The 72,089-nt window shown below is 37.7% G+C and overlaps 4 protein-coding genes across 4 annotated transcripts; all 4 read left to right on the forward strand.

The window, feature by feature from the left end:
* Window positions 1–23,039: 23,039 nt before the first annotated feature.
* LOC132863112 (ubiquitin carboxyl-terminal hydrolase 32-like) lies at window positions 23,040–44,723 on the forward strand. Its single transcript, XM_060895709.1, has 34 exons — window positions 23,040–23,210; window positions 25,417–25,544; window positions 30,462–30,567; window positions 30,698–30,816; window positions 30,928–31,087; window positions 31,676–31,807; window positions 31,963–32,070; window positions 32,260–32,375; window positions 32,491–32,553; window positions 32,651–32,734; window positions 33,028–33,089; window positions 33,213–33,315; window positions 33,741–33,924; window positions 34,019–34,182; window positions 34,399–34,539; window positions 34,998–35,115; window positions 35,787–35,941; window positions 36,286–36,367; window positions 36,466–36,540; window positions 36,623–36,761; window positions 37,901–38,006; window positions 38,279–38,452; window positions 38,903–39,077; window positions 39,221–39,372; window positions 39,450–39,567; window positions 39,705–39,913; window positions 40,054–40,238; window positions 40,457–40,543; window positions 40,635–40,755; window positions 41,117–41,308; window positions 41,437–41,674; window positions 42,179–42,573; window positions 43,273–43,365; window positions 43,449–44,723. The coding sequence occupies exons 1-34, from the start codon at window positions 23,153–23,155 to the stop codon at window positions 43,620–43,622; spliced, it is 4,716 nt and encodes a 1,571-aa protein (XP_060751692.1). The 5' UTR covers window positions 23,040–23,152; the 3' UTR covers window positions 43,623–44,723.
* Window positions 44,724–48,707: 3,984 nt separating this feature from the next.
* LOC132863697 (fibroblast growth factor receptor-like) lies at window positions 48,708–51,546 on the forward strand. The gene is made up of 5 exons (XM_060896651.1): window positions 48,708–49,110; window positions 49,193–49,291; window positions 50,560–50,720; window positions 50,807–50,938; window positions 51,523–51,546. The coding sequence occupies exons 1-5, from the start codon at window positions 49,002–49,004 to the stop codon at window positions 51,544–51,546; spliced, it is 525 nt and encodes a 174-aa protein (XP_060752634.1). The 5' UTR covers window positions 48,708–49,001.
* Window positions 51,547–51,598: 52 nt separating this feature from the next.
* Window positions 51,599–53,821, forward strand: LOC132863433 (fibroblast growth factor receptor homolog 1-like). The gene is made up of 4 exons (XM_060896238.1): window positions 51,599–51,704; window positions 51,809–51,908; window positions 53,340–53,439; window positions 53,595–53,821. The coding sequence occupies exons 1-4, from the start codon at window positions 51,692–51,694 to the stop codon at window positions 53,655–53,657; spliced, it is 276 nt and encodes a 91-aa protein (XP_060752221.1). The 5' UTR covers window positions 51,599–51,691; the 3' UTR covers window positions 53,658–53,821.
* Window positions 53,822–54,951: 1,130 nt separating this feature from the next.
* apbb1 (amyloid beta (A4) precursor protein-binding, family B, member 1 (Fe65)) lies at window positions 54,952–67,238 on the forward strand. The gene is made up of 14 exons (XM_060895665.1): window positions 54,952–55,214; window positions 56,501–57,342; window positions 57,644–57,849; window positions 58,024–58,077; window positions 58,207–58,283; window positions 58,390–58,450; window positions 58,679–58,825; window positions 58,933–59,060; window positions 61,215–61,329; window positions 61,706–61,790; window positions 62,195–62,275; window positions 63,040–63,155; window positions 63,284–63,460; window positions 64,317–67,238. The coding sequence occupies exons 2-14, from the start codon at window positions 56,520–56,522 to the stop codon at window positions 64,476–64,478; spliced, it is 2,232 nt and encodes a 743-aa protein (XP_060751648.1). The 5' UTR covers window positions 54,952–55,214; window positions 56,501–56,519; the 3' UTR covers window positions 64,479–67,238.
* The last annotated feature ends 4,851 nt before the right edge of the window (window positions 67,239–72,089 follow it).

Consider the following 72,089-nt stretch of genomic DNA (forward strand, 5'->3'; position numbering starts at 1 on the left):
CTTTATTTATTTATTAATTTTAAAACTTAAGCTCTACTTATTCCTTTTTCATACAAAACATTGTAAACATATATTAAAATACTTAGTTTGGTTTTGTGTTTTAAGATATACCTTTATTCGTCCCACAATGGGGAAATTTCTCAATTTTCTATACAACATTGTAATTCTAGCAATGTTTTGCTACACTGAAACTGTTACTGTATTTATTACGGACTGTCAGTCAGTCAACACGGCTGTCAGCATGTCATCATTCATTCCGCCGTGGCCTCTTTGGGAACTATTTCCACTGACGGTGTAGAAATAATGAAAATGTCTGAAATGTCAGTTACTATATATTAATTTAGTTTTTATAGATTTATTAAGCAAAAGCAATATCACATTCATAATTGCATCGCTGTACTGAATATCAATGTGGCTGTGATTACCTAAAGCTCAATCACAGTTGTACTGACATTCACTCTTGCTTGAGCGATATTGCTTAAATATAAAATAAAGTATTCTTGAGTTTAACATTTCCAGTTCCAAAAATAAATTCTTTTTTCAAATGAGCTACTAATGATACAGTATCCGATATCTGATGTTGTCTCTGATATCCGAGCCATCATGTTATCTCATATTGGCAGATACTGATACTGTTTACTGGATCAGTGCCATCTCTAGTCAAAGGAAAGAAGTCAGTTTAATGTTGTTGTCCTTCGGCTGCTCCCTCTTTCCCGGGTCACCACAGCTGATCATCTGATCCACGTATTTGATTTTGCACAGGTTTTATGCTGGATGCCCTTCCTGATGCAACCCTAGTATTTTATTTGGGCTTGAGGTCGTCACTGAAAGTTATCCCCCTCAGTAGCTGGGTTGGGGAATCAAACCCATGCCATGGCAGTGAGAGATCTCCAGTAGCATGAACAGAGAATTTTTTTTTTAGAAAACTTGAAGGGAAATTTAACAGGGAATCTGGTTAAGACCAGTCTCTGCTGGAAGCAACAATAAAGAAAGTCATGCGAGTGGGAGGTTTTTACATTTACTTTCAAGTGAGAAGTCAAGTTTGACACTCACAGGAGAAACAAAAACAGTGTTCAACTGACATGTATGTAAAGTATTACTGCCAGTAACTGCCTGGCCTGGATCGCAGCACATAAAACTAGGCTATTAGTTTGTTTATAGAATTGGGAACTAGAACCAAAAACATGTTCTAGATTTAATTAAATATTAAATGTGAATAAATATACTGTGCGTACTGAGTGATATTAAAAAAATATTTGACACTTTGTCTGTATTTGACACTAAATATTAACCTGATTGATGTAACTGAGGTTGAGGAAGTGACAAAAAAAAAAGAAAGAAAGAAAGAAAGAAAGAAAGAAAGAAGGAAGGAAGGAAAGAAAGAAAGAAAACCTTCTGGTTTATCAGGTTTAAATCTGAATACAGACACACATGGTGCCATTGTGTTACATGCCACGTAAAGAATCTGTCTTGTGGTGTTGGTTTTAATAACATTACACATATCCTTGTAAAGCCAGTTTAAATCGCATTACGAGCGTGTTGTTGTTTTTAATAGCATTATCCTTGCAAATAAGCATCACATTGCAGCACTTAACAACAACATCAAGCTGACTTCTTTCCACCTGTCTAAAACAGTGTTATCTATTGTCTCCTCTTCTCTTCTGTCTGCTCCTCCATGCACAAGGAACCTTTATCGCTCCTTCCCATCACACACTGAAACAGGATGACCCCCCACCCCCACCCTCTCTTTACTGGCTGCTAATGGAAGATATACAGTGACATGGTAATGATCTCGGTGTAGCTGGGGTGCACAGACCTTATTGATCATCCCTTGATTTATAGCAGGTTACACTTGATTATCGGGCCATTAATCAGTCTTAGATTACCCTATCAATAAAGCTGCCAGCCTGGGTTTGTTTGGAAAGTGTATGTGAAGACGGGGGAAGGATGGAGTGGGGCACTTTTTTCTACCTGTCCAGACAATTAGATATAGCTATCTAGTCAGCTTCTTCTCCTCAGGTCCAGTGACTTTGAGCTTGTGCATGCAACTATTTGTTGATTGGAGTCAGTGTAAAACAATAAGTTAACAAAAGCTGCTCTTGGGCAGAAACTCCTGGGTGGAAAAAACAAAGCCCCATGTTGGGCAAAACTCTTATGTACTCCAAAGCCCCAGGTTAGGCAAAACCCCTATAATAACCAAAAATCCTGGTTAGACAATACTTTTGGTTGGACAAAGCCCCTGGTTGGGCAGAAGCCCCAGGTTAGACACAAGCCCATGGCTTGGCAGAAGCCCCAGGTTGGACAAAGCCTCTGGTTGGGCAGAAGCTCCTGGTTGGGCAGAAGTCTCAGGCTGGCCAAAAGTCCTGTTTGAACAAAACCCCATTTTCTGACATTATAGTGTGTATACATAAACCCTAAAGATACATCTGGGGGTAGTAAAATAGAAGGAAAAAAGACAAAAGCAATAAAAGACAAGTAAAATAGGAACATACTGCCAGTTCATTAAAGCCTGTGATTATTACCACAGGCTTCGTATATTTACTGGCCTTTCCAAAATTTCCCACATGAATAAATGGAGTCTCACACTGTTTGTCCTTTGTCACTAGGAGGGGACATGACTCTATTTCAAGGCCAGATCTCTTCCCCTAAATAAGTGTGTGGCTAAAGAAGTTATTGCTCCTGTCGCTGTGCCCACAGCTTTAGAGCGAGCCATGAAGAACGGCCTGGCGCGTGACTGAACTCCGACAAGCAATACCTGGAACTAGCTTTTTATGAGAGTGAGCAAATTGCCGGTAGTGATTTTCCTATAAAAGCTGAAATAATGGCCCTTGATTTAATGAGTGGCCTACTGCATATGGAGGAGCGGTGGCAGAAATACTGGATGCTGAGTGAATGCGTCTGAGTGCTGTCTGATAACTTAGCTCTAGACACTGCAGAGACATAATGGAGGTCAGAGGATTTAATAGCTGATCCATATTGGGTATATATATGTGCAGTCTCCTGCTTAACCTCGTTGCACTGGATTCTTTTCACAAATTCAAAGGCTTGATGGCACAACAATAAGATCCCCGCTGAAATAAACACATTAAGCCAAAAATCTTTTATGAAAATGATAGTACAACATTTTGTAAAATGGCAACAAATCACACCAAGCGCTCAGACAAATGAGTGATGAGGTACTATTGTGCATAATATGAGTTTTTATTTGAGTGAAAATCAGCAATACAGACATGGTAATGCTGCAGGGAACCAGTCAGCCTTGGTAAGAATTGGCTCACATTTTCACTACTTCTAACACCAAACTATTTTTTTAATAAGGCGTGGGAATTTTCTAATGCACAGGATTCAAATAATAACCGTGGAGGATTTTGAAGTCTGAAGTACTTCTGGCTTTATGAACATATTTCACCAGCCAATGTCAAATCCCTCAGTGTCTATACATAGCACAAATAAATGGCCATGTTCAAGATGAGATTTTAATGCTTTTAGCTCCTTATTTTGAGTTTGCAGTTGCTCAAGTTTTGTTAGCATAAGTATTAGCACTGTATTATCTCCTACACTGCAAAAAATAACTTCATGTAATAATATCTAGTCAAATGTATCTAGTATTTCGTTATAAAATCAAAAACAATAAACCAAATATATGATCGAGCCTACTTAAGGCATCCATCCATTCTCTACACTGGTTATCGTCCAGGGTCATGAGGAACCTGAAACCTATCCCAGGAGACTCAAGGAACAAAGAAGGGTACACCCAGGACAAGATGCCAGTCTATTGGAGAACTCAATCAAACTTGCACATTCATTTAGATATGCCAATCAACATGTTGGCAATGCATGTCAATAATGAGAACACACACACACAAAGAGAAAGTGGAGGCAGGAATCGAACCCCCAACCCCCCAAATCGAACCCCAAACTGGTGTCTGAGTCTTTGAATGAAAACTAGCTCTAACACCAGCAAATGGCTAATCTGTTCTGAACCTCCATAACCCTTGTAAACTCATACAATCCTCATGTCTGTGACACGCTTCTCCTGTTTAGCTTCACTGCAATGACTACCTCATTGCACTGGATAATAAAGAGGTAACTTTAAGAGGTTAATAATATGAGTTGATACACATGGCATCATCATATAATGGTAGTGGTGCAGGCTGCAATACCCCGAGCAGTGCTGAGCACACCCGCTTCTCCACTGTCTCCTTTGTGTAGGGCAGAGTCATGGTGTAATTGAGGAGTGTGCTTAAACAGGCATTATTCTAAGTGCTGCGAGCTCCCACTGCATCGCTGGCCTTCCATTCATCATCAGTGCCACGAGAGAGAGAGAGAGAGAGAGAGAGAGAGAGAGAGAGAGAGAAAAGAATAAAACAAGAAAGAGAGATAGGGAGATAGAGCTTAGCCAAGTCTTGAAGTGTGCGTCAGCATGAGGCTCTGTGGGGGGGACGACAAGGCTAATGATTCCTCCATGCTCGATCGTTCATCTTCTTTTAAAGCACTTCCTGCTCCTCATTTCATGCAGCCATGCGTCTTCTTGACACACATAATGATGAAGGGCTACTCTCATGTTGAGGGAATATTATAGTGATTAAGTAATGAAAAATTAATTGCAACGGCTCATGTGCTTGTAATTTTCCTTATGAATTAATCATACGAGGCTAGATTAATATTTTTTCGTCTCTCGCCTCTTTGTTGACGATACGGTACAAATAGAGTCTGTGGTGAGCCGCTCTATGTTTCCATCACCAGTGCACTCACATTTCATTCTGGGAGAAGATGTAAGAAATTGGGAACTGAAAAAGGGACGAGGATAAAGGAGAGAAGGTAAAAAATGAGAGAGAGAGAGAGAGAGAGAGAGAGAGAGAGAGAGAGAGAGAGAGAGAGAGGACAGTGGGGTTTAGGTTACAGAGAGAGATTACATTTCAAAAATATCACAGACAGAACAGACAGGATAATCAATCACTCCAGGGAGTACACATGCACAGAAAGAGAGTGAGTGTGTGTGTGTTGAGGAGAATTGGAGTCATAAATCAGTGCTAGTTGTCAATGAGGGTAATGTGTGCCGAGTGCGGCAAAGGGACAGTCGCAAGGCCGTCACGCTGTCCCACGCTTCACTGGCATCTCCACACGGATAGCAGCCACACTTACACTCACTGTGTTTGTGTATATATGTGTGTGTGTGTGTGTATGTCCTGGACTCAGAGGCTACAAACCTCATTACAGTGACATGGTACAATTGGCTTCACCGTGTAACCTCATCATTCTCCACTTACAGATTTGGACAGTGATTGCCCTGCGCTCTTATAACGAAAGAAAGGTGCATATGTGTGTGTGCTTCCAGATTATTATCTCTACATATTTCACTTTTAAATCCCTTCTTTCACATAGCACCGTATTTATTTGACGGGATTATCCTACTCATCACTTCCTTCCAGATTCGCCCTCTGATCACAGAGGCTGCGGTTTTGCTTTTACAACAAAATCATCTCGTGATTTATGGGCTTGTCAGAAGCTGAACTCCGAAGGATGGGATTACATAATTACAATGACCTTTAATATCCTCTGTGTTTAGTTTTTCTTGTCTTCCTGCCATCGAGATGCTTATTCTTCCATTAGGCGGTCGGAATATGAGTGTGGTCCGCTGACACACAGATGAAATTAATGAAGGCAAGGAGCAGGAGAAACTAAACCCGTTATTATGTGTTTGGAAGGGTTTTTCAGTGCGCTCGGCTCTCTTCGCAGGTCCACGTTTGTACAGCTGAGGGCTGCGGAAAGGAAAATATTGCAGCGATGACAGTTGAAATAATACGCCTGAATCAACTGTAATGTAGAGTTAATGTTAAAATTAACTTAAGCTGTTCAGATGCACTCATGCATTCACATATTCGCACATACACTCGCACACACAGAGACCACCCAAAATATCCTGTTAAAAATGGCCAGTCTTTATTTTTGCAATTAAATTGCACTTTTCGTGATTAACGTAACTGTCAGTTCTAATGAACACTAGAGGTAAGGTATATAATCCCACTGAGCAACCATATCTAACATGCTAACTTTTATTTTAAGTAACATTTGCTGATATTCACAAATACATTCACTGACCACTTTAATAGGAACACCACCAGATTTAGAAAATGATTCATTCAGCCAATCATGTGGAAGGAGTACAATGCAGAACATCATGAATGGTCAACCGTTTCAGTTAATATTCACTTTGGACATTGAAATTAGGAACAAATGTGAACTGTGGCATAGGCAGGCTGGCTTGAGTATTTTAGAAACAGCTTATTTGCTGTGATTTGTACAGCACTGTTTAAAAAAAAAAAAAATCCAGTAAACAGCAGTTCTGTGGGCAGACACAACTATTTCAAGCTGATATCAAGCGTACAGTAAGTCAAATGACTGCTCTTTACAACTGTGGTAAGCAGAAAAGCATCTCAGAATGCGCAGCATGCTTTTGGCAAATTGGGTTGAACTTCTTTGAGAAAAAACACACCAATCCGGAGGCTACACTTCCACGTTCTGATGTTTGATGAACCATAACCGAAGCCCGTGATTTTATGCATTTGTGCTGATGCCACACTATTGGCTGAATGAGTTAATACATGGTAGTAATTACATGTTAGTTTATGTATTAATTAACATGTAGGAGTAAAAATCAGATTGATCTATAATAAGAATCATTTTAAATCGTTTCAGTTGCTGCATACAGTACACGATTGTTGAAAGATGCATTGCAGCATTGCCGTCATCAACAAACTTCAACACTTAACAAACACCACAGCCTACAAACGTGCTCGCCTCGGACTATACACACACACACACATGCACACACAAACACACACACACACACACACACACTTTTCGGGTCACTGTCACCAAATTACCGATTAAACACACCTGTGGTCAGTCAGCCACATGCACTCAAAGTATTTACAAAGTATTTACTCATCTTGTGAACGGTTGCTAACATTACCAAACCTTGCTTATTGTTCTGATTTCATAGTTTTGTCCATAGTTTCTGCATAGTATTTATCTGTGTTTTTGCCCTTGCCTGAATTGCCCTGTTTGCCTATCCTGTGCCTGCTTTTCTGATTCTAATTCTGTCCAGTGTTTTGAATTGGCTGACTGGTTTTGTCCTTGAAGTTCGCTTACTGTACCTACATATATCAACCTCAGGGTGTTTTTGTGTCATGTGTTTATAAAATACACCAATATATTTACTTCAACCCACTTTTCGTCATTCTCCATCCATTTCTGTTCTAAACCCACTGTAGTACTTTTACATGCTCTGGTTGGCGAAGACACTGTGGCTGTGGCTTATAGTACAAATGTAGTTCATTTGTAGTTTGATTTAGTTTATCCCTCAACCCTACATGTTAATTGATACAAGAACCTACAAAAATGTACCTAAGGCGTTTGTTGAATTTATAAGACTCACATCTCACATCATTATCAGTTCATATATTGTTATTGTTATTGTCTGAGCTGCTAAGTACTCATTCAGTCTATTTTTACTTCTAATTCTGCATTTTTTTAAGTAACAGTAATATAACTCAAGCACACAGAGGATTCTATACCACACTCAACATCTCATGGCATCATGTTGTAAAGGTTTAAACATTGAAGCCAATAAACCTGAGGGTTGGGCCTGATGTCATCTTCACTCCTCATAAAACGAATCACAACTACGTTTGTAATTGAGCCGAGTTCAGTTTTATGATTAGATGCTGGAGGCTGAGTAACTGCTTCATGACATCTGGGTTGTTCAAAGCAATAGCTCTGGTTTATGGTGAGAGGCAAATCAAAGTGTCTCCACAGTTTAGTGTACATGCTCTGTTTCTAAAGTGGGGCATGTAATGGATTTATTGGAAGGCCATAATGATACAGTGCTCTCTTTCAAATTGCCTGCAGACTTTTAACCGCACGGGTCAAGACCAGCCTGCCACAAGTGTGTGACCATAAATGCTGCCCTTTCAGGCACTGAAAGTTTCTCTGTGCATGTGGAAATGTACACGCACACTCCCTTTTCCCACACACGGGAATTTTGAGACACAGATTACACTTTGTGACAGACAGTCAGGAATAGAGAGGTCAGCCACTGACCAGCCTCTGTCAGTGATCCATCATTCTCGTCTCTCGCTCACCCTCTCCGAACGTAAGTGTGTGCGCGAGAGGTGCATACGAGAAATGTGTGTTAAATCAATGCCTCAGTGTGGTTTGGAATAAGACTGTGAACTCATCTTCTTCCTACAAAAGAGAGATCATCTTTTTTCATGCTCACCTTTCTCTCTCTCTTTCTCTCTCTTGCTCTCTGTTCTCCTTCGCTCCCCCTGTCTGTCCTGTTCCCAGATGACTTTGTGATTAATAGTACTCAGCTGTCAGGCACACTCTGCCCTGAATTTCCTCTCACAGTGACACCTTTCTCACTCAATCTCCATCTCTAACACTCTCCCCCTTCCACAGATCAGCACAAAAGAGCTCCCATGCTCGTTACTAGACCAAGGAACAGAAATGAGAAAAGTTGTTAAGGACATTTAAACAAAAAAAAGCTTCACATAAGTTTAATATTACTCTGTCATCCAGATCTTTCATCTTTCATTAATTTCATATAAGCTGTAAAGTAACGTGTTGATTATTTCTTAATACAGCATAGCCATGACTTAATATATTGAGGCCACAAAAATGTATACTTCAATGTATTTTTAACTTTTTTTTTTATGTTACTTTCACAGTAACAGGGTGAAGTGGCACAATTTACCACAGATCTGATTTCTTTCAGGCATGTTTGCCAAAAACTGAGCCACTTTTGTGTCATCTTAGATACTGTACTAGATACATCCTATATGTGGAATATGAATGTGAATGAGAACAGATTTCATGTGGCTTTTCCTTAAGGCACATTTGTCTATCGCCGTTGTCATCATCATACAGTGACAGTGATATGAGGACAGTGGTGAATCTGTTCAGTGGAAGGATTGAGAAATGGGAATTATTTAGGAAATCAATTCAAGCAAATCTTCATCTGCAAAAAAATATTTACAGCATTTGGCAGATGGTAATCCAGAGCGACTTGGGGGTTAAGGGCCTTGCTCAAGAGCACAGGAGTGGCAGCTTGGTGGCCCTGGGATTCGAACTCGCAACCTTCCAATCAGTGGGCGAACACCAACGGTGAGCTACGACATTGCCAATACAATGTGTTAAAATACAATGTGTTACAGGTGACAGCTTTGTTCTTGTTAAAGACATGGGTTTACACTTGCAGTTATGAATCTGAACCATCTAAATAAACAGATACAATCTAAGCCAAAAGATTCGACCCAGGACTTCAGCCTAGGACTTCATTTGGGCATTTGTTTAAGTTTAAGCTATCTAACTGCCAAGATTTCAAGATTGAAGTGTGAAATCATCATTTGTCTCCATGCGTAGTTTCCCGTGGCCATGTTGGAGTTATTCGCTTGATTACTCTTTCACTCATTTCAAAATGTGATCATTGCCAAGGGTTAGGTATTTTGTTGCCATGAAGTAGATCTCATAAAGCTTAACTTGTGACCTTTATATATTAGTTTGTGTCCAAGCCATTAAAACAAACCCACTATGTTGCCATGGCTTTTCTGTTGCTTTCTATCTGGCTGGAAAGTTCAGTTTTATTTGTCAAGATGTTACATATTTACTTCCTAGTGCATGTAAAATCCATAATCCCTAAAAAATACTCATGCTGTTGATCTTAGATTATGAAACATTTGTACTCTCTCTTTTTAGCTTATTTCAAAAAAGAGAGAGTACAGTGTTCACTATTAAAGGTAGGAACACTGTAGCGAACACTTAGTGAACACTGACTAACTGAATAATTATTTTAAATACCCATGTCAAAGAAATTAGATTTCTTTGAAACAAGTTACAGTGAGAAATGTCAACAAGCTTACAAAATGAGTCATGAGAAACTCTTGTCTGATAATTATGTTGTCACTTGACATGCTCTTTTAACTGTACCTTCATCTGAGATTAACACTATTGTTTCCCAAAGCCCGGGTTTACTTTTATCTACCCAAAGATCTCAAGGGCATGTGGGCGTAAATGTACGTGTGACAGACACACCTGATCCCCTGTCTTAGGTGAGCTGTCAGTCTTGACTCACTGTGTGACAGCTGGGTGGCAGGGGCAGGCCAAAGCCTGAAGACATAAAAGTGAAAGATGGCTTCCTCGCTTTCTTTGGCACCTCTTCTCCCAACCCCTGCTCTTCCTGCTGCTCCTGACATCTCGTGTCTCACACACACAGGCTCACACATGTAAACTGCAATGCAAATGCTCACACTCTCTCTCTCTCTCTCTCTCTCTCTCTCTCTCTCTCTCTCGCACACACACGCCTATAAACCTGTCTTACTGTTTGTCTTATACTAAATACAGTTATCGTACAAAGTTGCTTTTCTGACATGCTGTCCTCTAGTGTCCTTGGATGTTATTAAGCTTATCGTGTTGATAAAATCATTTGAAACAATCAATAATCTTGACTTTAGGAGCCACATCATTGAATAACGGAGACATTAATAAGAAACCAGAATTAATTAAAGTTTAACTGATCAACAGTTCAATAAACAGTTTAACAAGTGTATTAGTCATATATATCATGTCCAGAATTCATTCCACGGATCAATTTGCATAGATTTCAAAGGACAAACAATTTGGATTTATTAATGGTGTTTTAATGCAATGCCACATGTGATGTATCGGATGTGAATTTAGAGTAACACAATGTCGGACCTGCACAAATATAATATACATAAACACAGACTTGGGGCTGCTTGGGTTCCATTGACATTTTAGCACTTTTTCCTAACCATAAACTTTTTGCACATCTCTATATACAGTACTCAGGTTTGCATATGAGCTAAGAGCTAGTTAGCTTATGCTATAGTGTATATTGTAACATTATTGTAGCATAACATCTTCACACTTAGCTCTTTAACACTAATAATAATATGTACAGTGTAATACTCATCAGTTAGCTAAAGGTTTACTCTGATTATTGGCAGTTGCACTGATTAGCTAATGCTAATTGGTTATTCATTCATTCATTTTCTACCGCTTATCCGAACTACCTCGGGTCACGGGGAGCCTAGGCACAGGCTCATCGGGCATCAAGGCAGGATACACCCTGGACGGAGTGCCAACCCATCGCAGGGCACACACACTCTCATTCACTCACACAATCACACACTACGGGCAATTTTCCAGAGATGCCAATCAACCTACCATGCATGTCTTTGGACTGGGGGCGGAAACCGGAGTACCCGGAGGAAACCCCCGAGGCACGGGGAGAACATGCAAACTCCACACACACAAGGCAGAGGCGGGAATCGAACCCCCAACCCTGGAGGTGTGAGGCAAATGTGCTAACCACTAAGCCACCGTGCTTCCCCTAATCGGTTATTGCAACATGTTAAATCCGTCTGTTAACAGCTAGCAGGACAAGCAGACAAATTGTAGTTGAATTAGGGCCACTTTGTATCCTTGATTTTAAGAACAGATGTTCCATATTTTTGTAAGGGAAAAAAATATGACTGCTTAGGTTTTTTTTTTCATTTTGCTTACTTTCTGCTCCTATGTCGTCTGCATTTAGCCAGGGAACTGCATACCAATAAAAGTCTGACAATATTATTTCGCTGTTTCATTCATTAACTTTTTGATATTGAAATTATTGATAGGCCATTTCTTCTTTTGTGATTGGTCATGCAACTGTTTAAGCACCTCAATTAGGTCATTAATCAACTCATACATTTTGACAAATGACCAATATTATGCCACAGTCACATATTCTGATATACTGTGCCATTTGTGAAATTTAACAAAGCACCTTCACTACTTTATGTGGCATGATCTCAGAGTCCCTCATTACTTCTGCGTCTTTTTAAGGCTTCTCTGTTCCTGAGGGGCAGATGAAGGACAAGCATCAGAGCAAAGGAGGTCAAGCATTACTGCAGCTATCTAATAACCACACGGACCCCTGACAAGCCATCTGTCACTGGCTTTGTATGTGTGCGTGTGCTGGCCTCTCCATTAGCATGGCACCTGAGTGATGCTCCTGCCCAGTGCGCCCGCCGCTCATACATCTCCACGGCCAGACACCTTCCTGTGGAGAGAGGATCAGTGCCTCCATGACCATGCATCATGTGTCACTGGTCAACCCTTGCTTTAATGAGCCTGTGTGTGTGTGTGTGTGTGTGTGTGTGTGTGTGTGTGTGCGTGTGTGTGTGTGTGTGTGTGAAGCCATAAAGTAGACAGTGAGGTAAAGGAAAGAGGTGAGGTGGGGTGGAAGTGAGGGATGGATGCATATTGAATTTCAAGCATGTCAAGGTGCTTAGTTAAAGAGGACTATTATGGCCTGAGCTATCTGGGACATCATATGTGGGTTAAGTAATGAGAAGAAGAGAGGAGAAAGAGGACAGCAACTTAATTACTGAATATCTACACACACACGCACACACAAAATTTTAATTATATATGCAGGTATAATAAATACCCTACATGATATATTAACAAAGTGACAATATTAATTGATGTTTGTTTAAGTATTATATTTATTCCATCCATAACTAAATATAAGACAAGCATAAATGAACACAAATGACATGCTAGTAAACTCGGGTCTCCAGGTTTAAAAAACTTTTAAATTACATTTTTTGACAGTTAATTCATATTTGATGCTGCTGACCTGTTTTTTATTTATGGATCAAATGATGATCATTATTTGTTCGATTCATTATTTCGTTATTTAAATAAATTCATAAAGTATTAATTCATGTGTTAGTGTGGATTTACTGTGCTTTATTATGTTTATTATCTAGATCATGTTTTAATTTTTTATTAACTCTTTAAAGGAGTTTAAAGGAGTTTTCTTCTTTTCTTCTTCCTCTTCTTCTTCTTCTTCTTCTTCTTCTTCTTCTTTGTAGCAGTAGTAGTAATAGTTGTTGTTGTTTAATGCAGATTTAAAGTGGCAGTATTATTTGTCAAAGTGGATCTCTATATATATATATATATATATATATATATATATATATATATATATATATATATATATATAGAGAGAGAGAGAGAGAGAGAGAGAGAGAGAGAGAGAGAGAGAGTTATATTTAAAAAAAACCTGTTGCTTGTATCATATTTTATTCACTATATCCTGAATCATACATAGTGCATTTTATCTTGTTCTCAATAATCACACCCACACACGCACGCATGCACGCACACACACACACACACACACACACAACCAAACTCTACATTTTGTGCTACTGTGACCCATTCTTCTTTTGAAATGATTGAATTCCAGATCTGCTGCAGGGGGCATTCATCACCCCCACCTCTTCCTCCTCCTCACTCATCATTTCATCCATCTCTTACTTTGTTAATAACTCCCTCTCCACTCATTTGGCATTTGTAAAGATGAACTAGCTCTGCTGTCAGCCCTGGCTCTCTCATTCCTTCTTCTTTATCTGCTATACACTTTGTCTCTTTGTCTCCTCTCAGATTTCTGTCCTTCATCATCTCTCTTCTCCCCCTCCTCCCTGCTTTCCACTTCATCTCACCCTCTTTTTCTTCATCTGTACTCCTCTCTCGCCCCTTCTCTCATCTTGACAGAGACGTCTATCATGAGCCGAGGCCTGGATACTCCGATACCTGCATCATTTGCTCTCTCTCTCTCTCTATCTCTCTCTCTCTCTCTCTCTCTCTCTTTCTCTCAGTCTTACATATTAGGCTATCAATCATGTTCAGCAGGCAATCCGTTCAGCCCTCTTTAATTCTTTTCATCCTCCTTTCATTTTCTCTCTCTGACCTCACCTACTGCTTTTTACATGCCAATCCCTCCGGCTAACAGGCTTAAATCAGCAGGTACAGGATTGCTATTGTTTATACAACAATTATTCATTGGAGGTTTGGAATAATCCGATGTGCAACATGGATACAATTGTTTTATGATTACGCCACGATTGTTATGATTCCCATCAGCCAATGAAAGTCTCTGGTTCACGTCAAATGACTGCTCGAATGTGTTTCACCTTTGGGTTTAATGAGCACTGGTATTAGTGTCACATCTTGCACAGCATCAATCAGTATAACATACACAAGGTTAGGCACTGGTAGGCAAGGACCCTGTCTCACTACACTACACACTCTACCTATACTTCAGAAAATATGACATTGTTTCCAGTAAGGGAAGATCATCAATACACCCTGGGTTTTACATGATGGGAATTTTTTTGGTAGCATAAGTTCCGGTGCACTGGAACAATTTTGCACTTGACACAGACATTAAAGTGTCCAACAACATGATCAGTGTCCTGACTCCTGAACTAGGGAGCTGAATGAGATTTACCCATTGTTTAATGTTTTTCTTTAATGGTGAATCTGCACTCGCCACCTCTTAAATATTGCGTTACAGTGTATGAGTCACAATGTAAAGCAGTATGAATGTATGGCATGGGTCAGGGGTTCTCAAAATGTTTGTAGTCCTTTTTACTGTATAATAAATTCCACACACTCCCTCAGTGCAAATTTATTGTCTAAATATTATTTAAAACATTTATTTTAATTAATGTGGCTATTATAGGATTTCTTTATTTCTTTATTTCTTTATTTATATCTATTTAATTATTTAATTAAGTCACATACTGTACGTTTTGACACGTTTTTCTTTTTCTTTTTTTTTAGTAATTTGCTTTATAAGTATAATAGAAATAAAGGTCAGAAATCACCATCTGGTTACACTTAACATTCCTGAACTTCCCAAAAACCAATCACATTAGGACATTAGGTCCATTATTTACTTTGTTTTTGAGTTATTAAAGTTTGGGTGTAGTTCAATGCCCTTCAGTTTAAGTGACCATTTAAGCTGGCTAATAACTATAAGAACTCAGAAACACACATATCTGCTAATGATGACTGAAACTAAATAAGAAAATGTAATGTTTTACAGTCACAGAAGTCAAATAGACCATATAAAGTAACAGTCTGCAACAGTAACTCCAGCTTATGTGGTACATAGCATTTGATGACCAGTTTTTGTGCCCTGGTTCTTTATATCTTATTTAAATTCAACACTAAAATACAAGCCTACAGGATTTTTGGCACGGTTAAACATATTCGTATTAAGAAACTGGAACAACATTAAAGCGCATGCTGAGAAATAAAATATATAAATATAATGTCTTTAAAATACCAATATAGAAATGACTCCCAATCCACTTAAGCACATCTTCTCTGTATGTGACACATGTGCTTAGAGTCAAAAGTTTCAGACTGAATTTGGAGCGTGACCCCATTTCCCATGAACCTCACATATGATTCCCATTGCGCTTGTCATCATGCAGCATGGCATGCCATCACTCAATATTAGCACCCATGTGAATCAAATGTGCAGAGATAATGTAATGTAATATTAGAGGCATATAAATTATAAAGGTACCCATGGGGTTGGCTGGGGAGGACAGGAAATGGAAGGAGGGTGAACAGGATGTGGGAAGTTTGACCTTAGCTTTACTGCAATTACTAATTAAAACAAAGGCTTGAAAGTGAGGGCATGTTTTTTTTTTTTTAAGACTTGCAACTGCCCTAAATGGAGTACCAGTAGGAGTCATATAGTTTGTCTCATGTGGATATGATGGAAACTATAATAACCTTTTGATCTTTCCCCCTTTCATTCATTTTATTTTATGTGCTTGAAACTTTAATGAAATCGAGCCAACCCCAGAGACAATACTGTTGAACAACCACCATATTCATCCACTTTATTTGATTTGGAACCACTGCCCTGCTTTCAGCCTTCCTCTCTGATTAAACTCAACCCGAGTCAATTGTTTTAGATTCCCTCCCAAGCCATCAGAGCAACTGTTTGACATCTTTGTGGTTCAGCCAAGCCTTTATGTTAAATGTGGTCATAAGAGGATAAGAAAGTCAGTATGAATTACAGAGAAAAGGGATCCCAATATACAAAGCTGCAAAATGGAAATGCATAGAAGAAAGAAAGAACAAGCAACATGAGAGAGAAAGAGAGAGAAAAAGGGAGAGAGAAGAGATAATGCAGAAGAAGGGAGGAGGGAATGGAGAGAAGATGGGCCTTAGCAGGGGATTTGGTTGGCCACGGCGGGGCTATCATTACCATACATCGGCACAATGAATGAGCCTTTCAGCGAGCGGTAATAAGAATTTGATAAATCATGAGCAGAGAATTAACTAGACGTCAAAACAATGAGAGGAGTCCTGATGGATGAGAAGACGGGATGATACCGATTAGTCTAGCCAGCCCGCACGGGGAAAGAGGGATGATCGAAGGACAGAGAAGACAGATGAGGGAGCAAGGGAAGAACTGAAGGGCCGGACAAGGTCAGAATGGGAACAAGAGAGAGAGAGAGAGAGAGAGAGAGAGAGAGAGAGAGAGAGAGAGAGAGAGATAGAGAGAGAGCAGGTGTAGATAAAACTAAGGAGGAAGACCGCAGACTGAAGGGAGGAACAAACACTGCAGAAGGAATAAAAAATAGTCCAAATCATTGTATTCATTTACATTATAAATGCTGACAGCTAAGTTAAACAGTTTTTCACAATTGTTTACACACAGAAAACGCCAAAACCATACAAAATCACTAACACATTTTCCCCTGTCAAGCAATGTGTAATTTCACAATTGTCCCTGGCGAAATACAGCACTCAGATCTGTGCTGGCCACAAGTGTGAGTCTGTTTTGTTGAAATAAAAGCAAGAATCCGTCACAAAGTGAAAAGAGATTACTACAATGCAGTCTATATTCATGCTACACCAGGGAAAACCCATTGAGCAACTTCTGTCTGTGCAATCAGGCTTTCACACAACGCATATGACACGAGATGTCAGAGATGTCTATCTGGACAACAAACACAAGCTCCTGAGAAAAAGAAGAGATGGTCTAACAGGACAGAGGAGGTCCAGAAATGTCCAGTCTGAAGTTTTGTTTATAAATTGTCAACCACATCCAAAGCGTTGCTAAGAGTTTTTTTTCCCTTTTGACCTACTGAGTGGCTGTTAAGTAGTTCAGCTGTTCTGGAATTTACTCATTGTTCTAGGCAGTATGGCTGTGCTAAGTGAGAACACAAGCTACTAATGCATGCATTTTTCATGATCCCTGTCTGAGGAAGGTAATGAAATCTGCTGCAACGTTTATTATACCTGGTCTTCTCACTACACAGGGAGCATGACTCTACACAAAAGAACTTGTTTTGAAACAGGAGCTGAAGTGACCATCTTACTGTCTCAGCCTTGGTTTCACCATAATATTTTATAGCAACAAAATCATGACATTACCACCATTCTAGGCCATTGAACAGTAACTGTTGCATGCTACGGTATTGCAGGGGAACCTTAAATTCTAATTATGGTCAGTGATGTTAAGTAAGGAATAAAACATGAACCGGTGTGCTGTTAATAGAAATGAATTGCCGACGAAGTGATTTAATGCTTAGTTTAACTTCAGTTAAGTTGATATTTGCTTATAACAGCAAATAATAGCACAGCAAACAGCAACTTGACAAAAATTCTACATTTCTTATTTAATTAATGATGATGTATTTTTTAACTATGTTTAATGTTGTGTAACCTCCATGTAAAAGTCCATTAAAAAAAAATCAGTCATTCTGTTGACAGGGATCTGATACTTTAGTGTTAGTTTTACTCTTGACCATGATATTTTCATATTTTCATATTCTGGCATTTATTAATATAACTGAAATGTTAGTACTTGTGATGTCGTTAAATATTGTTGAAGCCATGATGATACAACTATGTGCAATTGTACGCAGATACACTGTGTGCAAGTCTTTATTTACTTAAACCCAAAAAACAATGAGTAAGGACTTTAGGTCATAGGTCATGTCTGAACAAAAATGATGTATCTTAGATGTGTTCTCAATATGTTCAAAAACAAAACTTATCCAGCTTTGATGCCTCACAGCTCTCAGATTACAGGTTCCATACTTAGTTTGACCTACTGTCTGACGTGTGTGTGTGTGTGTGTGTGCATTGTCTGTGTTGGACTAACAAATGTTATCACATCCAGGGTGTGTGTATTCCCTGCAGTACCTCCTGCATAGTGTTCCTGGAACTGACCCCTGATCCACTGTGACCCTGAACAGTGCTTCGATTCAGTTGATACATCATGTCACGGTCATTTGCGCCCCCTGGTGCGCATCAAATGGAATTGCATGTCTTTAAAAGCCATCCAACCATCTCATGTCCAACTACAGCTATAGCAAGCTTTTTCCATAATTATTATTTTTATAGTCAACTTATCCATTCACACAGTATATCAAAACATCACATCATCTAAAACAGATGCCGTTATATTTTTTATATGAATTTGAAAGATTCAGGATGCCCTCTAACATACATACACATGGTTTATTAATCCCCCATGTGGAGCGTGTGGTGCTGCTGAGATGTGATTACTCCGTGTTGATTTAGCTGTCAGAGAAAGCATGTGTACCCTCTGTGATTTATAGACTGCGTTGTCGAGCCAGTGGAGCGGCGATGAATTGGCCAATATTGCGCCAGGCTCATTTGCTTGGCATTACATTAGTGTGGAAATGATGGCCATACAAAGTCATGCAAATGAGCCTGGAGAGCTCCTGTCATATCCCCAGCCTGTCATATCCTCAGCATTGTCTTTATTTATTGCTGTAATCACCACTATGCGCTTCAGGCCAAGATGACAAACCTGAGCAGCCTGCCTCATGCCTGGGTTCTCGCACTCATCTTATACTACTGTTCTGTGATTGTGAGTGTGAAGGAAAAAGTCAGAGTGCTGCTGGTTTCTTTTCTGGCTTGTTCATAGGTAAATGTTATCAGTGAATAAATAAAGTATTTAATATTTTTATTACAGTACTTATATTTTAAGTACATGGGATTTCTGCAAAAATGTAAGCTTGTTAACAATTTAAAATACAGTTTTGTTACTCAGAGATGATTACTGTATATAGTGGTTATGCTGGAACAGTAAGAAGCTCCTAAGTAATGCTTCCGTTGCTACTATAAACTTTTGAGGAGTACTTGATATATACTAGGTGTGTACACCTCAGACTTATACACAGTATGATACAATTTCAGTTGTTAAGGGGCAATAATATAGTATTGACCTGTTGGGACATGATGGCTTGGATTTGCCTCACATTTCTGGGGTTGAGGGTTCCCAATACAGGGTTTTCTACAGGTACTCCAGGTAAGTCCAATGACATTCGTTGTAGGCAGATTCGCATCTCTAAATTAACTGTAGTGTGTGAATGGTTGTGTGAGTGTGCAGTTGTGCCCTGTGGTAGAGTGTCTCCTACCTTGTGCCATGGGTCAACCGGGAGAGTGCAGGTTCCCCAAAATTCTGCTTAAGACAAGCAGTACAGAAAATGGATGGTTTGCATATTAATGTCCAAAAGATTTTAAACTTGTATTATTGAATACTTTCTAAAAAAAAAAAAAAAAATCAATATTCACTAGTCTTTTACAACAACAACAACAACAACAACAACAACAATAGTAATAATAATAATAATAATAATAATAATAATAATAATAATAATAATAATAATAATAAAAGGAAATTAGTCAAGCTTAGATTTGAGAAGGCCACAGATTGCTATTTAAGTTGCTTATCAGTATTGATATTCAGCTCTATGAGGATTTGTGAATTCAGCATGTTCAACAGTAAAACATTTTGAAAATCACGACAAGATAATCTATGCAGCAAAACTGATCGGAATAATCATCAAACATGTTTGCAGAACTACAGATATTAGCACTGGAAACAGAAATAAAATTTGACATACTCAATGTACATCTAGAGAATTAAATCCACTAGATGGCTTGTCAGAGACAGAACACACCTGTCCATCTGTCAAACATGAATACTATGGAGCAATTTCATGCACTGTGATTTTAAACACACTAATGAACTCTGTTTTTATAAACATAAAAAAATCCCTGTTGTCATTGTTGTCATGAGCTGCACCTCAGATTGAAATCTCTGACTCTATATTCAAAAGTATTCACTAATATGGAGAATCTAGAAGTTTTAAGTAGGCAACAATTTTATAGAACAAACACAAACCATAAGAAAACACAGTTTGTGTTAGAACTCAATAACCATCTAGAATAATACAGAAGTATGTGCTTTGACACAATTACATGGTGCTATTGTGACCCCGTTATGTACAATGGTAAAATGGATTAATAAAGTAAATTTGTTCCACTGCAGTTCCACTTTCTCCCTGTCAGTGATGGAAAGGTTTGTGTTTTTGACAGATTTAGTATAGAAAAACGATGAACAGAAACATCGATTGCACAGCAGAAGCTTTACTTTACTGCATGGCAGCTTTACAGAATGTCAGCACAATGTTTTGCAGAGGTATGAAAATCTGGCTGGATTAATAAACTTTATTTGAACTCAGTTGCAGTTAGTGCTTCCAGGAATATTAAAGGCTGTACAGATATTTGCCAGTGATACAGTATTTACAAAACCAGTGAAGAGTATAGACAAAAATAAATGCTTCATTTGTTTGATCAGTGCACTGTGTAATAACCATGGCCTTATTGTTGGCTATTAGTGTAGCAACTGCAGCTGTAGCTAAAGAGATTTACCCTATCATCCTTATCCAAAGAACTTTGAAGAAGAACAAAATGTAAATAATTACATATTCCCCAGCCAAAGTACAAAATACACACTGAGACATTGGAACCATGTGTTTCGCATTGATTGATTGATTTACTTACATTCTCAGCTTTACTTACTCCGTAGGTCATTATACACGTGAAACATTTAAAAAGTAACAGGAACCATGAAAATAGCTATCATCTAAAAAGTCTCTCTCTCTCTCTCTCTCTCTCTCTCTCTCTCTCTCTCTCGCGCTCTCTCTCTACTGTGTATGTGTGTTTGTGTGTGTGTGTTTGCAGTTTATTTGTGTGTGTGTGTGTGTGTGTGTGTGTGTGTGTGTGTGTGGCTGTAGTTTGGCCTTCATCATTCCTATTATGGCACTGATCTATTTTAATTACATTTATTTTAATCTTTTAATCCATCTCTGCAGCCTTATTATCTGTAAAAATGTGTTTTTAATTAACCAGCTTTAAGGATAATCAATTTATTCAAATATTAGACTAATTTTCTAATGTATACTGTAGTAAAGATTTGACTATTTATTCCAGCCAAAAAACTTTTTGTATTCATTTTTTACATTTGTTATTAATATTACTATTATCTAAATCAGTAATTAACATTTATGATAGGTTACTCATATGAGTCATTAAGGACTGGATTAAAGCCAATCAGATTAACCAATGAAACACACTATTAACAAAAATATTAAGAAAAGTACAATAATTAAATATAATAACTGTGATAAGAATGGGTTGTGATTTCCAGCGCTCTAAGAAAAATCACAAAGACTGTATAACAGACACGACTAAAAAGATTGTTAGTGTCCATGTGCTGGAGGTTTTTTTTTTAATAATTTCCACAATTCAAATCTCACTTAAAAAGAACGGACCAAGTTCATCACCAAGATATCAGAATAAGCACAGCCAAAGCACAGAGAACAGTCAGGGGCCCAGAGGTGTATCCATACAAAAAGGCAAAGCAAGGATCATTCATGAGAAGTGTTATAACCTACACGTAATAATTTTAAAGAGCTAACAATGTGTATTATATAATCAAGGTGTTTTAGATATTGTATAGTATTGTATTGATAATGAAATGATCTTAGACTTTGGAGGAGGGTGCCCTCTGTTGGCGTGGTGATGAAATGTCCCAGGCAGATGTGACACTGTGCTTCTGGTGTGCATTTTTTTTTTCTAATTTAATGATTTCTAGGCTAAAGCATTTCTCTAGATTTTTAGATTTATACATAGACACCAAAATTAACAGTAATCATTCACTCTGTAAGTAAATCTTCAGCCAAAAATAGTGGTATACATTTCATGAGTTTGGACAAAGCAACAAAAAGGGGAAAAAGCCACAATCTATTTTGTTTGAATCATGACTTACACTTAGACATGGCACATTATCCACATTCCACACAAGCAAGGTGACTCTCTTGACTAAACCGGTACAAACTTCTTTCTTACAGCCTTTCATGTTGATTTAGAGAGCTATGTTCCCTGAGCCAAGTCTTTAATTAGTTATCAGTCAGAGAATGAAAGTCAAAAGGTATATACCACTTTTTAACATATTTCTGAGATACGAATTCACAAGTTTAAGGTACATAGCCATAATTATGAGATACCAAGTGATAATTATGGTACAATAAGCCAATATTATTAGATACTTTTGGGATGCTATTTTGTACTGATTTTGCTATATATGAAATCATGACTTGGGATTGTGACGTGATTACAAAATTATGATTTGTTTCTTGTTTTCGGCATTGCCTCACTAAAGCAATGATTTACTCACAATAATGACTTGACATTATGACTCTTGAATTCTTGAATTCTATGAATTCTTAATAGCTTAATTCTATCATAAATCAGTGTCTCGACGTTATGACCTGTCAGTATGACTTAGTATCTTGAAATCAAGACTTAGTATCTCACAATTATAGCTTAATATTTCTTAAATATCACCTAATCTCTTAAAATGATGACTAAAGGCTTTGATTATGATCTAATATCTGGAAATGAACACTCTGTATCTTACAATTATGACTCAATTCCTTGTAATTATGACCTAATACCTCATAATAATGAGACAATACACATCATTATGTTTGAGTACCAAGATTATGGCTTCTTAAATACATTTTCTGAGTATTATTAACAGATATGCGGCAGAAATGTGATTCTTTGTCTAAAGATTAATTTTAAAGATTCATTTACCAAAGATTCTCTCGGTTCAGACCGAGCCGCTTTTTTAGGCCGCGTCCAAAATGAAGTCATACTTTATAGATAGTGCACTATTTTGGGAGTGGATATCTTTATTCTACTGCCATCCTAGTGCACTCGTGTAACAAATAAAGAGCTATTTGGGACCGAGCCTTAGGTGCGCGTCACGGGGATAGCTGAAAGAATAATAAGTCTATGATATGCAGTGAGAGAGACAGCTACATGAACAGTTATGTTACGTTTTGCTTTTTTGACATGAAATGACAAAAACATGGGGGCAAAAGAATCCAGGATTGGTTTTCTTTCTTACGACGAGGCCGTTAAAAGAGGTGAGTTGTTGCAGCTACACTACAGCGTGTAGTTTCTGTTTATGCAGATAGCTAACGATGCTAACGATGCTAACTAGGTGCAGTTTGATGTATTCTAGCAACAAGCAGCTAAATTAGCACGCTAGTCGTCTGTCAAACTCAGTGTTCGTCTAGTCTCAGATTGGTGTTGACATGCTGTTTGTATTGAACTAAAACATTTTATTGTCTCTTTGTGCGCCTAAAAAAGGATAATGTTCGTTAAAGTGACAGAATTATGTTTAGTAACCAGACATTTTACCAGACAGCTGTCATTTAGCTGCTTATAACTAACCTCTAGCTCTGTTTTCACACCAGCTGGATAAAACCAGACAAATTCATTTCTGTCAGAAAAAACTAGAAAATCTTTTCCCTGGATTTGTACACACGTTTCTTATGTTATGTTAGTTAGCTTTGTTTATGTGGAGTGTTTTTAGCTTAGCTTATTGCGCAACCACATCAATGTGAATCTTAAATCTGTTACAGGCTGTAATGTATTATTTTATAAAATGTCATAAAATCGTGGCCCCCTGGCACCATCTCAGGGCCCCCAGTTTGATAACCAGTGGCCTAGATTACTTGTTCTGAGCAGGTGTTGTCAGTGAACAGGCTGTAAAACTGTTGGCTAAGTTACAGACACTCATGAAAAACTCATGCTGATTATCTGGGAAATATCTCTAACAGCAGTCAAAATGCTGTTATTGTCGTTGTTTGTGTCAAATAAGTTGTGAATTTGTTGTAACGTTAAAACAGGAGATCATGCCTTACTCTGTGCTCAAAGTGATGCTCGCATCTCCAGTGGTTTTCTCTGTGGGTGAAAGAGGATGATGCCGAACAATTTCAGGATATGTTTTTTTCATTGGTTGTTGTGTTAAATCTTACCCAGATACAATAGTGCTATTTTCTGATTGACTATTGTGTAGCCTCTTATTTTGATTGGCTGATAAGTTGAATAAGAACTCCAGGGGAGACGCGCTTGATTCCTGCCCGGTTCCATAGAGACAGCGGTGCGTACTGATACGTTTTGGGTGCTGCAGCATGTTAAATATATGATAAATAGTAAGTTTTTCTGCGTGAGAAATACAATTTGTGGTGGGAGCGTGACAAAAGACCGAAATGAGTAACTGTCACTCTCAATGCGTGACACTGAAATCCTGTTTTCACACCACCAGCTTGATCACTAGTCTATAAAGTGTCCCTGAAATTAAAGTTTAATTAAGTCCCTTAGTGTTATAGATGCCAGTTACACCACTATTATTTTTTTCCTTTTATTAGTAGTATTTTCTTTATTTTACAGCTTGTTACTTTAGAGAAATTGAACTTTTTTTTAAATGATGATTAATCCTGTACTAGTCTTGTGCTTATCCAATTAGCAGCTCACTAAAACATACTTGTCCCACCCTCATGGGCGTGTCTTGCTCTACAGGAGCAGGTTGTTAGAAGCAAACAATGTTTTGTCAGTGTGGTGATGTTAAATTTTTTAGCACATAACGGCTGAGTTGCGAAAATGGTTAAAGATTTTTGGTCAGAGGTGTTTTACCGAACATACTGAGCATTTTCGATTCCAAACTGTTTTGTTCTCTGATACAAATTGTCCTTCTCTATCAATAATACTATGTAATATAACTGTATTTATCGTTCAGATATGTCAGATGCAATCCGGCGATGCCCCTGTGCTGTCAAAACACACATTTTAATGTATATAATACTCTTTAACGCTGACAGGAATGGGTTCAGGGTGTGGTACGTAATTCGGCTAGTTTGTTAATCTACTGTTAAGTTTTTGGTGGTTGAATGCAGTTGGTTGCAATGCAAATCAGTTAAACACTTCATTTTGCCCTCTCGCTTAGACTCGCTTCAAAAGGAAATGCACTGACACTCGACATCATACGATGTCTTTCAAGCCATTTCATAGGAGCATGAAATTGTAATCGGCTGTAACCTTTTTGATAATATGTAAACACCCAGTTCAATCTTCGTAAATCCAAGTGTAGCAAAATCTCCTGTGTCTAAGCAGTTGACACATCACCAGTCTGAGCACTGGTATTTAGCTCATAACCAGGTATTTCATAATAACTGTTTAGTTAGTGTTATTTGTACTTGAAATTAAAACTTTTCATTATCATATTACCCTGTTCTTTTTCCCCTCTGTACCAGCTTTTTTTTTATCGCTTTATTCTTTATCTTTCAGTCACTGATGTGGAGCTGAAAAGACTGAGGGATACATTCAGGAGGACCTGTGGCCTATCCTGCTATATGAGTCAGCAATGTTTCTTCAAGGAAGTGTTAGGGGACATGGTTCCTCTCAATATCTCCGAGGTAAGGCCTGCAGGGCTTGTGAAGTCTTCCTGTTCAGGTTGGTAATATATGACCTGTTTGTGTGATGGGCATGTGAAATGAGCCTCTGCATGTTTCAGCAAGCGATAATCTGCTGTGGTGGTTTTCAGCTGAAAGGTCTTCTAGCTCAGAAATGCTCACAAGTGCTTAACTGACTGCTCTTCTGTATTTATATGCATCATTCATACGTTTTAATGATGATGCTGAATTAAGCCTAATAATAAATTATTTGAAAATTATAGAAATGGACCTCAGAGATTTATTTAACAATTATGGAAGGAGGCTCCAGTGCAAGCTCAATGTAACAGAGCTCAAGCCTGTGAGGGAACGACTATTTAAAGCAGCTATAACAAAAGTGATGAGAGGAACCAACAGGCTTTGTAGATGTTCCACAACATTACCACTAAAACAGAAAAAAAGTACTTTATTTAAAAAAAAAAAATAAAGACCCGACCATAACACTCATATGTGGTTCTTTCTTTAATTTATCATAGATTACACTCACATTTTAACCAGCTTTGCTTTTAGGATCTTATATATAAGACTGCAGAGTTTATTTTCTATTAATCTCATATGAATGGAAATTTGTCTGCTTGGATGCAGTCAGTGGATGCTGTGATATTCTAAACAACTGATCCAGCCTTTGTAATTAACCTGGTTAATTGTGCAACCCTGCGATTAATCTGTTTCATTTCCTTTGCGTAACAGAATGAGCTCCACGTTCTGCAAGCTTGATTAATCTAACAGAATTTGATTAATAGACTGTGGAGGTGACCTCCTGGAGAAGGTGTGTGAACCTGATAAACTGAACAGATTTGGACATGATCTTGTGGCATGAGGTCATGTGGCCTGTAAATGGTATTTGAGGTTAACTGTAAAGCAGTGTGAAATTACTACATGACCCAAAATGGATACAGACCAAACTCTTTTTATTATTGAGTTTGTGCAATGTACAGTTGAGTCCAAAGGCTACATACACCAAGGCTAAAGACTTTCAATATCAGGTTTTTACAACTCCACACAATTTGTTACTGTATGTTTCTTCTGGCAAGTCTGTTAACACATCTTCTTTGTTAATATTAGAGGTAATTTAAAGTCAGTGCCTATTTGCATTGATGGCACGGAAAAATTCAAGCAAGTCAGCCAAGACCTCCCAAAAAAATAAATACTGGTTTGATTTCATCCATAAGAGCAATTTCCAAACAACTAGAGATACCAGGAACATCTGTACAAACGATATGGAGCCACAAATGAACTCCCAGGGATGAATGAAGTTTGGTTTGAAAGCTTCATCAGAAACCCAAGACCAACACAGGAACTGGTGAAGGAGTTAGATGAATCAAATCTAAAAGAATGTACGTCCAATATTAAGAGCTGTCATGCAAGGATGAAGTCTTTACTCAAAGACTTTTGGAGAAGTATTTTGTCAGATGATACATCACGGTCTGTTTTGCTATAATAATCAGGGCTATATATTGTGGAAAATGTGTGATAATGTGTCTTAATCCTAAGAACACCATCCTAGCTGTGAAGCACGGGGGTGGCAGCATCTTGTTGTAGGAGTCGGAAAAATGGCCGGAAAAATTGTCTAAAAGCAAGAAGTCAACAAACCTGCCAGTTTCACCAGTTCTGTCAGAAGGAATTGGCAGAAATATATGAAATGTATTATGAGAATCTTATTTCCTTTGTTTATTTACTCTTAATTTGTGAGATTAAGAAAAGCATTGTGAGAGGCTACCCCAAACGACTGATTCAAGTTCAAGCTATTAAAAGGCAATGTCAACAAAAATAACAAGTGTGTGCAAACCTTTGACCTCCTGATATAGTCACCAAACAGTGAAAGCTGTCTGTCTCTTTGGTGCTATTGAGAAATGATCTCTTATTGAAATAAAGGAGATACCGTAATTGACTTATTTCAGGAAATGTGTAGTAACAAAATGTGTGGAGCTTGAATGACTTCTGTCTATGTGATTGTGAACATTGGCCTCAAGTGTAGTTTTTATATTATTTAAAATGTTATTTATACTGTATTTTTAAAAAAAAAAAAAAATAATACAATGATTTAATATTGTTATATGTTTGTTATGCAGTTAAACAGAGGTGGGGAACTCGAGTCATATGACTTGACTCGAGTCCGACTTAAGTCGCAAATTTGAGACTTGCTTGACTAATATTAAAAAAAGACTCGACTTGACTTTGACTTGACATTTATGACTTGAGACTTGACACGGACTTGAGTTAAATGTTGCAGAGATGGGGGAATCGAGTATAACTTGACTCGAGTCCGACTTAAGTCGCAAATTTGAGACTTACTTGTGACTTGCACATGTGTGACTTACTCCCACCTCTGTAGTTAAATAATTTAGGCACTCTATCAGTTTAAAAGTCATTATAGGCACTCTTCATTTTCTTCTGTTTAAAAGATTGTAAATTCCTGATTTTTGGCCGGAGTGTTGCTGTTACCTCACCATATACCTGCACGATGTGCAAGGTTAAATGCTTGATAGCAAAGATAATATATTGGCTGTGAGAGAGGCACTTGCTTGAATTCACCTGATGTAAAGTGCTGTTTTCAGTTTGAGCTGTCTGTCTTCATTGTTTCTGACCAGCACTTTCACTATTCATCATTGTTCCTGTGTTCCTGCAAATGAATGTTAGTCTCAGTTCTTATGAAGCTGAGGCACATGACCACTTCCTTTTCCTGTGTAGGATCCATGCTTACATTTTACTCAGATACGGTACACAGTGGGCTCCAAACGTCAGAGAGCACTAGTGAAGAAAATGCCTTCGCTCTGAATTCTTTTCTAATCTAATGTATTTTTTTTCTTCGTGATAGTTCTTGCGCTGGCATGGATTCCACATGTTTTTGGAAAACCTTGAGATCCATGTTCGATTAAATTCTTCAGTGTTTTCTGAACACGTGCTACAACGGACGGGATGAGTCTCAAGGAACGTCTGACAATTTGTCCAAATTAGATTACATGAGCATTATCTCAAATTTGCACACACATATTTAGTGACCTAGAAATGGGGCAGAATAATGAATATTCATCCATCCAATATTTTTCGTTGTTTGAAATTTTCAGAATTCTCTAGGTTTAAAAGAAGAATTCCCAGAGTTTCAATGATGTTTTAGATTTTTAAACCCACTATGCATACATTTTAATAAACCTTTTAAATATTAAGCTGGCATATAGTTCAGTCCTTTATGTATACACTTAATGCTGCATTTGACTTGCCTCAGAAGTGAGAAGTCCTGAAATGTTCTCATTTGTAGCCCTTCTGCATTCAAGCTACATTGTGGAGAAAAACATGGACGCCTTCCTATTTGTTAAGATTTTTTTTTAGTAATAATCTAGATGGAAAACCGTGATGAGTGAAATATCATTTCCTTCTCAACCAGCAGACTGTTACAGGGTAGGAATCTTAAGTTTGTATTATATGTGGAGGTCAGAAATTACAACCTTCAGTCAAGTGCAGCATTAAACACAAGCATCTAGTTGAGGTCAAACAGAATGAAGTCTCTCTTCAATACAATGTGGTGAATGATCCATACATGGCGATTAATTTACTATTTAACCCTTCACTAGATGGTGGACAAAAGGTCCTGTAAGGAAACAAGGTTAACTAGAATGTACATTTCCTGAAGAAAATGTGAATGGTGCTTGCACGTGGCCCCAGAAGAGAAGCCATGCCTGAGCTCTGCGCACGCTGTGTGTGTGTGTGTGTGTGTGTGTGTGTGTGTGTGTGTGTGTGTGTGTGTGTGTGTGTGTGAGAGAGAGAGAGAGAGATTAGAGGAATTTTAGGAATTTCCCATTCAAGTCTATGGGACTTTTTTGGCCGCTTTTTCGTCCGCTGTGCAAACATCGTTGGTTGGATCGCTTATAAAAGTCGATTTGACACCTCATTCATGGGTCTAGGACAAAAGCTACGGGACAACTTACGCGCCGAAGTTTTGTCCGGCACAATAGTAATAATGTTGCTTTGCAAGCACCATTAATAACTAGAACGTACATTTCCGGAAGAAAATGTGAATGGTGCTTGCACGTGGCAAATCCCGGAGGCTAGTCGAGACGAGCATGTGACGCCATCTGAATACTCTTGAGGAAGTTTTCCTCATTGTGCTGAGTGTTTTGATATGTCCATGTTATGCTTATTTTTTATTTTCATGTGACATCACGTGACGTCATCAAATTACACGTGAGGAAGTTTCCCTCATTGTTGTGAGTGTTTTGATATGTCACATGTCCATGTTGTAAAAAGTTTTTTGATTTTGCATATATTGGGGGCGGGGCCGCGGCACAACCGGAAGGCCAGTCGGTACACCAATTTAAAACTTTGTTCAGAGTATCACCCTAAAGGAGCTGGACGAGTTTGGTGTAGATAGTTCGAAAGCTTGCCAAGTTATAAACCTCCAAAGTTTATAATGGGAGTCTATGGGGAAAAAAGGCCACTTTGAGACCCTGTACCGGAAGCACTGGTACTCGGATCGCTTATAAAAGTCATAGCACATCTCTCCTCAATGAGCCAGAAGTTTTGTCCGGCACAATAGTAATAATGTTGCTTTGCAAGCACCATTAACTAAAGAATCGATGATATTTTGCTAATTTTGGTCACTTTGACTCAAGCTTTTCTCCTAATAATGTTGTGACTAAATATCGCATCCTTTATTTTTTTCTCATTTTCAACAGCTGTAGTAATCTGTGCTTGTGTATGTAGCGATTCTAGGTGATGAAGGGTGTAAGAACTTGTGTGGAGTGTTTTTGAAGTTCAATTTAACTAATTGTTTAACTAACCCTAGCATTTAACTAGCTGTTCAACTAGTGGTCAGCAACTCACTGAACAAATGTATTTTTTATTTCTATTTTTACTCAACTTTTTTTTTTCTTTTTCCTGTAGGTGATCTATAGTTCATTTGGTGGCACTTTGAAAGGTCTGCATTTTAACAACCTCGTCGTGGGCTTGGTGCTGCTCACGAGAGGACGTGATGAAGAAAAGGCGAGATGTGAGTGAAAGGCGCACTCTGACCGCTAGTGTGGAAGCTGAGAGTTATCTAAAATGTTTGAAGTGATAAGCATTCCCAGCAGAAACACATAGAGAGATGAAGATGCTGTCATTTTTTTTTTCTCTTGCAGACATTTTTAGTTTATTTGCCAGTGAATCAGGCAGCTATGCTACACTTGAGGACATCGAAGCCATGCTACAAGCCGTGGATGGAGAAGTTCATCCTTCTCTGAGGAAGTGCTTTACAGAGGTCAGATACCATCTTCAGTTGCAGAATATAGATTTTAATGCTGTTAGTATGTCAAGTCATTATTCTACAAAACATTGCAAGCATTTATCATTTTGTTCTGATTCACATCAGGCCGAAAAGGTCAATTATGAGAAGTTTAAGAGCTGGCTGCTTCAAAACAAGGACGCTTTTACCTTCTCGCGCTGGCTCCTGTCCAGTGGCGTGTTCGTGACTCTGACTGATGACAGCGACACACCCACCTTCTACCAGACATTAGCCGGGGTCACGCACCGTGAGTGTTTCATTCTGCACAGACATTCAGTTGTTCAATTAAAATGTTAACATAAATCCCATTAAGGACTGATACCTGAATTGAAGTTCTAGGTCATGACCTGTCATATAGATCTGAGGTTTTCTCTGTAAAACCTCTGTGACATAATTGGTAGAGATTTTACTGCTGCAGTGATTTTACCTTGAACGTGCTAAGTTGTTGCGGTGAGCTCAGTGATGCTTGCAACATTGCAGTCAACAATTCAAGGTTATCTTAAATTCCATACGTTTTATTTTAAACTTCCTTTCCTGCCATTTTGACGCTTCAGCAAAAAAGTATTTGAAGTAACAATTACTGTCTTCTTGCAGATCTCTACTTCTTCTTTGTATCTCTAATCTATATAACTTTATACATATTACTGATAACGTTCAATACTGTATGTTTTCATTGTTCTCTGTAATCAGAACAAAATGGACGTATTGTCTAGTAATTTCTCCACACTGTGACATAGATTGTAAAAAGTTTTTTTTTAATTATATGATCTGTATTGTCACGTCATGGCAGAGAACATCTTAACGGTTAATTACTTTAATGTTTTGTGTGATGCAGTGGAGGAATCAGATATCATTGACTTAGAGAAGCGATACTGGTTACTGAAAGCTCAGTCAAGAACTGGACGCTTTGACTTGGAGACATTTGTCCCATTGGTATCTCCTCCTATTCATCCATCCATAAGTGAAGGTATGCGATTCTTGAGACTTATTTCATTTTAATATTTTATTTAAGCAGTATTTTGGTGTGGGACAGTGCATGCATGAACGTATGTGCACTCAGTAGTCAAACTGTAAATGTGACTTTACAAAAGTGACTTTGTGTGTTTGCCATCTTTCCGTCAGGTTTGTTTCATGCATTTGATGAAAACAGAGACAATCACATAGATTTCAAAGAGATTTCCTGTGGGTTGTCAGCCTGCTGCAGGGGACCTCTGGCTGAAAGGCAGAAATGTAAGTGGAGATAATGCTGCATCATTGCTGCATTCATTTCATGTGTATATATATATATATATATATATATATATATATATATCTGTAATCTATATATATATATATATATATATATATCTGTAATCTATATATATATATATCTGTAATCTATATAATCTCAACTGATGCCCACTTTTTGTTTTGGATCAGTTTGTTTTAAAGTATTTGATGTTGACCGTGATGGAGTTCTTTGTCGAGAAGAAATCCAGGAGATGGTTGTTGCACTGCTGGAAGTCTGGAGGGACAATCGTACTGACTCACTCCCAGTAAGGCACCTATAAATTCTTTCATTCTCTCAACCCACTTTATTGTTTTTAACTGAAAATCAATTTCATTTATTTAGATTTTTGCTTTTGAATATCTCTTTTACTCATCTTGCAGGAATTACAGACAAGTGTGCCTAATATTGTTGAAGACATTCTCAAAGTACATGACACTACCAAGGTGTGTGTGTGTATACACATTTTTTGTTTCGTTTTTATGAAATGGATAACTGTCCAAGAATAAGGTTACAGAGTCTCTTTGCTATGATTATATATAGAAGGGCCATTTGACACTCGAAGACTATCAGATATGGAGCGTTCAGAGTGCACTTGCTGCCGAGTTTCTCAACCTCCTGTTTCAGGTATGAATAAACGCCTTTGCATTAAGGTTTGGCAATATGACAAAAATGTAATGCACAATATGCAGAAACAGCCAGCAGTACAGTAGTATTGCCTAATAGACCTTTGTTATGATTTATATAATGTGAGCAAAATAAAAAATCATCTGAATATCCATAATATCTCCGAAAAAGCATATTGTGACCGTTTTATCACAACATTTATATTATATCATCATATCACCCTGACCCACTTTGCAGGATTGTGTTAATGTTCTCATGTTTGTTTAATGATATTTTTTTCGTAACTCCCTTAGGTATGTCATATTGTTCTTGGACTGCGGCCTGCCACTCCTGAGGAGGAAGGACAGATCATCAGGTCCATATAAGACCTCATTTATTTCACAGTACTTCTAATTCCCTGTTCAGTCATCTGTCAATTCAGATATTTAGACTGAAAAAAAAAAACTGCACTAATCACTAGATTGTATTCTGTGTTCAGGGGCTGGTTAGAGAGAGAAAGTCGGCATGGCCTCCAGCCTGGTGATTACTGGTTTCTTATTGCTACGCAGTGGTGGCAGCAGTGGAAGGACTATGTCAAATATGTAAGCTTAAAACAACATCATGGCTTGTATATTGTTTTTACACATCAGATATATGGGATGTTAATGATCGCTGTCTGAGTTTATGTGTAGGCTGTAGTTTTACACTATGTAACATTCACACTGTGTAGGTTAGCTTTTTTTCACAATACTTCTAAAAAAAAATAGTCTAATGCTAAACATATTAAAATGTTCATTTGGTTCAACCTTTTTATATTTCAGGCCTAAGCAGCAGTTCTTTTTTCTTGTACTTTTGTTCAGGAAAATGTGGTGAAATCATTCTCTGTGATTAATTGTCATTGTACATTAATTAGAGATATGGTGGATAGAGATTAGGTACAATGGAGTATTGGACATGTGATACTGGAGTATTAGAGTAAGTACTGAATACATGAAAGCCCCTGTGTTTTTTTTTATTTTATATATAGGACAACAAGCTGATAGTGATGGAACAGCCCACAGTATTTTCTAGCAGTAGAACTCCTACCTCATCTGCAGGCATGGAACAAAGGGGTCATGGAGAGGGCACGGCGAGCTCACACTCATCCCCAGAAGAGAAGTTCTCTGACAACATCTCTAGTGCCTCTGAAGCATCGGAAACGACAAGTGGCAGTCAGTATTTACATAAAAGATCTCAAACCTGGCCTTTGGCTACAGGGTTTTTGAAGTCTTTCACTGACATGATTATTTTTTTTTTTCTGTCTAGGTCTCCTCCATTCCAGCTCGACTGCCACAGATATTTGTTTCTCCCGACAGACTGATTCGTCTGAGGTAGACAGCCAGAGTTTCCCTGGGGCTGATGGGAATGTGACAGCTCTCAGGCCAGGTGCCATAGACAACCAGCCCCTGGTGACCTCAGAGAACCTCAAAGTAAGCACCGAGCAGTGCTGTTAAACACAATCGCATAGCTAACTATATACCTGAAGTGTAACGTGACTGTCAAAAGTTAAGCAAATAGCATTAAATGTGCATAATTCTAACTTCGTCTGCTTATTTGCAGAATAATTCCCCTTATGAATTTTTGTGCCTTGTAATGTAGTTCATTTGTAATTGTATTGTATTGTACCTTGTTATTCTCTGTAATAGGCTCCCACATTAACAATGGAAGGGGCACTGTTGAGACGCTCTCCCAGCATGCATCTGGGCCAGGATTTTGAGATTGTACCTGAGCCAGTCTGGAGAGCCCTTTACCACTTGTATGGCGCAAACCTCAGCCTGCCCCGACCGGTACGTACGGTCTTCCACATCAGTCGTCAGCGCTAATATGCTGTTCTCTACATTTGAAGGTTATTGTCTTTAACCAATGAACAATGCAGCTGCTGTCAGGCTCAGTCTGACCTTCAGACACAGATCTCAATACTGTCTACTGTGGAAAGTTTTATTTCACTGAGCTTGGGCACAGTAATAACTAATGTAATATATCACAATTTATTCATCACATTTATCTATGCACAAATAGTTTCATCTCATGACATAAAATGTTTCAATTCATAATATAGTGTGACAGAAAATTGCCTTTTTGTCAGGTTTTTAGAAATGATTTTACATTTCAATGAATTCTTTTCAGTCAAAACCTAAAACTGAAGAAAAGGATTCGTTAATTAAGTTCACTCTTGTATTATTTTTTATTATTTACTCCACCGCTGTATTATTAAGTTAACACAACGATGTACCCGGATGTGTAGGTGATCAGGTCGAGGGATATGGAGAAAGCCGAGTTAGAGCTCTTCCCCAGACACCTGCTGTTCCTGAGACAGCAGCCTCCAGCACGCACACCGCAGTCTAACGGCTGGATAAACATGGGTGAGACTCAACTTAAAAGGCTAACGAGAGTTTCAGCAATGTTTCCAGATCACATGTATCAATAAATGTAATGCCATTTATAACTAATTGTTAGCTTCCTATACTACTCTGACTTTGCTGTATGAGGGATGATTAAAAAAAAGAAAAAAATTGCATCCCTCGGGCTTTTGAAAAACAACTCGCAACAAGGTAATTATTATACATTGCAAATAAAGGTCAAATTCGGTCCTAAAAATGGGAAAAGTATCAGCCTGATGAAATATGGTTTTCTCTAAGATCTCATATGCCTTCAATTCAGACTTGTTGCAGGACTTGCATAGCATTTTTATCATTTTGCAATCATACTTTTTTGTAGGCAATAACAAAATAGTCCTAAGAGGTACGTTTTCAGGTTTACAGAATTAAGAATGAATGCATACTTCCTTTACTTGACACTGTCACTTGTTCAGTTGTCTACTCTTTTGGTTTACCACAGACATACAGAAACCCGTAGATGATGTGCTTGATATGCTTAATGAATGTCACCAGTCATGATCACAGACCAGCAGACCGTAAACCCAGACATGACAGTTCCGTGTGTGAGGATAGTCACAGGTATTAAAATGAGGCTCTTTTTACTCTGTGAAGTCAAATTAAAACCTTTTGTGCTTGCCCTGGGTTCTTTTGATCAGGTAATATGCCATCTCCCACTACCCCACTGAAGCGGGTGCTGGCCTACACTGGCTGCTTTAGCCGAGTGGGAACAATAAAGGACATTCACGAGTATCTGTCTCAGAGGCTTCGGATTAAAGAAGAGGATATGAGACTGTGGCTTTTCATGAATGAGGTAAAGAAAAAAAACACATACACTTTCTCACAGATTTAAAATAACATTCAAATTAATATAATATTAATCTAAAATTATAGATCGCTTAATTAATGGATAATAGGAATATTTTTCAATAATGCCACCAAAGAATTTAATGACAATACACTTTATGTTAAGAAATTTAGCCCTTTGATATGCCATTCATTTCTAAGGCATAATTTCATTGTTCTATATCATAAGATATTCTATTGACACCACTTAAAAGGTGCCATCATATAATAATAGTTAAAAAAACTATTGAGAGTGTCGCTTCTCTCCGAATAGAGTATCTGTACAATTTTTTGTAATCTTTCCTCCAACAGAATTATTTGACTCTTCTTGATGATGAGGATCATTCACTGGAAGCACTAAAGATCCCTGATGACCAGTACATGGTTATTGAAGGTACTCCTTATTATCTATTTTATCATAAGTGTATATTATTTATTAACAAAGCTCATCATCCTAAATATATGCCTTCTTGTTTTTGTTTCCTTTTATAGTGCGCAACAAAGACATGAGCTGGCCTGAGGAGATGTCGTTTTTAGCAAACAGCAACAGAATGAACAGACACAAAGGTCCAGGATAATTGAATAAAAAAAATTCACACGAGCTTCATGTTCATGTTTGAGATTTACACATTTTTGTTACCTCCCGCAGTACCCACTGAGAAAGGAGCCTCAGGACTCAGTAACCTCGGCAACACATGTTTTATGAACTCCAGCATTCAGTGTGTGAGCAACACCAAACCTCTTACAGAATACTTTACATCCGGGTGTCACCTTTATGAGCTTAACAGGTGTGTGTATATGTGAGCGTGTTTGCTCTTCTTACATGATTAATATGCTAATGCAAAAGTGATTGGATTGCTGAAGGAGAACACTGGGATGGTTGTGGTAACTCTTCAAGGATAGAACTGAACATAAACGAGCTTTCTTTCCCACACAAAGTACGGAGAAGTTCACTAGCATCATCACGTAGCATATTATATGCTATCGCAAAACATACAAGGAATCAGTGCCGCAACAGTCAGAAGAACACAAATCAATTATGTAAAGAAATAGAATTACTGAATTAATGTTTAATGATAAACGTGCATGTGATTTGTTTATTCGGAATTGAATGTATGATTATATTAAATATCAGTTTCAGCAATGTTCACAAAGACATGCACATGTGCATCGTATTTAAGCATACATGCCAGTACACGCTAAATGACAGACTCCTTACAGTTGTGTGAAAAAGTGTGTGCCCCCTTCCTCATTTTTTATATTTTTTTTTGCATGTTTGTCACACTTCTATGTTTCAGATCATTCAAATTTAAATATTAGTCAAAGATAACACAAGTAAACACAACATGCAGTTTTTAAATGAAGGTTTTTATTATTAAAGGAAAACAAAATCCAAACCTACATTACCCTGTGTGAAAAAGTGTTTGCCCCTAAACTTAATAACTGGTTGGGCCACCCTTAGCAGCAAGAACTGCCATCAAGCATTTGAGATAACTTGCAATGAGTCTGTTACAGCGCTGTAGAGGAATTTTGGTTCGGAGGAGGTTTGGATTTTGTTCTCCCTTAATAATGAAAACCTTCATTATGATCTGAAACATTAAAGTGTGACAAACATGCAAAAAAAAAATTTAAAAATCAGGAAGGGGCAAACACTTTTTCTCACCACTGTATATGCATGTACAGGTAACGGACAGTTCAAGAAAAAGCTCAGATCTCAAGCTAAGATAAGCACATATTTCAGATATGAAGCAACCATTCTGCTGTGCACTTAAATGTTTACACTTTAAAAGACCTTTTTTAAAAGTTTTGTTTGCATATATATCACTTAATTAAATATGCAAAATAGTTTAATTTCATTAAACAAAATCTGTATAAAGTATGAATCTATAGGCTTGTGAAGTGCTGACCATAAGATCCTCTGTTGCAGAACTAATCCTATTGGGATGCGAGGACACATGGCGAAATGCTACGGAGATCTCATCCAGGAACTGTGGAGTGGTGCTCAGAAAAGTGTTGCTCCATTGAAACTGAGGGTACAACTCTAAACTACCTTTCTCTTAACCAGTCTGAAACACTTTCCCATTCTCACAGTGTCAATTTTGAAGTGCAGCAGATGTGATAATGTGTTTTAAAGGGTTTTATTTATTAGTGATTTCATTCAGTCTGTCCCTAGTAGTAAAGATGATTTTTTTTATTGTTAGGTATTACATGCTTATAACAATATGCTAATGATCATATAACGATACAAGATAATATTACAACTCAGGATTCTTTTAACGTTTATCTGATTCATCTGCACTTTTAGTGGACTATAGCAAAGTATGCGCCACGGTTTGATGGCTTTCAACAGCAAGATTCTCAAGAGCTGCTGGCCTTTCTGCTAGATGGCCTTCATGAAGATCTTAACCGTGTCCATGATAAACCCTATGTGGAGCTAAAGGACAGCGATGGCAGACCTGACTGGGAAGTTGCTTCAGAGGTTAGCCAGGTTTATTATTTTATAATTAAGCTCTAAAATTGTGAACTTTAAAAGAAGAAAAAAAACAACATGCTTGATAGATCTATGGATGCAGATTTTTACTTCCATTTGTATTTTGTATATTTTAATATATTCACATAGCATTGCAGAATTTGCTGGCCCGAGTGATGAGACGGTGTTTATTTTGTACCCTACCATGACTCAGACAATAATGCTTGCTGTAAATCAAATCACAGGTTTATATTAAAGTGCCTTCTATTAGATTATAGTTTCTATAAAAACATTTGTACAGCAGACACTTCGCACTGTGCTTAATAATTTAATGAAACTATGTATTGTTAAGTATGTGTGATATTTTGTGATACTATAAGTGGCTAATATTTACTGGGTATTGCAAATATAATTAGGGTTAGGTTAATCTCACATCTCATGTTTGCTGTGTCCTGTCAGGCATGGGAGAATCATTTGCGAAGAAACCGCTCTATTGTCGTTGACCTGTTCCATGGTCAGCTTAGGTCTCAGGTCAAGTGCAAAACGTGTGGCCATGTTAGTGCTCGCTTTGACCCATTTAACTTCCTTTCCCTTCCTCTGCCCATGGATAACTCCATGCACCTTGAGATCATAGGTGAGTTTTTGACATGATTTCATCAGTGAAACCAGTATGATGTGCAATACACATCAGTCAGATATATGGTGAGCTGTGTGATGCATAGTCCTGACTCAGCTTGTGCTACTTAACACACTTTCTGTTTGGGTATCTCCTTTCAGTTATAAGGCTTGATGGCACAACGCCAGTGAGGTATGGGCTCAGACTCAACGTGGATGAGAAATACTCTGGCTTGAAGTGTCTGCTAAGCGAATTATGCCATCTAAGACCAGAACAGATCCTCCTGGTGGAGATCCATTTGTCTTGCATTAAGGTGCTAATTGTAATTCTGCAAACTTCCTGAAAGCTGTGCTGTTTATATCTCATCATGACTAAGTGTTTCTCTTACAGAATTTTCCATCAGACAATCAGAAAGTGCGACGTGCTGTGAGCGGCTTCCTATGTGCATTTGAAATCCCACTGCCATCTACACCTTCACCAGACTCCTCACCGAAAGAAACAGGCTCCGGTGAGAACTCATGAACTCTATCAAATCTCATTTGCTTAATAATACTTAATTAGTCTGTTTGTTTTCATAGGCTATAGGATTTGTGTTTTATTGCTTATATGTTAGCTGCCACTTCAAAATGATTACTATGTTTATAGTGGACCTCCCAACAGTTTCAATTGGAACTAGCCCAGCAGTCTGCAGTAGTACATCCCTAAGGCTTGACATAATCCCTAAGGGAATGCCAAATACTGTGGTGCCCTGTAGCACAGAAGGCAGCCCTGCCAACGGCCTCCCCAATGGTCACATCATTTTACACGCTGCCTGCCCCTTCACTGGGTACATCATTGCCATCCACCGGAAAATGGTGAGAGCTGTTTGTTAAAATGTCATTCAAATTGTAACTGTAAGCAAAATTGAACATTTAGCATTTCAGCTGAGAATTATACACTGTTCTTTTAGGTATGCATACTCATTTAATTTGTGATTTTGTTTTTTTTTTTCTAGATGCGTGCCGAATTATACTTCTTATCATCTCAGAAAAACCGACCGAGTCTGTTTGGCATGCCACTAATTGTTCCCTGTACAGCAGACACACGTGGTCGTGACTTGTACAACACAGTGTGGACACAAGTGTCCCGTTTGGCCAGTCCTCTGCCCCCTCAAGAGTCGAGTAACCATGCACAAGACTGGTCAGTGTCTCAGTTGTTTGACTGAATGGATAATGCTTGTTTTATTGCTTGTTAGGGTATTTTTGCTCTGTGGCTTTACTTATATCTTATATCTACTTACATGTTTTCTGTGTTATAATGTTAAACCGGTAAAAGATCTCAGAGCATTTTGGATAGTGGTTCTAAAACCGTAGCATGTATATAATGAATGTTTCTTTTACTGTTGTGCATTTCTTTAGTGATGACAGCCTGGGCTACCACTACCCCTTCACCCTGCGTGTTGTGCTGGGAGATGGGAACTCGTGTGCCTGGTGTCCGTGGTACAAGTAAGAGTGAAAGCTTTAAAATTTAACAAATACAAGTGGGTGGACTGAACCATCATATGTTAAAGCTTGACCCACTGTGTCTTGTCATCAGGTTCTGCAGAGGGTGTATCATAGAGTGTAATGATGACAGGGCTATAGTAGGCAATGCTTGCATAGCTGTTGATTGGGACCCTACTGCATTGCACCTCCGCTACCAGACATCCCAAGAGAGGGTAAGCTATGAATAACAATCCAGAGCAGGGCCACTGAGATTTAGAAAGGGGCATTAAGTGGAGGCCCAGTGAGCCATTTCCTCATGTTGGTGTTGATTACTTATTTTATAACAAGTCAAGTCGAGTCAAGTGGCTTTACTTATATTTCAACCATATACAGCTGGTGAAACAAAACAATGTCCCTGTTAGGACCATGGTGTTAGAAAAAACATCATACAACTACTAATGAATTACTAATTAATGACTTAAACAGGACAACAGGCACAGAAAAAGGTGGTGCATCACTGACCAGTACACAGATTAGCATGATAAAGGATTCCTTGAAAAATGTTGATGGCTTATCTGTTTTGGTATTCTTTAGCTGGTTGAGGAACACGTGAGTGTGGAGCGAAGTCGTCGTGCTCAGGCTGAGCCAATCAGTCTGGACAGTTGCCTTAGAGCTTTCACTACAGAAGAGGAGCTGGGTGAAAATGAGCTCTACTATTGCTCCAAGTGCAAAACCCACCGACTGGCCACCAAGAAACTGGACATCTGGAGACTTCCACCAATACTGGTACAAATAGAACAATCCCTCCAGAGCATCAGGCACTGCTAACTGTGTTAATGTCATCAAAAAATCTGTCACTATGACTTTCTATTTCTATTCTTTTTGGATAGTAACATGTTTGTTCCCTGGTACAGATTGTGCATTTGAAGCGGTTCCAGTTTGTCAACAATCGCTGGATTAAATCTCAGAAGATCGTGCGGTTTCCGAGGGATAACTTTGATCCTAGTGCATTTTTGACCCCACGGGATGTAAACCACAGTCTGCAGGGGTGGAGAGGTGGTTTTGGAGAGGAGTTTTCTGAAAAGGAACATGTGACAAATTCTGGAGATCCACCCTCAACTCCCACATCCCTCAACATTAATGATATTAGAGGTCAGCTTTCAGCCATTACAGGAAACAAAGGTTTGAGGTCTTTATTCAGATTAGACTGAATTCCATGTTCTGGACTGCAGGACTGGAAATTAAAGCAGTCCGATACATTCACTAGGCAATTTGTTTTTAAGCTTTCTAAAATTACAAAATATATATTTAGGGGGAATTTTTCAGGTAATTTTTTAAAAATACATTTTAATAAAGTCACAACAGCATGCAATGTAATGTTAGTTATTAAACACTCAACAAGGGGCTCTTGTAATCAATAACAATCATCCTGTTTTATCCAGATTTATTTCTGGAAAAAAGGTCATGTTCTGCGATAATGTTTCTGTAAATATAGAAATTTGAAAATGGCTCATTTAAACAACTCATTTGGACTCATTCAGCCATGTGCATAGATGAATGAAATGATCATTTGAAATTCTTGAGATTGGTTACTGAGAAATTTGAGTTTAATTGATGATTTTTGATTCCGTGTGTGTGTGTGTGTGTGTTCCACAGATATCCAGAGTTCCGGCAGGTTGTTGTCTTCCTCTCTCAGTCGAGGCTGCAGTCCCATCAGTAGCCCTAAGGGGGACGTGTGCAAGCAGGGGCAGAAGAGAGCCCCACGGCAGGACTCGCGTCTGGAGCTGTCTTTTAGTAGGGAGAGCCTAGACAGTGGCAGAGAAAGTCCTGTGGAGCTGGAGCACTGCAAGCAAGAGATCCAGAATGAAGCTGAAGCTACAGGCCTGGACTCTGCACTGGGGGATGAGCCAGTCAGAGACTGTGACAATGCTACAACATTGTCAGAGCTGGAGAGCAATGGCTGCACTGAGGACAGCATAGACCTGGAGGCCTCACAGGACCAAAGAGACAGGATCTGTCTGGAGCCTATCTATGACCTGTATGCAATATCGGTGAGTAGGTTACACAGTGACACTGGTCCTGCATGCAAAATTACTGTTTAGTAAAATGTGGATTCTGTCATGGGCACATCATATACATGTGCATTAAGCTGCCATCTGGTTGACAGTGGAACTATTTTTTTTAAGGCAGATTAAGGCATCGCAGATGATCAATGATCTTTTCAGAATCAGGAACGTGTTGGTGTTACCGCCGCAATCCTGATGAAAATCTAACGAGTGAAATAAAGTAAAGTACCAAACCATGGTATAACTCTCTTTCTTACTTTTCCTGGTTTATCAGGAGACAATAAAGATAATAGTCCGATCCTAATGTTTTTTAAGTGTGATGCGAGGAGAACAAACCTTTTTACTGAGATTTTGGTTTGCATACTTATTGTGCTACATGATCATGTTTGTTTGTTTCTCTTGGTCTGTCTTAATGTATTTATTACCTTATTCTGACTAGTCAAATTGGGCTTTTTTTTTGCCTGATGAACTAGCAAATGAATGTAGGATTTGTTCAGTATGCAAGAATTATCATCTGTTCAGTTATGTGACTACCTGCCAATAAAATTCATATGTGGACTGTTGGTTTTATTCGTCACAGGAAGAGCGATTGCTGTTGAATATGTTTGTCTGGTTTCAGTAGACATCCTTTTCACAACCTAAAACCGTTTCCATCTCGAGTAATGATCGTTTGTGTGTTTGCAGTGCCACTCAGGGATACTCGGAGGAGGCCATTATGTCACGTATGCCAAAAACCCCAATGGGAAATGGTACTGTTACAACGACAGTAGCTGCAAGGTAAGCGTTCTCAAACGAGCCTCCAAATCTATGACCATCCCTTATGTCTTTACAGTGGCTTCATTGTGAATCTGTTCCTACAGGAAGTGAATCCAGAGGAGATTGACACAGATTCGGCGTACATCCTCTTCTACGAGCAGCAGGGAGTGGATTACTCTATGTTCATGCCAAAGACTGACGGGAAAAAGATGGCTGACACCAGCAGCATGGACGAGGATTTTGAAACAGACTACAAGAAGTACTGTGTCCTTCAGTGATGCCTGCGCTCTTATCAGTGTCCGAGAAAGACTCAAAATGATCCATTATCTCAGATTGAGAGTTTTTGTTTGTTTGTTTGTTTTTTAGCCAAACTGTGGTACTGTCAAGTTCTTTTTGGCTTGCACTGTCTGACAAATCTGTCTGAGATGAAATGTCTGTTCTCTGTCTGTCTCAGTCACTGTTTTTAATTTCTCTGTGTTGTGATTTTTTTTTTATTATTTTTTTTTATTTTAATGTACAGAATAAATTAGTAAGTGCCGGTCACATACTGTACAAAACATACAAGATGAGGATAGTCGTTCACATCAAAGTGCAGTTGGTACTAGTCTGTTTATTGTTAAACTTTTAATGGCCTTGTGGCATTAAGTATGTTTTTTTTGGTTGTTTTTTTTTTTTTTTTTAAGAAGTCTTTAGTGCTGTCCTGTTCATTGATATTTTGTTATATAATTTTGTTATGCTTGATTTATTTTTCAATTTCTTTTAAAGAAAGATTCTAGGCATCATATTATGTTCTAAGTTGATTATAATGTATGCACTTTTATATGCTTTAAGTTACTATTTTGGTTACGTTCTGCATCGTTGCACATACTGAATGTCATTCCATGCTTGTTTACAAATGTCATTGTAGCATATGACATAACCACCATGATTCATTTTTTTTTTTCTGTGACCCGAACTGTTTTCTCTGTGCCAACCTGATACAGTACGTTCATCATCCTGTAGTACAGTTTGTGCCATTGTGTTGTCAATGTTGTCTTTGCTCAGGATAACAGAATTGTAAATTGTGTTAGCATGCCACCGCGGAAGCGTCTGAGCACTTTATTTATTTGTAGCTTACAAAAGGAAGAAAAGGGTGAAATTGGACACTTCCACTTGTCAACAGTTTATTGCTGAATATAAAGCATTTCACGATGTTCACCTCTGTGCTCTAATATTCCCTCTGCTCAGAACTCAGAGATCATTTAGTTAAAGTACAAGTACAGATATTAGTATTGGTTTCTTTTTTGTTACATTGTGCCACTATTTGACATATTTAACATAAAGAAGTTGGATTAGTAAAGCTTGTGGAAATAGTATTAAATATGACCCCAAATGTGGAACTCGAGCCCTGTTAATCTTTTTTTCTGTGTCTTTAACTGTCTCCTGTGATACGTTCAGTGCTAAACCTACACGTAGGGAGTAATTAGTAGGAATAATCATTCATTAATCTTTCTCTTTCCTTTGAACATTTCTTAGCTTAATGATCTACTAACTGAAAGACACTTATTGTTTCCATTTATTTAACTATTTAATGCAATACATATTGTGTTCAAAATCCCATCATTTATAATGACAAGGCTCATTATTAACCACGTGTACAGAGCTCTTTTTCAAATATTATGAATATTAAAATATTCAAAATGTAATATGTACTAAGGCAGTGTTCTTAAATGTAGTAAACGTAAGGATGGACAAAGGATTTCATCCCAGTCGGGGTCAGATCCAGATGGACGAGTCTGGACTAGTTTCATCAGCATTAGGCAACAGCAATTAGCAATGTGACAGATTTGCATTTGTTAGAAGCAAATAACCATGGAAGATAATCTGAATATGTTTCTGAATAAAGAATTACCCAAGAAGAAGCTCCAGCCAGCTGGACATCCTGCATATGTTAAAACGTTATCTTGACTGTAACTCAAACGCTGTTTATGATGTTAGTGTAAGAATGACGAAGAATTCAACACTTAAAAATTTACACTTAAAAGTCTAAATACCTCTAATCTATCTAGAATTTCCTATTATTATTATTATTATTATTATTATTATTATTATTATTATTATTATCTAGAGGATTTGAGACATTTAGTAGTTACTGTTCATTACATTCTTTAACTTGTCGTCAGTCACTTTGATTATTTCTAAACGAATGCTCAAATTAGCCAATTAGACGACTATTTCTAGCTTGAAATTAGTAGAAATGTATGGAAATTGGTTTAGTATAATCTTGTTCTAAGAAATTCTAGGTATATTTTTGTCTGTGTCCATGCTAAGATGACGTTTTTTTGAAATGTAGTTGTAATGATGTTCATACTAATAGACTGGCTGACCCCAGCTTTGAAGAAAGACACTGACTTTTTATGTGTCTATATTTCACTGTAAGCGTACTATTATAAAATGTTCCAACCTACAGAGGACAATTTCTGAAAAAGAAAAACATAAAACTGACTGCTTTTATTCATGAGCTAAATAGATTTATTTAGGTAAATTATCCTTATATATTTTATTTGATGTCATTTCGGATAATTCGATTTGGATTTTTTGATTTGTGAACTCTGGATCTGGTTTAAATGAGACAACCTTTTTTTGTCTAGTCAGTAATTTAGGCCTGATATATAAAATAGGAAAGTGTGTGCTTTGAAAGGAAACCACAACGAAAGGGGGGCGTGAAACTATGACCAAATGTTTCGAAGAAATAACTAAAGGAAAGTAACACCTCTCTTTCCCCCCAAGATAAAGATATTCCTGTGAAACAAAACTAGATGAAACAGCATGATCTTTACCGGTGGGTTGAAGATTTGTATCTCGTTTATTTTAAATTGCAGTCTGTATTCTTTTTGTCTCCGTTCGCTTTGCCTTCTTTTCATGGTACGTACCTTGAATCATGAAATGTCTTTCATTATTATTTCAGAATTTTCCTATAAATAATTTTGCATCATTTTGTGGATAAAATGTCACTTAAAGTCATGGTATTGATATTGATAGGAACTTCCATTTGGTTGTGAGTCTACTAGCATGGACAAATATACCTAGACAAATATACCTAGAAATTATTAGAACAAAATTATACTAAACCAATTTCCATACATTTCTACTAATTTCAAGCTAGAAATAGTAGTTAGTCATGACATTTTTGGCTAATTTGAGCATTAGTTTAGAAATAATCAAAGTGACTGACGACCAATTAATGAATGCAATAAACAGTAACGTCTAAATGTCTCAAATCCTCTAGATAATAATAATAATAATAATAATAATAATAATAATAATAATAATAATAATAAATATTTGGGAAAATCTTTGTGTATGGTTTTTGAACATCTCTTTCCATGTTTATTTCCCCTTTTCTATAATATTAACCTACATTCTTCTGGGAAGTCTTTCCACTAGATGTTAGAGTGTGCCTATGGGGATTTGTGCTCATTTAGCCACAAGAGCATTAGTGATATCAGACACTGATGTTTGGGGTTCAGTCAGTATTCAGGGTTGAGGTCAGAAAACTCAAGTTGTTCCACACCAACTTTGGCAATCCATGTCATTATGGAGATTGCTTTGTGCACAGAGGAATTGTCATGTTGGGACAGGTTTGGGCCTCTTATTTGAATCAAATGGAATGGAAATCTTAATGATACGGCATGCAAAGACATTCTATACAATTGTGTGCTTCGAACTGTGAAGGCAACTGTTTGGGGGAAGAACCACATATGGGTGATGGACAGGTTTCCATATACACAGCTTTTCTGGAGTTAGACATAACCTTGGGACAGAGTTTTTGGGAGTTTATTTATTTTGGTGTTCGTGCACTGGGTGTTGTTTGGTCTATAACTTGCTTGCGCTTAGCTACATCATCCTGGACATCTTTATGAGGAAGGTAAAAGTGCATTCATTCATTCATTCATCTTCTACCGCTTATCCGAACCACCTCGGGTCACAGGGAGCCTGTGCCTATCTCAGGCGTCATCGGGCATCAAGGCAGGATACACCCTGGACCGGAGTACCCGGAGGAAACCCCCGAGACACGGGGAGAACATGCAAACTCCACACACACAAGGTGGAGGGCGGGAATCGAACCCCGACCCTGGAGGTGTGAGGCGAACGTGCTAACCACTAAGCCCCTGGTAAAAGTGCAAGTATATTTTATTACATTTTCAGAGAGTACTGATCTTGTTTGGAAGTAGTAGCTCAGTGGTTAAGTTTTTGGACTACTAATCAGATTGGGAGTTTGAATCCCAAGCTGCCTCTCCTGGGCCCCTGAACAAGGCCCTTAACCCTCAATTGGTCAGTTGTATAAATGAGATAAATTTAAGTCACTCTAGTCTACCAAATACCATAAAGGTAATTGTGAAAGGCTTATTATTGGCTTATGAAAGGCACAGTGGCTTAGTGGTTAGCAGGTTCGCCTCACACCTCCAGGATTGGGGGTTCGATTCCCGCCTCCGGCCTTGTGTGTGTGGAGTTTGCATGTTCTCCCCGTGCCTCGGGGGTTTCTCCGGGTACTCCGGTTTCCTCCCCCGGTCCAAAGACATGCATGGTGGGTTGATTGGCATCTCTGGAAAATGAATGAATGAGTGAGTGAATGAGAGTGTGCGTGTGCCCTGCGATGGGTTGGCACTCCGTCCAGGGTGTATCCTGCCTTGATGCCCGATGACACCTGAGAGGCACAGGCTCCCCGTGACCCGAGGTAGTTCGGATAAGCGGTAGAAGATGAATGAATGAATGTATTATTATTATTTGTATTTGTATTGATGTATTATTATTATTATTATTATAGTTATTGTTTTGTTGTTATTTTTGTTGTTGTTATATTTGTTGTTGTTTGTAATTTCTTTCTTTATAATTTCAGATGTTTACACATACATTAAGGTAGAAAACCATGACATCAAACTATTCAACACCACCCCCTGTCTATGTAACAACAGCACACAACAGCACAAAGAAAGACTTTTTGAGATGTGAAAAAGTATATGGTAAGAGAGGAAGAAGATACAGTTTTGTTTGTATACAGTCTGTAGGACTATATCTGTTGGACTGGCTTGTAAAGGAACTGAAATAAAAAGCTGACATGCTGCAGCTTCATTCTATACATTATCATTCATTAAAATCTTTGCTTTTCAGATGGAGAAAGCTTGCTGCTTTGTGCAATATTAATTATTTCTGCATTAATATTTCTCATCATCATAATGACTATAACGTGGTTGAAAACGTGAGTTTACTCCTGAGCTACACCAACACAGACTGCAATATTTAAAAGTCTTCGAATCTGAGATGCATACGCCTTAATAGCGTTTAACTTCTCTAGGTATCAGTCCACGACGCGCCGAATTAGGACTCAGCAGAACACACAGCAGCAGGCAACGTCTCATCCTTTTGCTGAAACTGATCGTTCAGAGCAAAGCCCTGAGTCTGAACAAATAATTAGAGTCCAGCTGGAACAAAATGACATTTCCTTCTCTGAATTTATGCAGAGTACAATGCCAGCAGTAAGATCTCTCTTTATATATGTAAAAGATGACGCTCTCTAAAAAAGTGTTGACTTAACGAAGGATGACCTAATGCTCATTATAATCATCATGTAAAACTATATTTCCCAGAGTTCTTCATTTAACAAAGCTGATCTTACTATGCATAAGCTCATTAAAGCTGGAAAAGAAGGAAAGTTGTATAAAGCAAAAATGATGCGTGGCACGATTAAAGGTCACACCATGTTTACCTGCAAGATCTACAATGAAGGTATGGTTGTGACATTTGACATTACTTCTTGGGTTAAGTAAAGACCTTGTGCTTTAGTGTGTTCTTGATCTTTGTGTTTTAGCTGCTGAACACAAGCATGTCCAAACAGAGGTTATGATCATGCGGAATTTAAACACACACATGAATCTACTACAACTTGTAGACTGGGACATCACAGGCGGTATGAATTGAGCGTTCTTATCACATTTACTGTCACTTCTTACAAACACTGCAGGTAGAAATGAAAAATAAAATACTTTTTCTGATTTTTGGATCTATGGTACGTCTTCTATTAAACTTGAGAAACAAATGTATCAAAGACCAGCAGAAATATATTCAGTTTAAAATAGTTAAAGAATAATTTTAGTACTTTTGTTTATTTGTGTCTTTGAAGCTGGTTTAATCTCTACAATTAACCTAAAAAGCTGATAACTATGTCATTTTTTGTAGAGTCGTGATATACTGTACAGGTCAATTTCCTTTACAAACATTATAAATAACACTCTATAATTTGAAAAGTACAACAAAGCACATTTTGACAGAGAGTTGTCTTGCACCTCCAGGGTTGTGTGGGATGATTTCTCTCTCTGTCCTGCGTCTGTGCAGTTCGTATATTCTTCCTGCACTTCAGGGGTTCCTCTGGGTTCTCCAGTTTCTTACCCCAGTCCAAAGACATGCATTGTTGACTATTTGGCATATCTAAATTGTCTATAATGTGTGTGGTTATGCCCATCCAAGGAGTCCCCTGGCTTGTGCTTTAGTCCCCTGAGAGTTTACAGACTGCCTGTGGCCCCATGTATGATAACCGGTATAGAAAATGGATAGATGAAACGAATAGATCTAACTTTTTAGATAATAGATAAAACTTTTTTCAATATTCAGGTCTCAAAAAAAAGATTTTTTAAACATTTTTTTTTTTTACATATGCACATTCCAATTAAATTTTATTACAGTATATAAAATTAACATTTTATACTTTTTTTCCATAACTGTGCATGATATGTTCTATTAAACAATGCAGAAATAATTGTCCAACAATCTTTTCTGTCTTTCACTCTCTTTCCCTTTGAAGTGTATTTTTATTTTAACATCTAATTAATATCTATGTCCAGATTTTTTTATTAAACAATCAAATTTCCGCATATTTATTTAGGCAAAGCCAGATTTGCATAATTACATCCTTTTTTTCAATTAAGAGTTCATAAATATTTGGATTGCTGGTTGATCGTGATACTGACTATTAATTACATGAAACCCTATTCACCTGTAGTGTTTTTTCACTGTTGAAAGTGGCTTTGTTATGAATCGAAAGTAGTTGAAAGGATTCTTTTTTTAGTATATTGTCTTGCAACAATTGTTTATTTCACTTCAGTTCAATACAGATTCAGGTACTTGCTCTGTTACTACATTTATCTGAAAAAACTTAGATTGTTTGTCTGTGTGTCAAAGTGCCCTACATGTTAATTATGGAAGATGTAGAACATGGCAGCCTACGCACCTTCCTTAAGGCAAATAAAGAAAGGTTGTGCAAAGATACAGAGCTACAGCATCGCTTCACCATTGCACTTTACCACATAGCACAGGCCTTGAATCATCTGCACTCCAAAATGGTACTTGCATTCAAACCTCATTTGCATTTTCTTTAAGCTTCATGAGTTATTATAGCGTGATACATTGACTGTTATTGGATCAGCAGATACTGCACTGCAATCTGGCACTAAGGAATATCATGGTGCACAGATTTCCTCATGAAGTAAAAGTGGCTGAGTTTGGACTGGCCAGAGACGTAACAAGAGGACGGAGCCTTTCAGGAAGCTGTAAGAAGAACGTAAGTTTAAAGCTTTCAGCTTTCTCAAGATTATTGGCACGAACTAAGTTTTTCTTTCATTTAAACACAACCTATGTTCATTTAGGAAGACACGTATCAAGTTGAACAAAAGGAAATATGACAAAAATGCAATTTTTAAAGAAAAAACTATAATAATTGTGTGACATAGGTTAAGCTTTTATTGTTGTTTACTAATCTCTCTGTGCTTGTTAGTAAGGCAAATCCTTCTTTTACAGAAGTTTTGGATACAAAAACGGGGATGACACCCAACAATGAGTATTCGTGTATATAATATTTACTCATTAAACGATAATATTCTTAGTGAACCCAAAATAAGAATCGTCATGTGAGAAATATCAGATCACATCATTTTAAACTCAAGTTTGTATTTCTAGCAAGAATGCCATTTCCATTTTCTTCGTGGATTAGAGTGATGTTTGCAAGCTAAGTATTTTCCACATGTATGCAGAAGAGAGGCTAGACAGTTCTCTCTAATCTGTGCCTTTTAAGGAAGTTAAGAAGATGCCTTGTTTTATTCGAGTCTTTGCTTGCTTCATAATGTTGAAACATTTTACTGCAAATAGTCCAAGGTGCTCATCCTCAAGTAGCACGCTGCAGTCTGGTGGCTTACCTATTTTCATAATCTCCATACAGAAGCGAGTTCCCTTTAGATGGTACCCTCCAGAATATTTCAAGCATGATTTCTATGAATTTGAAGGAGATGTCTGGGCTTTTGGAATCGTAATCTGGGAGATGCATACATTCGGTAGGTGGAAGAAAAAGAGATCTTAAAGAATGCCATCTTACAGTATATAAAATGTTTAATCAATAATCCTGAACCCTTCTGAACCCTTCATTAATATATTCCAGGCACTGTACCATACCCTTATTTGAAAACATCAGCGGAAGTTGTGAGATATATATGTGCTGGCCGCAGGATCCGAGACCCTGAAGAGTGCAGGCCAGAAATGTGAGTAGCTGTGGTTAGACTTTCCGACTCATTTCTGAGGAGAATGATGTGTAATGCAGGGTGGAGTAATAAACATCATTTTTAATTGTGTTTGGATTATGGTGTTTCCATAATAGTCAGTGTCACCAGAACCCCCGTTTATCATTGTTTACTTGCAACCATCTCCAATAGAGAAAATGTCTTTTGTAGGATTTCCCAAGAAACTGAACAGCCCTTAAGGGTCAGCACAAAAGAGCCTTTATAGTATAATACCTATTCATTCATTAATTCATCTTCAGATCTTCAGAAACTTCCAGATTTGGAGAATATACCAGAAACCCTGGATATGAGGCATGAATACACACAGCATGGGACACCAGTCCACCCCTGGACACCATACAAACACGTCCACACATTCACACACAGGGACATTTCAGAGTAGCCAGTCCAACCTACAGACATGTTTTTGGAGGGGAGAAAAAAACAGAGACCATGGAAACTCCATAATGACTTATACTAAAGTTATTCTTATCATACTGCTGCCCCAGCAAAACACTAGACAGTGTGGGCAGGTAGAATGAGTCCAGAAGTTTACTACACATGCTGAAACTAGCTTCATCGGAAATAAAAAAACCCACTCTGGTGCTATTTATGGACAGTCTATCCAGTCCACCTTATCATTGCTGTGCACCTCAAGGAACTTCGAGCCATATTGTCAACACATCACCATGTTGTTCACCATCCCACTTACTATTTACTGAAATTACTGACTGTAAAGTGTTAACCTATGCAGTTAATAATGTTTTTATTTTAATACACTAGAAGGTTAAAGGTGTCTCTTCTTATCCAACTTTCATGCACTGGACCAGTAAAAAAAAGCAAATTAGTTATGCTTTCCAGAAGACCCTCACAGCTACATTAATAGTGCATAACAACATATTTCTGCTTTAAATGGTTTCAACCTTGACTCCAGAATTATTAAAGCCTTCTACTGTATGTGTTTTCATACTTTTAGACTACTATTATCTCAGTACAACATCCAACATGAAGCTCATGTATATGATATTGTATATGCTGTAGATTCTGTAGAGTGTTACTTACTGTTACTGTTAAAGACTATCTGGAGCATTAGACCTATATACATTTGCACACATCCTCATTTATGCGGTTATCGAATAAGCCTATCATCACTTGAAGGAAAAGACCAAGTTAATTTTTTGGCTAACGGGGCTGGAACCCAGTGTGGCCTTCTGTTGTTGTAGCTCATCTACCTAAAGGTTGATGTTTTGTTTAGGTGCGGTATCCTTAATTGCAATATGGAAGCATTTTCCTCTGACCTTTCTTATGAACAAAATGATTCCAATGTATTAACGTACCTATAAAATATTTTCGTAAGCGCAAAGTAAGCATCTGATGTAAACACTGTCGATTTAAGATTGAATGTTTCTGCAGGCTTCAGATGATGAGAGCCTGTTGGCAGGAGCCCTACATCATGAGACCTTCCTTTTTGGATATTGTCAGTGATCTGGAGAAAACTCTGGAAAATGATCGTGTAAGTGTTCTTAAGTTAGCAAACTACAATATGAATATAAGGATCAGCATCATTTTAAAAGTAGTATTCACTTTCTGAAAATTTGCAATTATGAAATATCAATAGAAAACTATGAAACTAAAGTATTTGTGCATTTCTGTGTGTGTCATTCTTAGGATTATGTGAATATGGAGATCGGCACTGTCATTGTAACGGTGGAGTCTGAAGATGGAGATTAATTATTATGCCTATTATGCTATTAATGAATAATTATTAGGATTTAAGATCAATTGTTGGATGTATATCATTCAGGACTTCAGTAGATACATGTATAGGATTGTTGGCCTATTCATCAGAAGGTTGTGAGCTTGAATCCCAGCCCCACCAAGTCCCCACCTGAGTAAAGCCCTCAACACTTAAATGTATAAAATGAAATAAAAATGCAAGTCATTCTGGCTTCTGCTAAAAGGCAGAAGGCTTCTGCTAAATGCCGTAAATGTAAATAAGCATGTAAAATATTTACTACTACCTTTGGAAACAAAGCTCATATTAAGGAAAGTTGAGCTCTCCTGGACTGTCACTATAATTAAATTGTAATTTAAAATTGTAAGGCTTTAACTTTTTATATATATTTTTATATTTAATTATATAGCAATTTAAAGCATTTCATATACAAAAGATGTATAATATATAATGTGTATATATATATATATATATATATATATATATATATATATATATATACACAATATATATTATGTATATACAGTATAGATACAAGATGTTTTATTATGTGTTCTATGAACGTGTATTGATCTGGCTATTTGAGCAGATAAATCAATTTAAAGAGCAATTATTTACATTAATCAGTGCAACAATTCTAAATCAATTGGCTCAAAAGATTACAAACTTGTGTGCAAAAAAATATTATATATTATATAATATACAGTATTTGTGTGGCTCATTTAACACACTGTGATTTGCCATAATTGTATAAAATAATCATTCTCTAACTCATCATCATTTGAAAATGAATGTCAGGCCTCACATATTATTTAGAGACTACTAAATATAATTATTTGTAGCATGTATTGTATTATATTATATCCTATTGAAGTGTAGTTATATACTGTTATATACTGAAATATATAGTTATATACTGAAAAATGTCATCTTTCCTTATGAATTAAAAAATCATATCATATATCTTATTGCAGTGTAGTTATATACTGTTATATACTGAAATATATAGTTATAATATTTCCTTATGAATTAAAAAATCATATCATATTGGAGTATGATAAAAACTATATGTGGAGTTTTTTCAAATTAAGTGTTTTTGTCGTATATATAATGATTTATAATGAGCTCGGATTATCACTAATCAAAAGTGCTTTAACAACTAATATAAAAAATACAAATAAAATGCAGCATCTCCTCCGTTCATTCTTTCACCGCCCTACCTGCTCCTCTGACGCTATGTTTACGTGGGCTGTATGACGTAGGAAACAGCTAACAGCCTTAGCTAGCTAGCAGGCTAATCGTGGAGTTGACTCCAATTTCTGATTCCTGGTTTTCCTCGCAAACATAGGAGTCGATTCCTAGACGGAGCCGATTCGACTGCACTGTATGGTATTGACGACGTTTAAATGAAGAATCGATTCTTCGTGGTGTCGACTCCTAGCCATAGAATACGCTACAACGGAGCAGCTGTGATTGTGGAGGTTGACGGTTTTTTTCTTCGCTGCTTTAGTAATAGTAAATGGTGGATATTTATGAAAAATATTTTTTAGAAGGTGAGTTGATATTGTTCTTGAGTTTTATTTGACTAAAGCTGTCATTTGTTTATTGAGAGTTAGCTAGAAGGGTGTGTTTGTGTTGGGGCGAGATTAGCGGTGTCCACAGTCAAGATCATGGATGATGAACTCGTTAGCTTTTTTGCTAGGTGTGGAATTTACCTCGGTGGCGATTAAGCCGTTTATGTCGTTTATTTAAATGTCATATTTTTACTTGAGATCATTTTGACATAACATTTCAACGTGTAAGCCTTTCGTTAACCCGCTATTAGCTCGGTTGTTAGCTAGTTTGACCAGCTAGGCTAATGTTTAATGCGCAGGTAACGGGACGGCCCACGCTAGCTCGGTTCTACGTGATGTTGCAGAAAATATACAAGCCGGTAAATGCTGCTGTGTTAGAATAAAATCTCCGTGTTTCGATATCATTTAAGAATCAGATGAGATGTAATTCACCATATAAGAGAAAACCCGATATTTAATATGCTAACACTTACAACAAGGCCTCGTTAGAAACCAGGTTTGCAGTCAAATAAATCCAAGCAACAATAATTATAATAATAATATCCAGAAACCTCGAATTCAATGTAACATGGTACTGAGATGTTAATTATTTGAATATATTTTGGTCAATAAATGTAAGCAGGCACCACATTTAATGGTGTGTCTATAAATATGTGCAATTCTCAAACTTTTTACAGGCAGAAACACCTTTCAGAGATCAGATCTCCAGGAAGATTTATTTTCTGATCATATTCCAACTGTCTAAAAATAAAAATAAGCCAAGAGTAATTTGATTTGTGAACTGTCATTTACAGCAACTACACCATAATTATAATAAGTATAGCTACTTCAGTAGTAGCTGATAGTCATCAAACCATTAAAATATAGAAATAAAACTATAATAATAATAAAGTTGACTTGAAAATCACTATATTAAAATACCACATTGGACGCCATCTAGCTAGGCAGTGACTGTAATCAGTGACATGATACTAATTGCTCTAATTACCCAATACTGAACCTGTAGTGATATTAGCTTAGTGACCCTTCTACTTTGAATGCAATGCTGCATGTACATTGTTTGATTTAAGGCAATTCAATATTTCTGTTTACTACACTAGAGTCTCATAAAAGTTTAGAAAGCTGGCTGTCTGAAACATTGCTCTGATTGTGTACATTTTTAAAGTAAGGTGCGTATTTTAATTATGATTCAATTGTAATGAGGCCCCCCCCCCCCCTTCTAAACATTCTAAATAGTTTGTTGTTCTTCCTCCAAACCTTTCCAGAGGTGTACAATCCTGTGCCATGTCTTTGGAGAGCACATCAGACCTGGTTAACGAGAACACGTGTGTACCCTCCTCGCTGAGCCTTGATCTACGCTGCCCACACAGTGCTCTACTGGACACAGAGCTAGGCCTAAAAGGCAAAGCTAAAGGCTCGTCCACTTCTTCTACTAAGAGCCGCCATATCTACGCCAGCACCACCACCTCACACCTCCTCACCGGCAGCATGGGTGGCCGGGACGATGATGTGTCTCACCGTGAGGAAGAGCGAGCAAGGAATCAAGAAAATGAGCAAGGTCACTCAGTGTCTGGGAACAATGCCAAGTGGATGAAGGAAGGTCAGAACCAGCTGCGCAAAGTTGCAGAGCAGCAGCAGGACCTCAATAGAAATCCAGACCAGAACCTTAACCTAACAGAAAATGAGAATGAGAGTCCAGACGTGAACCCAAACCAGAACCATACGCTTGATGAGCAAGAGCATGATGTGGAGAACAATAAGAACTTGAAGGTTCTCTGCTCAGATGTAGACATCAGGAATACTGCCAATGAACCTTTACTGATTGATACCTCTGAGGTTCCCAAGAGCAAGGAGCAGGAGGAGGAAGAGGAGGATGAGGATGAAGAAGATGACGAGGAGGAAGAAAGCCTGCCAGCCAGTGGTGGAGAGAAAGACACAGATTCCTCCGAGGCGCAGAGCAGCAGTGAGTCGAGGAAAAGCGGTGAAGGTGGAAGCAAGAACAGATGTTTACTGTTCGGCAAGAATGGTGCTCCCAGTGATGAGGACTCCAGCTGTATGTCTCTGTCTCAGGGGAGCACGGCCACCAGCACTCCCGATGGAGATACAGGTAACGCAGACATGAAAAGAGAAAATACATTTTTTTGCATTTAAAGACTTGTAATACATTGTTGTCAGATTTTATTGATATGGAGCTCATAATGAGCTATTGGCAAACTAATTAGCAGTAAAGTTGTGAAATGTTTATTTGTTTCAGGCCTTTTGTTTATATTTTCCTGTGGATTGTACAAAGCTTAATCTGCAAGTAAAGCATGCTGCTTAGTTGTAAGCCTTAAATAGCTCTGTGTAACAGTTTCTCTCTGCTTTCATTTTTTTTTTGCTGTCCCACCACCTCTTGGTGTGAATATTAGAGTCTTACTGGGACCGCAGTGCGTTTGAGACAGACACCGACCTGCCAGCCGGGTGGATGAGGGTGCGGGACACTTCTGGCACCTACTACTGGCACATTCCAACAGGCACCACACAGTGGGAGCCACCATCTCCGATGGAGGAGGGTGCAGTGCCAGAGAGACCATCAAGCACCTCCCCTGCAATTACACCCTCTGAGGAACCACAGGTACAAGCAGTGGTCCATTTTAAATGTACCATTTTTATAATATACTTTCTACCAATAATACTGTACACTTGGACAGCAGTGTTAATAGTTAAAAAGGAAGCGTTCTTTCTCTGATCTAAAGTGTTTGTGTGTATATATCATAAATCAAGCATAAAACCTTGCTTCTGTTTTTAGATTACATGGAACGGTGTTCCTCGTCAAAACAGATTCAATGATGACTTGTGGAAGGTGGGTCAAGTGGTTCTTATTTCAGCTTGGTGTGGTTTGCTGTCTATTTATATACTGCACATTAATACCCTGTTTAACTGTAAACTTTTGAAGCCTGAGATGTTTTGCTGCCGTTTTATTTTGTTGAAGGAGGAGGATGTAACATCTGACCAGAGTCTAAAGGAATTTGAAGGAGCTACACTGCGCTACGCCTCCATCAATCTCAGGTATAACTTATTTTTTGTATAACTTATTTCTGCCCTAATAAAAACAGTATATATTTTTGCTCTTAAAACATGTTAGTACAAATGTATTTACTGTGTTTATTTACAGCTGTGCACAGTCAGAGGGAGAAGAGAAACCAAGTTCATACAACAATGATGGAGAGGCCAAGGTATGGAATGTATTGTGTAGTAACCCTCCTCTGCTACATTTGTCAGACTTCCTTCCTTAGAAGCTAAATGATTTAAAATAAATATTAGGGAAGTTGGCTTGATTCTGGAAAATGTTTTTTCCTGTTCAGATTCCATTTTAGTTTAGAAAAGTTTGTAGTGCAAGCAAAGCTGTGCTCCCACGAATCAGATCTCAATTCAGTCTTTTCTGTCATGTGTGACTTTTGTAGTGTTTTGCTGTGCGATCTCTGGGTTGGGTGGAGATATCTGAGGAAGAGATGGCACCTGGCAAGAGCAGCATTGCTGTCAATAACTGCATCAGACAGCTCTCCTACCACAAACACAACTTGCACGACACAGCCGGTATCTGGGGAGAGGTGCGTGCACGCGTGTGTGTGTTAGCGTGCGTGAGGTCTTTGTTTCTGTTTTGCTGCAAGGGGGAATGAATAAAAAAAGTTGGTGATTATGCCACTGCATTCTCCAGGGAAAGGACATGCTCCTGGTGCTGGAAAACGAGATGCTAAATCTGATTGATCCTCTGGGACAGACCCTTCTCCACTCACAGCCTATAGTCAGCATCCGTGTGTGGGGTGTCGGCAGGGACAACGGCAGGTGAGTAGACTCTAACAGGAGAAAAGGTGTGACCAAAACATAAATCTTTAGTAAATAAATGGAATATCTTTGTACTCATTGCATGGCCCTAAAACCTGACCTCACTGACCTTTTAAGTGTGTAGTGAGGATGAGTTTATATACTCCACCATTTATGGTCATGCAGAAAAGAGAGAGGCAACATTCTAAACTGTCTATTTGTATCTTCTTATAAACACAATAAAAACAAAATTGTGTGATTTTGTACATGCCAAAAAACAATCAGGACCTATTTTCTGCTCTCTCCAGCTCTGTGCAGTTTTATCTGGAGCACGTCGCAACAATGAAACAAAACTAATCTCGTCATAGTTGCAACGAAAGCAGAAAAATGTCCTAAAGAAACCTTTTCAGTGGACCAATTTAAAATGAAAACAAATATTCTGTTTGTCCAAGATGCATAACATCTAACGATGAATACAGTTTTTCTGTCACAGCTTATTGGTGCCAATATAGACACACCCAGTTGCATCGTAATAATCTACGCAAACTATTCACATGAGATTAGCGCACATAGCTACCACTGCAGTGGCATTCCACATGGATATACCCATTGGGGTGGGTCATTGTCTCCCTAGGTGTGATAATACATCAATATTCATGCCTGTTGGAGCTCCCTCTCATACTGCCTTTCTCAAACAAAGTGTCATACAAAAGCATCAATGCATTGTTTTATGTGAATGAATGAACAGGACGGTTTTTACAACAACGTTGTAAAAAAGACTCAGGTCTTCATAATCCAGGGCACAAAAGTTTGTGTAAATGTACTTAAGTGTTTTATTGACCTGTCACAACATCTCAAAAAAAACAACTTTTTTTATCACTAAACATGTTTAAACTTGATTTTTTCAAAATTACAAACGTACACATGCGTGTTGCTTGCAAATTGTAGCAGAATTTGTTTAATGTAGTGCATTAAGACTCTTGCTATTATTGTGCTATATTTAACTGAAATAAGAACAATGTTCATGGCAAGTCAACACATCCTTAGGATCTTTAAAAAAGGCATCAGACCTCGAAGAGATGAAGAGAGTGTTAAAGATTTATTTGTATATTTAATTTGTACAGTTTTACTATAAATTTAAGTATTTCCCATGGAGTAATTTAACATCCAAACTTTAAAATTTCAATAGATTATATTCTGGCAACATGATGCTTTTTTTTTTTTCCTTATCACTTCACTTTTTTCCAGGGGTTGCTATTTAACCTATTCATCTGTTTTATGTATTAGCTTTTACCATCATTTATTTTAAGTACAGCTAAGCTATTATTCACTTTTAATGAGAGTTGTGATGTTGAGCAACCTCAGAAAAGACTACTAAATAATTTTGTCCATAAAAGAAAAATTGGCAACAGATCTATTCAAAGGAGCAGTAATTCTCCAGCAAGGCATATTGCACTGAAAACACTAAGAACCCTTCCTCTTTTCTACGACTATATATTCTTTGTTCTGCTTTTTAAATGTCCGGCTGGATGCCGAGCTAAAAGATTAACAGAAGTCTAAATTGTGAATATAAATGTTGTGATTGTTTTTCTTTCACATTCCTGCCACAATGCTTTTTTTTTTCTCCTGTTAAATGATGCTGATCCTATTTTACTAGATTCAATGCTTAATGATGCATGATATATTTGATTTTAGTTTAATTTGACTTGCTAGACTAAGTTGGACTTTTGTTGTGCTCCCTCATTGGTTTGCTGTTCAAACTTGTTTTGGTTTCTCTCTATGCTGCTGCATTCTTGGATTCAGGGAGAGGTAGTGTATCGCTATTAATGTGCTTTATTTTCCATATTTGTTGTTGTCATGGCGATATGTTGCCGCAGCTGATTTTTCACCCCGCTAGCCTCATTCTCATGGCCAGCTCACTGTTGTGTGGGATCCTCCCTAGCAGTGTAAAGTGCATTTACATTTATATTCACTCTGTAGTTTGCAAGTCTTCATATGTTACTAATTTGATCGACTTAGAAATATTAATAGTATAAAATTGTAGTGTTCTTCATTTTGTCCTTTTATCGTTTCAATCTTAAAGCCATCCATCTTCCATAACCCTCACAACCCAAATATGTGTGTGTTTTTGTGCATGTGAGCACGTGTGAGTTATGACTGTTTGTTTCACCACAGGGACTTTGCCTACGTGGCGCGAGACAAGCTAACCCATGTTCTAAAGTGTCACGTGTTCCGGTGCGACACTCCGGCCAAGAACATTGCCACCAGCATGCATGACATCTGTTCCAAGGTTAGCATTTCTATGGAACTAGCAATGAATGCAGGTTTTACAGTGAATCCAAAAATCTTTTTATAAATGAGAGAGAGAAAAAAACGGTGACTATATGCACCATGGAGTCTGTCTAATATAGCATTTTGTGTGTGTTTTTGGCAGCTATTTTTATGTTGTCATTGTGAAATAATCTTCTAATCATTCTGCAATAAGGCCATGTAGAAAAGTTTAGCATTTTGGTTTTTTTTTTTGTGAAATTTTGTGAATTTAAATAAAAAAAAAAAGGTTGAATTAACCTTTATAGAATTGTATTTACTGAAAAGCAACTTTAAGAAAAGGGAAATGCTTAATTGTTGTAAAATTTCTTGTTGTCTGGCCTTTGCTTATGCTGCAGATAATGGCACAGAGGAAGTCCTCAAAATCAAGCCTCACCAGACTCAACATAGATCCTTCCAAACTAGTGGACATTCCAGTACAGGGTATGTAGAGTATTTAGAACAATATTGGACATGCATGTACATCCCTGTAGGCTAGAAAAAATCTAGAAGGTGTGAGGTTTTTATACCCATCACACAGATGCCACACCTGATTCCACCTGTTTAATCACGTGGCTTTCAGTAGACTCCGATGTGGCTTCTGCTTGATTGGTATGAAGACCTGCACCCACACCGGCCTTATTCAGATAAGTTTGGAATCCCCTGCTTTAGTAGATGGTGCTGGTGGGTTGTAATTTGGACAAGTAAAGATAAGAGAGAAAAAAAACAATGTTTTTACAATATTCAGCTGCCCAATTTTGTGTAGCCTGTGACCACTGTAGCTTCAGATTTGTGTTCTTTTTGTATGGGAAAGTAAGTCTCTTGATTTCTAAATTTTTAACTTGTAGAGTTCCCAGCACCAAAGAATGAGCTGGTCCAGCGTTTTCAAGTGCGTTACCTTGGTAATGTACAGGTGGCAAAACCAGTAGGTAAGGAACAATTTTCTCTTTCACAGGCTTCAGTGTTGTTACCGTGTGAGTCCGAAAGCTGATTTTGTAAAGGCCAAATGCTACACTAGCTTCTCTTCCTGTTTTGCTCAGGAATGCAGATTTAGGAAAATGATTTAGGAAGGCAGAGGTATTTCCTGATTCAACCTCAGCATAGTTTCGAAGCCAGCATAGCCGTATTAAAACATACCAAGCAAGAAGTGTTGAAACTCAGGTCCTGGAAGGCCACTGAAGTACATAGATTTGTTTTTCCTTTTTAGACACCAAATTCAAATTTTGCTGTGATGTGGATTTCTGGGGGGCTTTATAGACATTGCAATGCACAAAATGAGGCTAAATTAAATTGGCTTTAAGTCATTTTGGTAATCCAGAATTCAGCTGTGCTGGAATCTTTTGGTTAAGTGAAAGTGAAAACTCTGAATTAGATTCTGCATAGTAAAGAAAATTCTGCCTGCGTTTAATTTAGCATCTGCACATTGAGATTAATAAAGAGGATGTGAGGAGGTGTCTATTTACATATGGTACTTTTTTATAAAGGGGCTACAGGAATGGAGTGTGACACCCCAGAGCCAAAGAAAAGTGGTGTTGGCCAACTATTATAGACCATGGGTGTATTTGGAATGTCCATTTACATAAGCGGTTGTACTTTCATCAGTAGGATTTAAGGTTATTTGTTTGTTTGTTTGTTTATTTATTTATATACATTGTAATACCGATTTTTGTCTTGGTGTGTGTTCTCTCTTTAGGCATGGATACACTTAATTCTGCCTTGGAGATAGCACTTGCCTCTAGAGACAAAGCAGACTGGAGTCCTGTGACTGTGAATGTGGCCTCTGCTACTCTGACTATACTTATTTCAGATGTGAGTGTAATCACACAAACAGTTTAAGAATTCTTTTTTGTAATTCAACCTGCTAGTTAAAACATTGCATTTATTTTGGTGGGGTTAAAATGGTACATTGTATGTATTTGTGTTGTGTGTGAATGTAGACTGAGGAGGTTCTATCAGAGTGTCGTGTTCGCTTCCTTTCATTCATGGGTGTGGGGAAAGATGTACATACTTTTGCCTTCATCATGGCTGAAGGCCCTGGAGATTTCATCTGCCACATGTTCTGGTGCGAACCCAATGCTGCCAGTCTGAGTGAGGCTGTGCAGGCTGCTTGCATGGTAAGTAAAAGGAACAGCGTACTATTGTTGATACGTAGATCAGAGAAGCCCTCCGTGGGAGCCCTCTGTTACTGTAAGCAAAGGGCTAACCACATTCTGGCAAATACTTTAGAAAAAGTACAAATACTAAAATAATGAGTTCTTGCTTGAGCAATAAAAAATATCAGTAGCTGTTATACTTCATAACAGTTATCACAGATACTGATTATACATGTTGGAACCACTAACTAATAAGAACAACGAAATATGAGGTTTGAATGTGTTACGAACTATTCCAACTCATCCTTAAAATCCAGTATTTTTTTTTTTTTTTCTGTAGGAAGTCTGCCTTATAACACGAGTATGCTACTGCATATTCAAAATGACACCCAAGAGCTGTGTTATCTCCTTTAAAAAAAAAAAAAAAAAAAAAAGGATTGATTGACAGTTGTGTGTGTGTCAGTATTTATTGACCCCCTGGAAGCCCTTCCCTGTCACACATAGGAGTAGGTCTCATTTAATCTCGTCAGGTTACAAAAAAAATGAAAGTACTTGTCATTAGGAAGTTATTAATAAAGCTGCTTGTTTTCCTGCAGCACGGATGTTCATGTTCAACACTATGCACCTGGTGGCTGCCATAAAACTCCATAAGCACATTAGTAATTTGTGAAATGACTGAAAAGTTCATTCCAAGGCATTCTCATGAATTTATGAAATTTAAGTTTATATTGCTTTGAGAATGAGCATGTGCAAAGTTTTTGCTCATAATCAGCCTTTTACAGACTACATTTAATGATGTTTTGAGGCTGCACTATATTGCATGTATAAAAGATTGCAGTATTTGTCATTTGATATGTCTGTGTGCACCTTGTTCCAGCTGAGGTATCAGAAGTGTCTGGATGCCAGGCCTCCCAGCAGTATCTCGTGTTTGCCTGGCCCTCCTGCAGACTCTGTTGCTCGCCGGGTGGGGTCCAGTGTCAAGAAGGGTGTGCAGAGCCTGCTGGGAACATTCAAGAGATCTGGAGCCCAAACACCGTGAGAAATCAAGTCCTCCCCACACTGGCTCTCATTCTCCACCTCCCTCTTCACCCCAGTTTGTCCTCCACTTGTCAGCTGTAGATCTCAATCAAGTTTGGGACACACATTTCATTTCTCCTGGCCTCTTCTGATGAGCTCAGGTTTCCCTGCATTTCGGTGTCATGAGCTGTGTGAATGTACGATCAAGACATGATTTAGAAAACAAAAGGAATATAGTACAATATAATTGTTACACAATAATTATGGGAACACCATTTCAAACTTTGGTCTAGGAAGATAGTATTGCATCTCATTAATGATTCTTCAGTAATGTCTTTTTTGGGGGTTTGAAAGCAGTTTAGCATTGCAATTTCTGTCTCCTTAAGAACTGGACCAAAATTAGCATCACAATGTACACTAAGAACCTTAGGTGTTCACATCTCAGAAAAAAATGCATACACTACACTTGCTTTTTAAAAACACTAAAACTAGCACCAACATTAATACAGTTGATGTAATGTGCTGTGTGTACTGTAACACTGCTGTTGACAGGTTTTTTTAATATAGAAAACATATGATAGTAAGTATGTTTAAATAGAATGGAAGGATCTTTTTAAAGTTGTGTGCAAATTTTCCGTTAACAGAAAACACTGTGCTTGTGAAGTCAGGATGCTTTCACACTTGTTTTTTTCCCCTCCATCGCGAGTTTTGCACATAATCCTATGGGAAGCAGCCACAGAGTACACTGCTTTTTAAAATGTTGCAGCCAGTGGTTTTTGATCATAGTGAAACACTTTTAATGCAGGAAAAACAGGAAAAAAACATGTGGAGATGTAGATGGGGAGATATTGGTGTGTGGCTGCATATAGCAGTGTCACACAGACAGCTCGTAAAATCGCAAAACTCACAGCAACCAACCAATCTCACTCATTATTACAGTTATAAAAATTACGTAATCTTTAATGCTGACAATAATCAAATCTAGATGGCAAGCTTGTCTAATTATCAATATTTTATTAATAGGACTGGTAAGAATGTTGTTACACTGTGTGTCATGTGTTCCCATAAAGGCACAATAAGTGAACTAGCCATTGGTTTTTCCTTTTAAAAAACAAAAAAGGCAAGTGTCAAAGCATCCTTACCACAGCTAGACTATAAATCTACACAGAGCATGACTGCGTTCTAGAAATCTACACTGAATATGACGCGTGACCACGTTTTGATGTGACCTTATCAGTGCATTATAAGTTTATTATTTACAAGTTTTGATGGTTTTTATCTGACTGGAATTATTTAAACAGATTATTTATATACTATAAAATAGCGTTACTGTATCATAGTCTTCCAAAAGGAACGGCTCAGCAAAGAGCCCCTGGATATTTCACTAGCTTAAACGGGCATTAGTGAGATTTTTTATTTTGTTTTTAAAGGATTTTAAGTTGTGTTGGAAGAATATTGTTTCCCTGCTGGGTGGGAATTTTTTTTTAGACATAGATTGTGAGATCTCACCACTTTTTTTTTTTTTTTTTTTTTTTTTTTTGTGTAGTAAAAAGAAGTGGTTCAATAATTTCTGAATGTGTGCAAGTCTGCCTTCATTGGGTTAGTAAAGTCTGATGTGGAGGAGAAATGCTTTAATCACCCTGTAGGTGTAGGCATCGAGATGTATCGGTAGAGGGCGCTCTCTGCTTTCTATTGGGTTTGTACTATAACATCAGGCTCATTTCTCAAATGTTTTCTTTGTGTGTATTTTCGAACAAAAATGTCATAATTTCCCATATACTCTTGAAAGAACCATGTGTCACTTATGTCATGTGTATATACAGTTGATACACTGATTAATTCCATCTCTCATGCACCTTGTAATATAATTCACCATGACTTTGCCTCATTGTTTGGCTTTAAACCAGTACCAGCCAGTCACAAAACATCGCATCCTACGATTACTCACTGAATGTTGTGTATATAAACTAATATAGTGATAGTAGCAGAATGCAACCATATAAAGTAGCACATTTCTCTGAATGCTAACAGGTTGTGTAAAACTGTACTTCACCCACAGACATTTCTTTAGATTTACTCTTCACTTGGCTTGTGAATAAGCCTTAGCTTTTAGCTCAGCTGCTAATGAGTGAATGTTGAGTGAATGTTGTCTGAAAGGAAATGGAGTTCTGTCTTTTTTTCCCCCCACATTTTATTATTGATTTCAAACCATGTCACAGTAGCTTGCACTGCAGTCGCTCTACTAAACAAAATTGTATATGTGGTTGTGTGTCTGCATTTCCTGTATAAACTGTAAGGTACTGTAGATCTAGAACACTTCATGTCATGGAGCTTGGTAACAACATGGAATAATATCTATGTATTGTACCTTATAAGAGGAATGTAAATGTAAGTTGTTTGACTAAACCATTTTAGGAAAATCTGCTTTTTTTTTTAAAAAATAAATAAAAATGTAATGAATGACTGTGCCAATGTGCACAAAGCCACCATAACCAGCCAGCCAACATCACATTTCTTTGTGCATAATAAAGCCATCTGTGAGCGAGTTCTCTGTGTATAGGTGTGTGCTATGGTAGTGCATTTTGTCACATGTAATATGCAAATATTATTCAAGTGTTTAGTGTTTCTAGAATGCATTTTTCATTTCCGTAAACGAGAACATTTTTATTTTGTTATTGCTTGTTTTGAATTGCTTTCTTATAATGTAAATTAGGTGTCATGTACTGTATATACATATATATTAATGATGTGTCACTTGACAAAATAAAAGTTACTGTCTGTCTCCTCGCTCAGAACTGTGTGCTAAAACGAAATTTAAAATACAAGTATAAACCAATGTAGGGCCTCTTTATTTTATTTTATGCTAAAGAACAAGAAATATATTTATCCAATCTGGACAGCTGATTAGAGAGAGAGAGAGAGAGAAAACCCATCACCTGGTCCCTTTATACTCAAATGTTTTGTTTTTCCACCATTCTGTGTAAACGATAGAGAATGTTGTGTGTGAAAATCCAGTTAAAAGCCAGTCTATATTCTCAAACCATGCCACGAATAAAATTCACAGAAATATTCGAAACACCAACACTTTCATCATTGTTTGATGTAAAAACATTGTTTCTCACCTGTATGAGATCTATCTATCTATCTATCTATCTATCTATCTATCTATCTGTCTATCTGTCTGTCTGTCTGTCTGTCTGTCTGTCTGTCTCTGTCTAATCTATCTATCTATTTTTTCTAGTATAAAACCCAAACCGATCTCAGGTGTTGCACTCCATCAGGGACCACACAGCATTCTGCTAGTACTCCTTCATCCATTCTGTCCATGCGGCCTTTCCTTTTTTGATGTAAGTAACTTAGTTTTTTGTTGTGTAGTTAACACAGTTGCCCCTGTATGCTGTGCAATGGGTGGGTCCTTACAGTCATATTCTTGCACTACATTATGTGGAGATGTCATATCATCGCAGTGTAATCTCTATGCATTGTAGTTCTCATCTGTCTAAAGCTAGCCATTAAGCTGAATATGGCTCAACAGCAGGTGTACTGCTTTAACCCAACCTACTTAATCTACTTAAACCTGCAGTAGTAGATCACACTGACCACATGTTAATGTATACAGACAGGCTAGAAACCAAATTTTCTCCACGTACAGTACATTTATTTGAAAATTAAACAAATTATTCAATTTTTTTCCCCTTTTTCCAGCATTTACTTTTACTTCATTTCAGTTACTCGTCGTGATAGTCATCATTTTGCTCTCTTTTCTTACTGACTTCAAAATGCTCTGATTCTAAACCAGCATGCATTACTAATGCACATCACATCATTAAAACCTGGTCCTCAGTATGTACCACTATAGACTACTTCCCCAGACCGCCATGGAAAAGTCACATATTTTACCCCTTCCAGTGGAATCAGGATTAACTACTATCTATACTTGTCCATATTTTGCTTGTCAAGTATTTCTCTTCCATGAACCATTTAGCACTAAAGCACTTTTGTGCATAGTTACCCCATTTAATTACACCAGTAACTGTTTTTGGAAGAAACATGATGATAAAGGCATATTTGATGCTTGGTTTTGCATTGGCAGTATAGATTGATAAATGACAATAACAATAATAATAATAATAATAATAATAATAATAATAAATTACACAACAATAATAATTAATGTCTGAAAAATGTTTTCAAGAAGGGCTTATGATCTGCGTTACCAGATTGTGTTTTTCTGTTCAATTAGATATAGACATATTTGGAATAGTAAACAAGTCATAGTACATTTTTAGTGACTGATTGCTCTGGAAACATATTAATAATTGTTTACAATGTGCATGTGGTTGTGTGCATAGACTTCAAAGTTTTCCACCCACTGATATGGAAAAGTTTTGCTGAACTATTAACTTTTATTACAGAGTAAAAAATGGATATGTATCTGCACGAAGGGTGATATTGTACAAGACTATACATAGACATATACATATACGTGTCCATATACATAGACACTTTATGTAGACATCCTGTACATACTATAGACTGATGAGTGTTTACAGTAGCTCTTCTATCTGATCGGGCCAGATGTGCTAGCCTTGGCTCCACACTTTCATCCATTCGCATTGGGTGCCCATGATTTTGTCACTGGCTCACGTGTTGTCCTTCCTTCCACCACGTTTGGTAGGTATTAAGCACTCCTTACCAGATGTACTCTCCCAGTCGCCTAGGCATCACAATTTGGTCCATGTCAAAGTCTCTTAGATCCTAATGCTTGTCTATTGGTCCATTATAGAACTGACTATTCACTTGCTAGCTAATAAATCCCACCTCTTTACAGATGCCACTGTACCAAGATAATCAACGTTATTCACTTCACCTGTCAGTGGATATACCGTGTATATGTGTGTTTATCTTCTTCATGAGACATTACATAAAATTATAAATGATGTTCTAGAAATAAAAAGTATTATTTGTGTTCTACATGACTTCTTGCTACATTTTCATTGATCTAATTATTAAAAAGTGCAAACAGTTTCACACACGATTAGTTATGTAGATGCATGCAAATATAGACAATCATGCTGCCCAGGAAATAATGTAGATTCATATTGAACGTGTAGATATTTACCTTAGAGCTTGTGTATACAAAACTGAATGTGATAGCCAGTGTTGTAAAGATCAAACACACAGAGGTTGATTTTAGTTTTGGTCATGTTATTTATTTATTAAACAATTTTATGGTTCATTCATTCATTCATTTTCTACCGCTTATCCGAACTACCTCGTGTCACGGGGAGCCTGTGCCTATCTCAGGCGTCATCGGGCATCAAGGCAGGATACACCCTGGACGGAGTGCCAACCCATCAATTTTCCAGAGATGCCAATCAACCTACCATGCATGTCTTTGGACCCGGGGATGAAACCGGAGTACCCGGAGGAAACCCCCGAGGCACGGGGAGAACATGCAAACTCCACACACACAAGGCGGAGGCGGGAATCGAACCCCCAACCCTGGAGGTGTGAGGCGAACGTGCTAACCACTAAGCCACCGTGCCCCCCCCAAATATAATTTTTATATAACAGCAATGTTTTAATACTAGATGTTTTACCACCAACAGTTGTCTGTGTTCTAGTATGGTATTTATTGGAAAATAATCATGTCAGGCCACATCACACAACACCAACATGGATGATTTTTTTATAACAACACACCCAGAACCTGTCATGTTTTATTCCTCCAAACAAACTGCTCTTTCTGAACAACCAGACTGACCGGGCCAAAAATAACAAGACTTATAATCCACCCAAAAAGACAAATACTCACAGATGCCTAAAATCCGTTATGCAGCAGAAGTTTTTCAGAGTTCTAAATATTTCCACTAGTCACTTCTGTTTAATATGATTTTTGAATTATTGCAACAGAGCATTATGTTTAGAAAACAAAATCACCTAAAGCGAGCCTGAAAATGGTCTCAATATTGTTCCACATGATGAAACCAGCTAATGAATATGAATGCGATGTGGGTTATTGTGATAATTGTCATGGGTTTACTCATATTTGAAAAGCAGGGACGCTGATCTTCTCGAGGGTTGTCTTTATTAGCATATTGGAGTAAATATCCATGCTTAATGCATATTTATGAATTCAAATCAATAAAATAAAACCAACAGGCTCATCAGCCTAAAATTCAAATAACGTAATACACGGATACAGAAGCAAATATATTACCGTGGAAATACGCTGTGTTTTTATTCAACCCAGTCAGCAGGCTATAAATTTCCATTTTGCTAATCCCTTTGTGTTTTTTTTTTCTGCTTAGCTATGATTTTACTCTTTAAAGCAGTTGGCTGATTATAATACCTGTCTATATTTATTGAAGAAATATTAATCTTTCCATTGAAAATTAAATGTTGCATGTGTTAAAATACAATAACCATTGTCTGCAAACAATAGTCAGTTGACAGCCTGTGGATGTAATGTATTATAAACGCTACACATTCACTGGAAATCAGACATGAGAATCTGACTTACAACATCTAAAGCCTTACTCAATTAATTATGTTCTTATTTGTGTTCTAATTTGTTCTTAATTATGTTCTCAATTATAATTATGTAATCATGTGTCTTTTGTTTGTCAGTAATAGTGCTGCACTCTTTTTTGTAGAAATATTGCACTTACAGTGTGGCTACGTTACTAATAAATCCAGTTCAACTAAACAATTTTTTCATTTCTTTCTCACACTAAAGAAGGCATCACTGCATGTTTTAGTGACATTTCCTCAAGGAGTTAAGCCAGCAAAAGTTAAGCCAGAAAATATATTCCTCTCATGCAACAGACTGGTGACTGGCAACAGAGTTTAATAGAAGAATAATGTAAAGTCATATACGACATATGTTTAAAATGCTGTGTAAATATCGGATGAATATTAGGGGTAAAATATTAGGGTAAAATTCCTAATTACAGAACGTCGGCTCTATTATTCTTTCTGTGGAAGTTTATTCATTTTAGCAACACGTGTCTACTTCAAAGAAAGAGTTTCTGGCAGTCAGTGCAAAGTTATCTTATGATGAAAAATGTCTATCCTGATGGCTGTGGTCTCTTCCCGGAAATAAAGAGACCTTTGCTTTGTCTTTCTAGAAGGAGATTTTGCGGTCAGTGCTTTGTAATGTTCAGAGGGAAAGCTTCGGGACGTTGGACTTTGCACTATTTGGCATCTTGGTTTTTGAGAAAAATGAAATGCTGGTATGGGATTGACTTTATTGCAGTGATAATTTAAGTGATAAGAGGAAGTACACTAATATGGCCAAAAGTACACCTGACCATTATGCTCCTATATATATATATATGTGTGTGGTGAAGAGCCCCCTCCAGATTTAGTCCTCCTTTACTATTTTAATAAAATCCACTCTTCAATTTTGGAGTGATTTGTGATCACTTAGACACAAGAGCATCAGTGATGTCAAGTACTGATGTTGGGTAAGGAGACCTGGAGTGCAGTCGGTATTCCAGTTTATCTCAAAGGTGTCAAGTAGGATTAAGTTCAGGGCTCTGTGTAGGCCTCTCAAGTTCTCCCACTCTAATCTCGGCAAAACATGTCTTTACATCCACTTGGTCGCAGGGGTATTGTCATGCTGGAG

This window comes from Tachysurus vachellii, chromosome 20 (assembly GCF_030014155.1).
Source record: "Tachysurus vachellii isolate PV-2020 chromosome 20, HZAU_Pvac_v1, whole genome shotgun sequence".
NCBI lineage: Eukaryota > Metazoa > Chordata > Actinopteri > Siluriformes > Bagridae > Tachysurus > Tachysurus vachellii.

Excerpts from the sequence above, each read along its gene's own strand:
- LOC132863112 (XM_060895709.1), top strand. The coding sequence starts at position 23,153 with ATGGGGGCAAAAGAATCCAGGATTGGTTTTCTTTCTTACGACGAGGCC. Across the intron at positions 35,942-36,285 it reads TGTGGCTTTTCATGAATGAG|AATTATTTGACTCTTCTTGA; the intron begins GTAAAGAAAAAA and ends TTCCTCCAACAG. Across the intron at positions 39,078-39,220 it reads CATGCACCTTGAGATCATAG|TTATAAGGCTTGATGGCACA; the intron begins GTGAGTTTTTGA and ends ATCTCCTTTCAG.
- LOC132863697 (XM_060896651.1), top strand. The coding sequence starts at position 49,002 with ATGCATAAGCTCATTAAAGCTGGAAAAGAAGGAAAGTTGTATAAAGCA. Across the intron at positions 49,111-49,192 it reads CTGCAAGATCTACAATGAAG|CTGCTGAACACAAGCATGTC; the intron begins GTATGGTTGTGA and ends TTTGTGTTTTAG. Across the intron at positions 50,939-51,522 it reads CAGGAAGCTGTAAGAAGAAC|TCCAAGGTGCTCATCCTCAA; the intron begins GTAAGTTTAAAG and ends TACTGCAAATAG.
- LOC132863433 (XM_060896238.1), top strand. Across the intron at positions 51,909-53,339 it reads GAAGAGTGCAGGCCAGAAAT|GCTTCAGATGATGAGAGCCT; the intron begins GTGAGTAGCTGT and ends ATGTTTCTGCAG. Across the intron at positions 53,440-53,594 it reads AAACTCTGGAAAATGATCGT|GATTATGTGAATATGGAGAT; the intron begins GTAAGTGTTCTT and ends TGTCATTCTTAG.
- apbb1 (XM_060895665.1), top strand. The coding sequence starts at position 56,520 with ATGTCTTTGGAGAGCACATCAGACCTGGTTAACGAGAACACGTGTGTA. Across the intron at positions 58,078-58,206 it reads TCAATGATGACTTGTGGAAG|GAGGAGGATGTAACATCTGA; the intron begins GTGGGTCAAGTG and ends ATTTTGTTGAAG. Across the intron at positions 63,156-63,283 it reads TGACTATACTTATTTCAGAT|ACTGAGGAGGTTCTATCAGA; the intron begins GTGAGTGTAATC and ends GTGTGAATGTAG.